The following is a 72,089-nucleotide window of genomic DNA, read 5'->3' on the forward strand; positions in this document are numbered from 1 at the left end:
TCCACATGATCACTTCTAATACAAGAAATAGCACATCCCTTTTCATTTTGAACCTTTTTATAGAAAATTCTAAATGCATCCAAGGCATCATTCTTATTATCAAAGAACAATACCCATGTGTATCTAGAATAATCATTCACAATCATAAATGCATAATATTTGCCACTTAAACTACATATCTAGAAGGTCCAAACAAATCCATGTGAAGTAGTTGAAGTGGTAGTAAAGTTGAGACATGGTTCTTTTTTTTTAAAGAAGTTTTGATTTATTTTCCAAATTGGCAAGCTTCACAAATTCTATCTTTTTGAAAACTAATTTTTGGAAGGCCATTAACCAAATCATTTTGAAATCTTTGAAATCAAATCCATGCTTGCATGACCTAGTCTTCTATACCATAACCAACCACCATCATGTAATGCAGAGAAACATTTATCATTAGTAGATACACAATCTATATTAATAGTATAAACATTAACACATCTATTTTCTACAAACAAAATCTTGCCATCATATGCATTCTCAATAACACATTTCGATTTATCAAAGATAACTCTATAGTCTTTATCACACAATTGACTAATGCTAAGTAAATTGTATTTCAAGTTTTCAACCAAACACATTTTCAATAAGAGTAGAGGATTTTTTTACTAATATTACCGATACTAATAATCTTTCCTTTTGAATTATCTCCAAATGACACATCTCCACTGTTTTCAATCTTGGTAAAACTTGAAAATCAAGAATAATTTCCAGTTATATGCCTGGAGCAACCACTGTCCAGGTACCGTTTATTCTTTTTCTTCTTCAAACCATGCAGAGGAAATTTCAAGTCTTAGGTATCCAAATCTCTTTAGGTCCTTGAGTGTTAGCAATAGTTCCTTTTGGAGCTACACATTTGTCTCCATTGTATGCATTTCTTTTCATTAGACATCTATATTTCATATGGCCATTTTGATTGCAATAATGACAATTAATTTTATGATCACTAGTGGAGGTAGCTTTAACAAAGTAATTCCTATAATACTTTTGCTTCAAGCTAGGCTTATACCCAAGTCCTCCTTTATCAAATACACATTTTTTAGAGTTCAACAATTTTTCTAAATTCTTTTGACCACTTGTGAATTTTAACACAATTTTGTTGAGTTCATTACTCTTTTTCTTAAGCACTTCATTTTCTTTTATCAATTTATCAACATGTGATTTTTCATGCTCATATGAAGTACTTTATTTACATTTAAATGATGTAATCATATCACACAACATTTCATTATCTAATTCCAATCTCTTGATCTTTTTATTCAATGAATCATTGCATTTTGCAAGACATCCTTTTCATTTGAAAGTTCTAGCATTTTCCTTTTAAGGCATGCATCATGCAATTCCTTAAAAGCATTATATAATTAATCATAGGTAGATCACTTACTTCATCAAGTTCGTCAAACGATTTATCCCAATTTCCATGAGAGCTAGATTTTACATCTCTTGTTGCTCTTTATCATCACTTGTTTCCTTATCACTAACATCCCATATGGCTACTATTGCCTTCTTCTTAAGCTTTTTAAGAAGAGGACATTCCGATCGTATGTGTCCAGGATTCTTGCACTCATAACAAGTAATTAACTCATTCTTCTCCTTTTGGTTCTTGTAGTTTCTGAATCTTTTCGACTCACCGGCTTTCTTGAAGAATTTTTTAAACCTCTTGGACAATATAGCCATATCTTCATCATCAAGCTCGCTTTCCTCATCACTCGCATGCTTTGATGCTTTAAGTGCAATGCTTTTTTTTTTCCTTATTGTCGTTTTCTGCTATCAAATCTTCCTCATATGAAATAGGAAAACCAATTAAATCATCAATACGCAAAATGTTTAAATCTTTAGCTTCCTCTATGGTAGTTCTCTTAGGTCTTCATTCCATTGGTAAAGACCTAATAAGTTTCTTAACTTTTTTGCTATTCGAAACATTTTTCCTAGGCCTCCTAATGTGTTCACAATATCTGTAAACCTAGAATAAATAGAATACATGCTCTCATTTTGTTCCATTTAGAACAATTCATATTGTCGAGTATATTTACTAATCTTAGACTCTTTAACTTGATTTGTCCCTTCATAGACAACTTCAAGTTTGTTTCATATTTCTTGAGTACTCTCACAACTAGACACTCTAAAAAAATCTTTCTTATCAAGAGTATAAAACAAAGCATTCACTGTCTTAGAGTTTAAAGATATCTTTTTCTTTTCTAACTCACTTCATTGACTTAAAGGTTTTTTAATATCATCTCCTACTTCATTTTTAGTCATAGGCATGAATGAACCATCATAAACAACTTGCCAAATTTTATAACCTAAAGCTTACAAATAAATTCTCCTCCTAGTTTTTCAATATGGGTAGTCATTAAAGTCAAAGAAAGGTGGCCTAGTTATGGATTGTCCTAAGGTCAACTGGTCTGAGAGTCACTGACCTAAAGCTCGCTACATGGGTTAAAAATGCAATTTTAAAAAAAAACTTGAATAATCTACTGCCTGAAGATAGAATTTCTAATGAGTTTTAGAACAAAAATATTGTTTTCTTTTAATGAAACCCCATAAGTATTGTGTTAATTACTTGAGTAGAAAATAAGGTTTATGATATTCTGGATAATGAGTGGATGACCGAGAGTTAAAAAAAAAAATTGGGAGAGTTTATTTATTTGGTAATTTAGAGGATAGATGAACAACTATTAACTTGCATGTGAATTTTGTAAATCTTAATTTAATATAACGCTTTAATTGCTAGGGGCTAGCAATAAGCTAGTTGGGGGGTGTGATTAGTGTTAAAAATTGCATGTTTATTAAGGGTAAAAATGTTATATTGTTTTGTTAATGTAATTTATATTTGTAATTGTGTAACATATTGTGAATTTCTAATTATTTTTCTAAATATTTGATTTTGTGTATTTTTGTGTTTATTAGATAAAAATAATAATTTCATGCAATTTGAGGCTCCGAACAAATGTATGGATGTCAAATTTAGATTCCGAAAGTTCGAGAAATTATGTCATTGTCGAGGAGGATCCAAGGCTTTTGTTGTAAATTTTTACGATTTTACCATGGTAAATGTGGCAATTGTAAAATTATAAGTTTTTATCATGTTAGGTATGGTAATTGTTAGTGGAATGTATTGGATATGCTTGAGTGGAAAAGTTAGGTTTATGTTTCATTAGTGGGATTATTAGTGGGACAAATGTAAGGTTAAGATGTAATTACATTTTTTATTTGTTTGGTGAGAATTTACCATGTATTAGTATAAATAGAGGGGGGTGAACACACCTCTCCACACCTTCTCTTCTCTTCTTTCCCCCCAAATTCTTCTTCTCATCTCTCTTTGTAATTTATTTTCAATCAATAAAATTAGTTTTATTTCAATTTTCAAATTCCATTTTTAATTATGTGTTTTTCAATTTTACTAATTTCCTTTATTAAAAAAATATTTAGCTAAATATTAATAGTTGGGGGAAGGTGAAACTCTTAGGAAATAAATATGATTTAATCAAATTCTATTTTTAATTTTATAAATTAAGTTATTTTCTATTTAATTTTATACATATTTTATGTTATGAAATTTTGATTTATTGTAGATAAACAAGGGAGTTTGGCACAATAAATTCTTTTTATCTTAATATAAGGTATGGTAAAATGATATTTTGACTTATTGTAGACAAATTAAATTTTGTCACAATGAATACTTAATCCATTATAAAATTAAAGGGAAAATAATAATAATTTATATAATTAATCTTTTGGGAAATAAATCTAAAAAAATGGCAAAAAGAATTTATTAAGTTTTATTTACAACTAAGAGTGAATCCACAACCCTAACTAATTCAATTTCATAGTTTTATTTAAATTAATTTGTTTATATTTAGGTTTTATTTTCAAATTTTAGATAAAATAAAATAAACAAATTAAATATTTTCTCTGTGGATCGACCTCAGATTCACCGAGATATATTATAACTAGGCACTCTTATACTTGAGAGTAAATCAAACACTTTTAAGTCGTTTCATAAATTTTCAGACCTAGGATCTTAAAAAATGTCACAGGCACAAATACAAGCCCAAAACAATTAGAATTTGCGACAAAGCCACCAACAATCGATACAGTTCACTACACTAGCAATGTCCTATGTCCATTTTTAAGCTTGAATAAAACATGGCGGCACAATCAACCTTTGATCTAAGCAACAATTGATTGGCATTAAAAAGTGTACATTTAATAATGATAAAATTATTAGTTTTTCACTTATTATGTCGATTAATGTGCTCATTACTTATAAATTATCTCAATACTCCCCAAATATATTTTTATGTTAAATTAATTCGTAATATGTTAATTTTTATCTTGTAAATATTTTTCAGGAATAAAGATGGAATTGGAATCGAAAGCGGGAACAAAGGACTGTTGGAGCAATTTAGAATGCATCATTAAGGAGATGTAATAATTAATAAAAAAAATAAAAAATAAAAAATAGAACAAAAGAACAAAAGGCAACTATGATTTGGTTGCTTGTGATGGTCAGGAGGCCATCACGCCTCCTGGCCATCACCCCTTTCAATATGTATATATAATATAAAAATAAAATAAAATATTAATATTAATAAAATAAAAGAAAAGAAGATGCAACCCTTACCTATAAAAGGTAAGGGGATGCAAGTAATTTAGGGGGGAGTTGAGCCAAGAGCTGAGAGAGAGAGTGGTAGCTATTGAGTGTTAGAAAATGCATATTTATAAAGGAGAAAACCGTCATTTTACATTTCAAGTCTTACTAACAACCCTTACTTTTATGTATTTAACCTTCTTGTGATTTAATTACATGTGTTTTATTTTAATTAAGTATTTTATGTATTTTAGGGGCATTATAGTCATTTCATAATAAATGAGAGATCAGATGGCAAAACGGACATCACTTTTGAACTCAGGACGGTCGAAAACCTTAGGAGGAGCATAAAAAGAAAAATGACACTATTCATATGTACGGTATTATTCACGTGTACGGTACTATCTACGTTACTGTTCACAACACTGTTCACATAGACGGATCGATGACGTGGCATTGACCGATGATGGTGCATTGACTGATGAGGTGTCACGATCCTGTTGGGCTAAAATTCTTATGTACTGTTGATGGTGACGTGGCAGTATATCAGTGGATGAAAAATCTCGCGTACGGTACATGCATCACACAGGATTATTTTCAACCAAACCGCGTTACTGTTCATCCGAGTCAAACCGTATTACTGTTCATCCACGTGGTCAAACCGTGGACTGTTGACTGATGACGTGGTGCAATCCTGAGCGTCCAAACTGTTTTTAATCCGATGGCCATGATTTACTCCATGTATCTATAAAAAGGGGGCCTCCCCCCCTAATTTGATATCTCTGAATCCATTTTTGGACTCTGTTTTCTGTAATTCCCTCTCCATCTTGTATTTTCTTCATATTTTAATAAATTCCCATTTTACCCCTAGTTCAATTATGAGTGGCTAATTTTCTTTCAAGCTTGGGTTGAAGGTGAAGTCTCAACATGTGTCATGGGCTTAATTTGGTAAATTTATTTTCTCTTCCCCTCTACTTTTTGTGGATGTTTTGACTTCTCGTCGACAAATAATAATAATCTTGTCTAGATACCGCATTGGTTACACCGGCTCTCTAGTATAAGGTTATTATTATTTGGCACGATAAGCCCTTAGCACCATATTGATTAGAGTGTGGTTCATGAGGTGTGGATTCCCCCCTCATGATTTAATTGGCATTAATAAGGATTATTTAGCCCATGATGCATGTTGATACGGATCCAGATACCCAAGTACGTCATCTCAATAGAATTCTCTTCAATTTATTCTTGTCATTTCAATTTCAATTTTAGAATTTATTCTCGCCATTTTAATTTAAGTTTTAGCATATTCCAAATCATTTCCACCATAAATCCAACAACCCATTTACAAAATTAATTCTATACACATAATTAAAATCCACCTCCTCGTGGGATCGACACTCGTCACCATTAGTCTATACTACAATAGATTCGTGCGCTTGCGAGTACATTAAAATTTGCACAACAGTAGCCAAGGGTGCAGCTAAAGAATTTCTTTCTTTCTTACTTTTCTTTTCTTGTTTCCATCTGTATCAATTTTCTTTGTAACATATTTCAAAAGTTTATCAAATAAAAGAATGTTGTGTTTTCTTTCAATATGAGTGGCTAATTTTACTAAGCTAAGTTGAAAGGTAAAGCTCAAAGTTTCAAACTATTAGATTTATTACTTTCTCAAAGTGAGTTTTTAAGTTTATTTTATTCTTTTCTAGTTATTTTTATGTCATGTTAATTTATACATTCTTTTGGATCTTATGGTATTTTGACATCATACCGATACATTAATACAGTTGTGGCACATTAGGTATTTTATTCCATATTTATCCACACACATAGAATTAAATGATATAATAATTAACTGGTAAAAGTGACAAAAACATATAAATGGGAGAGTATTAAAATTATAGTTTGAATATTAAGAGTGGATCTCGTAACCTTAGCATATTTTTAAATTTTTTTCTAGTGATTTCTTTTACCACAATTAATTTTCTTTGTCCAATAAATTGACAACTAGATTTTAAATTCTCTGTGGTTCGACCCCGGATTCACCGGGTTATGTTATAATTAGATAATCTTATACTTGAGAGTAATATACTTTTGAGTCGTGTCAACAATTAATGCTCAAGCCATGCACTAGTTTGACATTTTGACTTGTACAATATTAGAATATTGGATGATGTTTGGCAAGTAAGAAAGTAGCAAGAAATACTGGAAAACGAGAGAGAATATTTTGAAGAAACTTGTAGAAGATTCTAATTAATTAATTGAAATGAAAGCACATTACATATTTATAGTGCTGAATTCTAATTATGTTATAAATGCTTTTTATTTTGTTATGCTCACGTGAGCTTTGCTTAATACAAGTTAAACCAAATAGTTAATTCTGCTACATTGGCTCAGTAATTGATCTACTGTTGTTGGCTACACCATATGCTCTGCATTCAAGTAACATTTGATTCACTTGCAACCTCCCTCAAGTTAAAATGTCTAGAATGAACATTCAACTTGCTACGCAAGTAATGGAGCCGTTTAAAAGTATGTGCTTTGGTTAACAAATTAGCTATTTGGTCTGCACTTAGTATAAAACAAACTTGAATTTGCTTGGCTACAACTTTGTCTCTAATGAAATGTATGTCCAGCTCAATGTGTTTGGTTTTAGCATGATAAATAGGGTTATATGCCAAAGCAGTTGCTTCTTGATTGGCACACCAGATTATAGGCATGGTGCTAGGTTGAATGAGTTAAAGCTATATACTCAGCCTTTGTGCTTGATCGAAAGACCACTGATTGGTTCTTAGATAACTATAAAACCAAGTTGGGACCTAGATATATTGCAAATCCTTATTGTCTCTATCACAAGCCCAATAATATTATACAAAATAGTTTAACTGCATAGCACAACAACTATAGAAATGCAATCCAAAATGTAAAGTACCCTTCAAGTATATCAAGAGTCTTATTCATGCTTCCTAATGATGAGTCCTTGGATGTAAGAAAAATAGGCTTAATTTGTTAATTGAGAAGGCTAGCTCTCGCGTTGTGAGAGTGGCATGTTATAAAGCTCTAATAACACTTTTACACTAAGATGCATTATTAATTTCATCACCTAAGTCTTTAAGATATGACCAGTTCACATAGGTATAAGCACTGGACTACAACTAGGCATGTCCATGTTTTGCTAAAATGTCGACAATATATTTGGCTTGAGATAAATGAAGCTTTGCCAAGTCTTTTAAAGCAAATGTGTAACACATTTCTTGAATAACCTGTTGACCTATAAAAGAGCTGGAGCTAGTGATGATCATGTCATAAACATATGCCAAAACTAGAACCAAAAGACCTCTATCCCATTTGAGGAAACTAGAGTTATCAGACTTGGAGTGCTAAAAATGCCACTGAGAAAGCCTTACATACTTGAATCTAACAAGCTAAGCTCTAAGTGCTTATTTTAAACTATACAAAGCCTTCTTTAATTTGTAAATATGTGGTGTGTAAAATCTTTAATGCTATGGATGTCAATGTGCAAGTGTACACAACAAATAATATATTGATGAGTATTCAGATTGTCTCCATAGGGATTTATGTTATTAGATTTGCTATAGCAATCTTAACAACGCAGTTTTATTTTAATTGGAAATAAATCGACTAATAATACTAATAAACTAATTAAAATAAAAATACAATAAATAAAAAATGTAGTAAAGAAAATTATCATGTCAGACAGAGGGATAAAAGCAATGTGACTTAATGGTGTTTACTGTCTTTCTAATTGAGAAATTGTTGCTACAGCACTGGGTAGAATCCCTTATGCATCCTCAGTTGTCGCTTGTTGGATATCTTATATCTAATACAATCTAACAGTGACCAATTGTTACGCCAACATTAAATATAGCATTAAACGATCTAGATTCTATTTTCCCTACAAGGTGACCCCTATGTCTAGTTCATCAATAATTTTAGATCAGATAGCTCATGGGTAAGTCTAGTTCAATGTGTTACATATAGATTCAATCTTCTCTGTTGAATATATATACATATATATGTATGTATTTATATGTGTGTCTATATATATATATATATATATATATATATATCAAAAACTTAAAACCAAATGATTATTTGACTGTGACTACAGTTTTATAAAAGGATCCCAAAAAAGGATTTCCACTATGAATCTATAATTAAAACATTATTCCTAAATCTTTTAATGTAATTGAAGTTTTTAATTACAATACCCTCGCCAAATCCCCAATCCCAACATATTACAAGATTGACAAGGTTTTATGGCTTGATTGTAGCTGAAAATAATGGGCACATCAGTGACATCACAATTAATTTTGTAAAAGCTTCAAAGTGGCATTGCTAGGGACACAAATTCAGTCTTGTAAAGTTTCGCCAACTAAGAAAAAATTACAATGAGTTTATGATAAGAAACTTTTATTAATCCTGAAAAATAATTATTTTTAACCAACACTAAAGCAAGTTTTTGAAATTCAAAGTTATGGTAGAAAAACATTTTATGTATCGCTTAAAACACCATTATGGTGGAAAAGAATAAAGGGCTATTTTTGAAATTAAGAGGGATGTTTAAAGGATAATCATAAATTTAAAATTTAATTAATGGGTATCGGGAGAAATACAACATAAAAGATTTTTTTATGGGTTTAAAACTTCAAATAGTTTTACTCTTTATTTTTTTATTTCCATTCATCTCAACTTGAATTGCCTAAAATACCCACGAGCATTATTTTAATTTTTATCATTACTATTTCTTTTATCTGTTTTCTCTCTCCTCTCTCTCTCTTTTTATATTAAAAACCATGCTAGAGTGGAGTCATGTACCTATAAACTAAGATTGCATTTGTTTTTTTATCTGAAATCTGAATAAATATGAATGAAAATATCTGAATGACATCTTTGTTTTTCTTTTTCAACATCTAAAGAGAAAAACTTAAAAAATAATAATTTGGCATAAATATCATTTTAAGTGGTGCATATATTTGTTCTTCACAGTTTATAATTTTCACAGGTTGATTAGTTTGGTAACAATAAAAAAAATATTATCATTGTTGATCTTCTTGTAATTTTTTAATGAAAGATGTAATTATAACATCAAATTTTATTATAAAGTCAATACTATTATTTTATTTTTGGTTCATCACAATTAACATAATTTGATTTGTTCAATATTTCAGTTTAGTTAATGTTATCATGTGAATAAAAATTGAAAGCAATTAGAAAAATAACTTCAAGAATAATACAAAAATATAAGGTTTATACATAATATTGGAAATACATGAATTGTTAAGGGTATTTTTGAGATTTGAAATTAAAAATTTCTATTTAGACTTCAGACTTCAAATAAAGTGGACTTTTTCTACTTTTTCTATTCAGATAAAACTATCTGACAATAAGTGATAAGTTAAAAAAAATCTAAAATAAACAAATGTCTAAAAAAAAATTAAATTCAGACTTCAAACTAAAAAATAAACAGCACTTAAGTAAAAGAGAAAAATCATTTTTCATCCCTTGAATTTGTTACAATAGCCTAATTCATCCTTATTATTCAAACAACAGTTCATTTCATCCATACTTTTTTTAAAAAAATAGCTCAAAACACCCTTATGTTAATTTACTGTTGTTTACTGTGTAATTCATTGAGGGTAAAATCAAAATTTTTTTAATTAAGACTACAAGAAAAATGGTCTTTATTGACACTTATCTTGTGACACTTTATTAAAAAGTATTAGTAATTACATGCATTTGGGACATTTTCTACATTTAATAGATAAGTATCAAAGATATGTGACATTAAGGTATCAGTAATTAAAAAAATGAAATTTTAATTTTGTATACGCTAGGAGTCGAACTGCAAACTTCTAAGCTTTAGCTTTTTAATTTTAAACGTTAAACAACTAGACCACAAGTTGTATTTTCGCTTGATGTAGTAATTATTAAAAATTAAATTAAATTATCTAGAAACTATGCCATTTTAATGAGGTGTATATGGAAACCTAAAATCTAAAAATTTTGATGAGCAAAAAATCTATCCCCACGGCCATTTTCTTCTATGAAGTGAAGCTCTCTTCTCTCTCTCTTTCTCTCTCTCTCTCTCTCTCTCTCTGTGTGTCTCTACCTCTCTCTCTATCTAACAATGATCTACCTTACAAGCCGCTTCTATAAACCTTCAAAGCCACCATCCTTGAACTAAAATACCCCTGGAAATAAGCCTCAAATTTTTGTGAAGAACTTGGCTAAAGTTAAGGTTTGAAAGTTTGATTCAAAAAAAGAGAATGAGTTTGTCGCCGTCACCAGCTAATTAGACAAAACCAATATCAATCATGGGATCCACATAGGTTGATATACAAAGAACCCGTGACTTGAAAAATGTTTTGTTTTATCTTTATTTATAATTGCTTTTTTTTTTCTATATGAAACCTTGATTTTGATTCCTTTAGGGTTGAAGTTTTCGATTGAAGTTGGGCTTTATGAATGCAGAGAAGAAGCAGCGAAGAGAGAAGAGGTTCTCGATCAAATTAATCAGGCAAGATTTGTTTTTAATTCTTAGTGATTTTGAAACTAAGATGACTTCTTGTGATATTTTCGTTATCAGTTGGTTCATTCTTCATTTTGTAATTTTGTTATGAATTAAGCTTGTTTGAGTTGTATTGGTTATCTTAAAGATTCTATTTTGTTAGAAAATTTAGTGATAAACTAGAAAATTAGAAGAATTGATTCAAGATGGCAATGATAATTGGTTTTCTTTATTTTATTCTAAGAGTCAGAGCACTAGTTATAGGCCAATATATTATTCCTCTGAGTGATATGATTTCAAATCTAGTTTGTCATTTGGCCTTTATGTGTAGATAGTTCATTATGTTTTGTGATGTTTTAGCCTTCTAGGACATGATAAGTGGATTTGGGAAAACTGATTTTTGTGTTAAATTGATGAAAATATAAATTACTTTCCATTTAATTCGTTCAAATAATTGTGGGTATTGGTCCAAAAATCTCAATTTAAACTAAAGAGTCTAGATTCATGTCCCAACAAACTCTTTTTTCTTTCTAAATATTCTTAATAATATACTTGGATAAGAGTTGTCTTTTCTCACATTAGTAGTTTGTGGGTGGAGTTGTCTTCTCCCTCGTTAAATTGTGGTTGAGCTACTATTTTTAGTAACTTGTAAGAGTTAAATATATTTTTAATATATTTTTGGATGAGAGTTATCTTTTCTCTTATTAGGTTGTGTGTGGAGCTGACTTCTTCCTCATAGTTCCCATTGCCTTCTAATTATAGATATATTAGTTGTGTATATATCTCATAGAAAAAAAAAGTAATTCAAATGGTCTCCATGTGCAAAGAAAGGATTATAAGCCAATATTCATAAAAAATAAACATTCCATAATCAGATTACAAATTATAAAGTTTAAGTTAATAAATTTTACAATAATTTAGATGCAACCATAACTGTAATTGTGGGGAATAAATTAGGATAAACACAATCTTAGTGCTTATAATTAAAAAAAAATTCTAATACATTTTAAAATTTAAATGTTTTACTTGAAAGAATGGCAAAAACACAATTTGAGTGCTTAGAAATTAATGGAAGTCATGGTCACTAACAAATCTTTCAGTAGATGTGTAGGCAGGGTCCAACCTTGAAATGTAGCTTGCGTAGCTTGGACTATTGGAGACTTTTCACTTTGCTGGCTCTTTTCTTCTTAGCCAAATAAAATAAAATAATTTAATTTAATTTAAAACGAACACAGATAGGAAAAGCAGAAACCATTTCTGGTTGTGAAAAGGAAAAGCGAAAAAGCTTCAAGTTTTAGACTCACTCTGTTTCCTTAATCTCAACTTTTTGCTTTCCCTAACGGTACTTCCTTTCTCCCTCACAGTTTTGTTTCATTATTTTTTAATTTTAATTATGTATCTCAGGCTTAATTTAATGGTAATTACAACATTTTTTATTCTCATTAAATCAAGTTTTGTTTTGATGCTTGAGTTTTGTGTTGCAAATGTAAAATTTTCAAATGAAATTGCAAATGCCGTGATTTTTGAGTTTTTTTCTAATGCACACACTATCATTTTGCTTTGCTTTCATTTTCAGTTTGAATTTTTTATTTGCATTGCATTGAGTGAATAGATTTAAAAGTATATATGTATTTAAAATATGTGATGCACTGTACTGCATTAACTATTTTTATTATCTTGGTAATACTCTGTTAAATGATTTCTGTATATTTAGTAAAGATACAAATATCCACGAGCTTACTAGGTTCGGTTTCCTTATTCTAAAAATCTTGGAATCCAACTGCCATTGTTTCCAGTTGAAGATATGTGGGACATGATAGTTTCAAATATACAAATTAGCCAAAAACACAAATATGACAAAAGTTTATTTATGTTAACCATTGTTTCTCTAATCGTTGGAAATTGACAACCAATTTTTTTTTAAAAAATTTTTCCTTTCTCCATGTATTCATATGCAGATTTGATCAATGTGTTTGAAGTGTTTCTTCCTCAACTTCACTTGTATCCTAACCCATCCATTATTGAATGGAGAATGAAGAATTGGTGGTATGATAACTCAATTGCACTACTTATTTTGAAAGAGTGAAGGCAATCATCCTTCTCATTTTTACTTTTAGAAATGTTAAATTTAGTTACATCTAGTAGGCATATGATTGGACAATAGAAATTTTTATGTATTTAATTTAGATTATTCAGTTATAAGGGTGGATTATCTCATATCTTGTTTCTTGAAGTATTTGGTATTTATAATATGTAATAATAATATTTAAATATGAAATGAAAGATTTTATAATATAAATCAAGTTTTTTAATGATATTAGCTAAGGAAGAGCCACAAAAGGGTCTATTTTAGTAGAACATATCAGAGCAATACTTGGTTTTAAATTGGGTTTCCTAGATTGAGTTTTACTTGAATCCCAAAAGGGCCATGCTTAATCTAAGATTAGTGATGAACTAGACACATGGATTCACCTTGTAGGGTAAATAGAACCTAAGCGTATAATGCTATATCTTATATTGGTATAACAACTAATGACTGTTAGGTTGCAAATAGATATAAGATATCCAACATGCGACGGCTGAGGATACATAAGGATTCTGCCTAGTGCTGTAGCAACCGAGTCAAACATTAGAAAAATAGTCAAAACCATTAAGATAGTTTATTCACTCAACTACTCTATATTTCCATTGGTTTTATCTTTGAGCTTGATGTGATAGTTTACTTTGTTGCATTTTATTTATTGTGTTTTTTATTTTAATTAGTATATTAATTTCATTAATTGCTTTATCTTAATTTAGAACAAAATCTACACTGTTAAGATTGTTGTAGTAAGTCTGATAACATCAATCCCAGTGGAGACGATCTCGAATAGTCATCATTATATTACTTGTTATATACCAGTGCCCATTGACACCAATAGCATTTGAATTCATACCACCAGCTGCCATAGGGTCAGTTGTCCCATGAAACACAGGTGGCCCCAACTTTTGAAATTGCTCTAAAGTTGCCACCATTTTGCCTCTAGCAGCAGCACCTTACCCTTCGGCTCTAGCATTCTGAGCAGGACCACCACCTTGACCCATCCCCTCAATCAACCTAGTTTGTCTCTGCATAATATCAGCCAATGCTTGATTTCTTCAAGAATGTGACTTCAATCATAATTGTAACCACGATTTTTAGCATGTCTATAACTTCATCATGACAATGATTTTGACCATGTGTCTATGTGATAAAATTTTTCTTCAAAAACCGACTTTGTGCCTGTAAGGTTAGCGCGTTTTGTGCCTATTAAGTTAGCGAGCTTGATATTGTTGTTGCAAAATCATGTTTAAAGCCTGAAATGTTGAGCATGTCTTCTTTATCAATAATTTTCTTTCCACATATCTTCAACTGTGATGTCATTTTGTAAAGCCCAGAGTTGTGATGATGGGCTAATTTGAAAAATTACTGTCAAAACTTATTTTAATTGAGTGAAGAATTCTGTCTTCAATTAAGACTTCATATCAATTCAAGCAATGACTTCCTTTCAGTTAGATGAGCTTGATTATGTTACTGAGTCTCATAGCTTCCAGATGACTTATTGAGACATATGGCTTCTAATTATTGAGGTAGAATTCAAGATAAATAATTTTTACCAAAAATATTGTAGGCTTCAAATTCATGCTTCATTGGATTTGTCATCTTCAATTTATCTTTTGGGGTTTTAGAATATTCAACTATGTGGCTTCAAATTAGTAGGCTTCAGTCTTGATACTTTAAGGATCCAATTCGGATTTTTTATGCTTCATTCTTGGTTTTGTACACTTTCGTCTTGACTTATGCTTTTGTCTTGTACGATTTGGTCCTTACTTTTAACTTTAGTAATGTAAAATAAATAATAAACATTTTACAACTCAAAATACGCTAGAAGATCTTTAATATTTCTTAGTTTACTATAAGATACTATAAGTAGAGAGATGGAAAAGGACCTAACCCTTCCAATCAATGATGGCCATGCTACGAAGAAGGCCAAGTTTAGAGCCTAGGGCGACGATGGTGACAACCCTGAGCACTTTTCATTTAGAGATAAGTTAATGGAGTTAGAGAAGAGGAATGAAGAGGAAATGATTGGTGTGGAGGATGATCTAGTCTTTGGACCAGAGGATATCATTGTAAGGGATGATGGCAACATACCATCTATCTCTTTCTCAAAAATAATCCATGAGCAACTCGTAAAACCTTGGCAGAATTCAGTGATAGTTAAATTTCTAGGACGTCACATAGGCTATAAGGTCCTATGTAATAGATTGTAAAATCTTTAAAGGCCGTCACTAGGTTTCTCAGTCATTGATTTGGATAACGGTTACTACCTCGTTCGATTTCGTTCAGAGGGTGATGCGGATTTTGCTTTGACTCAAGGACCATGGACAATCATGGGTCACTACCTAGTCATGCAGCCATGGACTCCTCACTTTGATAGTTTTACAAAGTCAATTAATACAATTATTACATGGATCAGGCTTCTTGGTATAGCCCTGCATTACTACCACAAAAGAATCCTTCGGATGCTTGGTTAGATTATTGGAATAGTCATTCGAATAGACTATAATACTGAATCAGCCATGGGGGGTAAGTTTGCACATATTGCAGTTGTTATAGCACTTAACAAGTCTCTTGTATCTCAATTCTTACTAGATGGCAAAGTTCAAAAAGTGGAGTATAATTGCCTTCCCCATATATGTTTCACATGTGGTAAATATGGGCATACCAGTGAGCTATGTCCTGACCGTGCAACGGAAGATTTGGATCGTGATATTAGCAGTGACAGGGTGGGTGTGATGGCCGAAAAGGGTGATGCTTTAGCTCCCGGTGGTTATCCTATATTTAGCCCTTTGATGGTGGTCACCAGAAAGGGTAAGGATCGCTTGGAGAAAGGAAATGAATTTCAACAGGATTTGGGGTAAGGTCGGCAAGGTCAACGGAGCAATTATGGAAAGGATTCTCATTTTGCAGTGTTAGCGAACTTTGAGGAAGGAGATTCCAATAATGCCACAAACATAGAACCTACTAATCCGAGCTCAAACAAACAAGGGCCAGCCAAGTATAACTTTAGAGTTGAAACAAAACAAAAGAAGCAAGCTTCGAAAACGATAAAACCTAATACTAGTTCCAGCCCAGAGTTATTGTCACGTGAGGGACCGTATTTAAGTGACATACATGTTCTAGTCCACCAAAACAAAAGCCATGCAAAGTGTACGTAATTCAAGCAAAACTCATGCACATGTTGCAATGAACCCATATCCTATTTTTGTATCAACTAGCTTAAACCCCCTGTTCCATACCGCCATTTTTTTTTTAAATCAAAAGGGCACACATGTTTCTCCCACAAATTCCACAAACCCCACCCTGGCTGAGCCTTAACACGGATTCCTTGTGGGTGGTAATAACGGTCAGCTTGCCAAAGCCCAAGACCAACCTCCTGATTATGGCAGGAACGATGACTTTAGATGATGATGAGGATGATAGTGACTATACAGGAGACAATGGTAAGGGTATTGATTCTTCAGAGGATGATATTTCTCTAGAAGATGAGAAGGATATGGAGTTGGGTTATGAGACCTTGGTTGAGTAAGGCTCGCTATCTCTCCCTTTTATCTTTATCTATTTTTTTTATGCTTATTTCTATAATGTTTTGGAAAGCCCAATGGGCTAGCTCACGAAAATTTCACAGTGCTTTTGTGTCTCTGACAAAGACTTATAATCCACCATGGTTATTCTATTGGAACCAATAATTAGTGGGATAAGAGCGGATGGTTTCATCAAGAAAAGTGGTTTTGTCAAGTCCCACATGGTGGAAGAAATTTATTTCTCTAGGGAATCTGGCTTTTGTGGAGAGACTTGTTGGAGGTCGAAGTGTCTTTAAATCACAAGCAATTCATTCATTTTCGAATGTTTAACAATGGTGGCTTTTGTCATGGGTGACTGCTGTTTATGCAAGCCATGTTCAAACTAATAGACACAACCTTTGGTCATCTTGGAAGACTAGCCAACAGCACTCGCGGACCTTGGCTCATCGTTGGTGATTTCAACGCTATCCTTTATACTTCGGAAAAGAAAGGTGGCTCCTTACATAGAAGTGGGATTTGTAAGAGTTTTTTAAACTGGTTCCAATCAAGCAATTTATATGACCTTTAGTTCACGTGTCCTAGATTCACTTGGTCTCGTGGGGCTCTCTTCAAACGGCTAGATAGGGCAATGTGCAATGAGGATTGACTGAATAAATTTGTAGATAGCTCTATGCTTCATTTACCGAAAATTCAGTCAGTCCATAGACCGGTATCAGTTCGTTTTGATAAAGAAGAGCGACGGGGTCAGGGACAGAGACCATTTTGATTCTTGGCGGCTCTGCTCACACCAAAGATTTTGATAATTTTGTTGCTTCGAATTGGAATCCTATTGAACCCTACCTCCAATCGACCTTTTCTTTCACTCGCAATGTCTCACACTGGAACATAAATTCTTTTGGTAATATCTTCTAAAGGTAAAGAAGACATATGGCTCGCATTGGTGGTATTAAAAAAGCTCTCGAAGACTATACTACAAAGGGTCTCAGTGGGGGGTGGTTGGGCGTTTCTTTTGTTGTTTTATTAAGAGCATCTTTAGTCCCGCAAAGTTCCCCCAGAGATTAATAAGATACTATTAGTTCTGATTCCTAAGAATGATCATCCTCAGACTTTAAAAATGTATCGCCCCATTAGCTTATGTACATTAGTTTATAAGACAATCACCAAGATGATTGACAACAAGTTAAAAACGATCCTACCTCATTTTGTTGGTCCTCAACAAATAAGTTTTGTCCCAGAACGTCATATAACCGAGAATATTGTTATTACTCAAGAGTTGATTCACTCCATGCGGCGGAAAACTGGTAGGAGAGGGCAAATGACAATTAAAGTGGACGTAGAAAAGGCCTATGACAAGGTCACTTGGAGTTTCATCCATGACACGCTCCTAGAGGCCATAATTCCTTTTGACTTAGTTCAGCTAATCATAGATTGTATTACTCAAGTTCAGATGAATGTTTTATGGGAGGGGGAGATAACCGAGAATTTTGTGCCATCTAGGGGAATTAGGTAGGGGAATCCTATTTCCCCATATATTTGTTTTGTGCATTGAGAGACTCAACCATGGCATTGCTCACGCTGTAAATATGGGAGATCGGAGACCAATGCGCCTAGTTCGAAATGGGACCCCTATCACCCATCTTTTTTTTTCTGATGATCTTCTCCCACTTGCTAAGGCAACTTGTGGTCAAGCTAGATTTATTTGGTCTTTCCTTGATGCTTTCTGTGCAAGCTCGGGTGCCAAGGTCAGCAAGGATAAAACTTAAATTTTTTTCTCCAAGAATGTTAAAGCAAATGAGGCTAAACAGATAGGTGAATTGCTTGGGTTTTCAATAATAAAAGATTTGGGAACTTATCTTGGAATGCCTCTCCTACATTTTAGAGTCTCAAAGCGGACTTATCAGAGCATTATTGACAAGGTTGAGCAACGCCTCTCTGGGTGGAATGCCAATCATTTATCTTTAGTAGAAAGAGCAACTCTTGTCCAGTCAGTGCTGAAGACTATTCCGATCTATGCAACGCAAACTACGAATTTGCCAGCTAGTGTTAAAAGTAAAATTGACCAAGCTTGTAGGAAATTTATGTGGAGCAATGCTAATAATCAAAGGAAGATGAGCCTTGTTAGTTGGGGGATGATTTGTCGTCCAAAAAGTTGTGGCAGCTTGGGTTTTAAGAACATGGACGTAATGAATCAAGCTTTGTTGATGAAAGTGGCCTGAAACCTTACTGTCAATCCAAAAAGTCTGTGGTCTCAAGTGCTGCTTACGAAATATGGAGTGAACCCGAAAAATTTGCCATATGAGTTGCCAACCAGATATGATTCTTACCTTTGGAAGTCTATTGGAAAAATTTGGCATGCTGTTAAGAGGGGGATTCGGTGGAATGTTGGGAATGGTAAAACGGTTCGTTTCTGGTGGAATTGTTGGGTGACTAAAAATCAACCCCTGATTAATTATGAGATTGCTCCAGTTCCAGACCATTTAGTACATAGGAAAGTAGTGGACTTTGTTGACAATGCTGGAAATTGGTTGTGGGAGAGTTTTAGTTTCTTATTACCACATAATATTCTTTTGAGGATTACTTCCTATAAGCCTCCTTTGGCAGATGATGGTGCAGACCAAGTTTTCTGGGCTGAATCAGCAAAGGGGTGTTTTATCGTGAAGTCAGCTTACCATGCTCTATCAAAGACCATTTTAAGCGACGAGGAGAAGCTATGGAGTCTTGCATGGAGTTGGAAAGGCCCCCAGAGCATTCGTTTTTTTCATCTAGTTGGTCTTGCATGATAAACTAAAAATAAGGTTTGAATTGTCAAGGCGTCATTTGCTGGTGGACGGCTGGTGTGATCGATGTGGCTCAACTCTTGAGAATACCATACATGTGATTTGAGACTGTTTGGTCGAGAAAACGGTCTGAAATCGCTTAATTCCTGGGAGCTTTTGTCCTGGGTTTTTCACGATTGATCTAAAAGAATGGCTGTGTCAGAATGTACTAAGCAAAGGGCAAATGGACTCGAGTATTGAATGGAATATTTTCTTTGGAGTTACTATTTGGCGTTTGTGGTTCTGGGGGAATCAGTTCCTATTCCACCAACAGAATATGGACAGTATTAGTATAATCCAAGATATTAAAGCTAGAGTTGAGGTGATTCAGAACATCAACAACTCATCTTTGGTTGCTGAGACCAAGAGAAATTGAGAGATTGATCACCTGGAAGTTACCTAACTGGCCCTGGTGCAAGCTAAACACAGACGGAGCAAGAAAAGAGTTCAGGGCATCAAGTGCTGGAGGTCTCATACACAACCACCAAGGCATGTGGCTCACTGGCTTTGGCTTCAACATAGGCGTCTGTTCAGTTATTGCAGCAGAACTTTGGGGCCTTTACCAAGGGTTAATTTTAACATGGCAACATGGTGTTCGGTTTTTACACGTGGAAGTGGATAGCCACTGTGTTGTTCAGATGGTTAACAACCACATGGAGAGCGTCAACGAGTATACCCACCTCATCCGCTCCATTAGAGATCTCATCAAGTGAAATTGAGTTATAACCATCAGCCACATATATCGTGAAGCAAATTTCGCAACGGACTTCCTAGCAAATTATGCCTTGGAGCTGCCCTTGGGATTGCATCTTTTTTCTATTCCTCCTCCGGGGGTTGTTAGTTTTATTGCAAATGATTTGTATGGGATTACTTACTCCCGATATGTTTTACCTTAGCTCGTTGTAGAGCCCCTTTATTATAAAAAAAATAAAATAAACAAGAAGAAATACAATAGCTAGTCATATTTTTTGATGTGGAAGATCCAAATTAATGACAACTTCAGAGTATATTTATAAAGATAGCTTTATTAATTAAATAGATAAAATAAAAGAGCAGGGGATAAGATACTTCCTGTACCAAAATGATTGTCATGCTAACTAATAACGTGTTATAATCGTTGACAACATATATGTAGAAAGTATAAATTAATAAATACATGATACAAAGGAAGGTGATATTTTTGTAATTGATGAGGTTTCAATTTAGGATACAAATCACGAAGAGCAGTGCTCTCTATTTATAGGATCCATTAGCCAATCAAAACAAAGCCAAGCCTTAGGGCACGTCATGATCAGAACACCCACGCTTGATTGACATCATTAGCTCTTTACCCATCCAATCTCTTCAGATGCTTTGTTGAATGGCCAATCAAAGCAAACTGTGTATATTTGATGGTCCTGTTTCAATTTTTCTTAGGTGATTTTCCGAGCTTTACTACTAACTGACTTTGCTCACCCAAATAACTTAGCTAATTAAGTATAGCTAGTTAAATTGATCTAAGCTGATAGTGGATAGCCACCAACTTCCATAACAAATTAATTAAAAATCTATGCGTAATCCAATAAGAAGACTTATCTTTGTTGAATGTTTGCTCTATCTTGTTGAAATTTTGCCATTGAATATGATGATTATAGAAAGACAAAAGCGTAAGAAGGACGAGCATGCCAATGTTGAAATCAAGCAAATGCGGCATCTTCCGAAAAAAAAAAAAGTAAGGTTTTTCGGAGCATGGTAATAGTAGTGAAACAATGAATGACACGTGTACAAAAAAATATAAAAGCACACAATATTAAAAGACAAACAAAATTAATTACAGGATAAAAAATACACCACAGGATAATAATTTTTTATTTTTATATAATTTTTATTAAATTTTGTATTATTTTCTATGCATATATCATTATTCATAATCATACCGAGTGCACGTCGTAAAAACTGCACATGAAGATGCGTTATTGCTTCATTTCATCATCCAAGACGCATCCTCTTATCCAATTACTTTTTAAATTCTTTACACCAGTGGACCACAAAATAAGACAACCCGAACCTACATGCATTTACACAAACTGAATCGCAAACAAACTCTGCTTTGATCTCTTTCATTGAACCTGAACGAGAACTGTCAATGATAGACAGCCAACTTTGATTGAACTTGGACCAGAACAAGTAATAATAGAGAGCCAACTTTGATTGAACTTGGACTAGATCGAGTAATAATAGAGAGCCAATTCTAAATGGTAGCGAATTCAGAGGATTAAATTACATAATAACAAAATGTAATCAATACTAAAATTTTATAAATTAATGAGTTTGTGGAGGTTACTTTAGTAAATTTAATAGGGCTAAATTAAATAATAATAAATTTAACTACTGTGAACATTTATTTTTTTAATTAAAGCATGAGCTTTTATATGTTTCAAAGTCAAAATTCAAATTTTATAGGTTTATGAATTTATGGACCTATTTTTATAAATTTAACACGATTATTTTAATAAATTTAATGGTTCTAGTTAATAATTCAAACAATTATCTCATTAATTTTTTAAAAATTATTTTCTCCATTGAAAGCTTGAACTCTTAATGGTCATGAGGTGGATCTGCCTTTAAACTCTGCCATCTTAACCCCATAAGAGAGCAAAATAGTAGTTCAATACTTCTATAGATACCTTTAACAGCTTAAATTAATGACAAAATTATCCCAAAAAAATTCTCGAAGTGGAGTTGATGTGGGCTCATTGATGAAGTCCATACCATCATCTTTGCGAAGAAAAGGGAATCTTTGAAAATTAAAGGAAGAATGAAAAGTTCGGTCAAAATTTAACGCTTTATGAGCTTGTCCTCGTTCTGGGCTTCCCCAGATAAACCATACCAAATTAATTTCTAACTAAAATTTGTCTGTTCGTCTACTACATCAAATTCTAAAACCTATATAAAGAAGAAACGAAACAAGTGATTAGTAGATTTATCTCAATTCTATATTGTCAACACTTATTTAGAAAAAAACAGAAAAGATGGCAGATATGTTCGTTAAGCAGGCAAAGCAATACGCGGAAGCACGACCAAATTATCCAGAAGAATTGTTCAAATTCATTGCCTCTAAAACACCCAAACACGAGCTTGCATGGGACGTCGGCACCGGAAGCGGCCAGGCCGCTGCATCCGTAAGTTTACTTTTCACATCTTTAGATTTTATTTTTGAATAATACAAAAGTTCCATATTAATATTTCAGAATTCTGATCCCAAGCTATAAGAAAGTTGAATTATATGACTGTTAAATTCAGGGATAGCAGAAATTCTTATGGGATGAGTCTTGAAGGATTTTTCCCATTTGTGTAGGGTGTGGGAACAATTTTATATCTTAATTAAAATTCGGGGAACGAACAGATATAACTTAACACTCAATATCTTATACAGGGAGAAGATGGGGATTCAGTGAATTCCTCATCTCTCTCGTTTCCTCATTTTTTATTTTAATTTTTAATTTATTTTATTTCTGTTAAAATTTTTAGTAATTATATTTGAAATTTAAATTGTGATGGTATGGATATAAAAAAAAAATATCATAATAGATATGAACACTTGACGAAGATAATTTTCTTAATGATTTATACCATGTGACTTTTATGTATGTGTTCAACCCTAAAGTTCTATTTTTACTTAATTTCATAGATTATCTTGTAATTTTGATGACATTAACTTAATTAGTTTGATTTTAATGATTTTAGTTTGTTTTGATGTGTTTGTGTTGTTAAATGATTTATATTTTTACTTTAATATGATTAAATTAAGTTCAAAAATTAGTTGTTCGGGATCGGGTGTCTTTGGGGATCCCCATCCCTATCCTCAAGCAATTTTAAAAAGGACAGAGAGAGTACAAGGATATAAGTAGAGTATCAGAAATAGATACAGGAATGTCGATCTCCTCCCATTGCCAATCCCTAGTTAAATCCCTATTATTTTCATTGATTAATTATGTATGTATTATCTACAAATCAATATCCACATTATCTGGAAATTTAGTCGTGAGACTAGTACAGAAAAATCTTATCTAACTACCGAGGGGGGGAACTAGAGTATCCCGGCAACCTTGAGGATGAAAAAAAAAAAAAACACAGAAAACTGAGTATGGGTTGAAATTTCACCATGTCTATGTAATTTTTATATATGGCCTTCTCAATTTTGTGTACTTTTGTTATAGCCTCCTATATTTTATATTTTTTCTCAATTATATGTCTTCAGCTTGCACCAATCTACAAGAATGTCATTGCTACAGACACAAGCCCAAAACAGCTAGAATTCGCAATAAAGCTCCCCAACATTCGGTATCAACTTACTCCTCCAACCATGTCCATAACTGAGCTTGAACAAAATGTGGCAACACAATCAAGTGTAGATCTAGTGACAATTGCTACAGCACTACATTGGTTTGACTTGCCTCAATTTTACAAACAAGTAAAATGGGTACTCAAAAAACCTAATGGAGTAATAGCGGCATGGACCTACTACTGGCCCGAAATCAACGAGTCCGTAGATGCAGTTTTCAAGTCATTTCACTCCGTTGATTATGAGCCATTTCGGGAACCACAACATAAATTGGTGGAGAACAAGTACATGAGCATCGATTTTCCATTTGAGCCTGTAGATGGGGTGGATAATACGGGGTCGTTTGATCAGTTTGTTTTAGAGAAGTTGATGGATTTAGATGATTACTTAACGTTCATACGGTCAAGTTCAGGTTATCAGACGGCTAAGAACAGGGGTGTTGAGCTTTTGACAGACAATATGATGGAGAAGTTTAAAGTTGCTTGGAATTCAGATGGCCAGAGTAAAAAGGTTGCTCGATTTCCACTTTATCTGAGAATTGGAAAAGTAGAAAATTAATAATAGTTTATTCAAGCTTTAATACATATTGTTGATGATGAATCTAGTCGAGTTGATTTGTCGGCTTGCAACCAGACCTCCATGTCAGTATTTATATTTATATGTAGGAGAGCGGTTTGTCAATCTCTTGAATTTTCAGCAGGAATCCACGAACTCGAACAAAATTCTCCACGAACACTTACTATAACAGAAATCAATAATTGGCAATAGAAGTTTTTCTGGAGTTGAAATTAATTTTTTGGATTTATTAAAAAAATAGAAATAGTCCCTGGTTTTTAGTATAACAGAAAAAGAAAGAAAACACCTCCATAAAGAGAGTGAAAAGTAAAAGATAGTCTAAAGAGAGAAAAGTTGAATTTGCAATGAATCACTTCATTTTTATGAAAATTTAGATACTAAGCTTGGAGTATAAGTTGTGAAAACTGAACGTCTTGTTGCTTCATTTCATCATCCATGGTGCATTCTCTTCATTCTCTGTATCGGTTCTAATTTTAGCGGATGTTCCAAAGAGACCACGACGGATGCTCTGTTTCCATTAATATTAAAATTCTTTACAACAATGAACCACAAGGTAAGACAACCCGGACCAACATTTACAATAATTGAAGGACAAAGGAAAAAAGCCAAGTCCATGCCTATTTAATCTTCGTAAGTTTTAAAAAGTTAAAAATGAAAAATCGGGGTCAAAGTTGAACACTTATAAGGTTTCCCAAGTTCAATTTGGCTTCGCCTGATAACTCCTACGATATTAGCATCTTAATTTTACTGATATAATGCGACAGCCAGCTTTAGTTTTTATTTTCTTTAATGGCCCCCCGTAGAACCAAAACCCTGGATTGCTATCTACCCTAACTTTATATTTGTATGTAAATTTTCAATTAGCTGGGATGTTAAAAAATGTTATATCAGTAAAATTAGAATTTGCAACAAAGCTACCGACGATTTGATATTGCTGCACTGCACCACCAATGTCCTGAACTTGAACAAACTGTCGCAGCACAATCAACCATAGATCTAGTGACAATTGCTCAAGCCTTGCACTGGTTCGACCGACTCATTTTTAGTTTTATAATCAAGTCAAACGGGTACTCAAAAAATCCAATGGTGTAATAGCTACGGTGGAGCGGCACAGTCCCAGAAGTGAACATATCCATCGATGCAGTTTTCAAACCGTTTTACACCGTTGATTACGAACCATATTGGGACAACGTTAATCGGTGGAAAACAAGCACATGACAGATTTTCGTTTGAGCCTTCGGATGGAGTGTTGTGTAAATTAGTAAGTGTACGTACTAGTTGACTCAAGTAAAATAATGAAGATTGTATATCTTATTAGATACTGAAATTATTCTAACTCTAATTTATTTGAATAACCAAATAAGTGAATTTAAATTAAAAACTAAATAAAATAAAATAAAATAACTAAAAATAAAATAAAGATGCAAGTAGTAATAGAAATCACTAAGAGATTTAGACACTATGACATCCAGTTTCACCATAACCAATTCAATTTAATCATCCATTTATGTTATTAAAGATTATTACTCATGTTGATAGTGAATTTCCTTAATTTATTCAATATCATCTCCCGAATAATATCAAAAATAGCCCCACATATTAACTAACTATATCGCCATGTAAATTTAAATATGTAAAAATTCATTAAGCTCTATAGAAATTCTTAGATAAAACTGCACGAATCACGCTAGCACATCTTTGTCTTTCATTCAATTCACGACATTAATTACACAGAGTAAAAATACATAAATCTCCTCTTGGTCTCATTACGTATCCTCAAATCATTGAAATATTGACCAGATATTTAAAAGCATTAAGCACAATAATGAGCACTCAATCATGAAATAATAAATTAAAAGTAACATAGATTTATGAAATTAAATTTTCATAGTTATGCTACATCGTAGCTCCAGGAAAATAAATTATTTCATAGGAATATAAAAGAATTCATAAACATTTTAGGAAACATTCAAGTAAAACAATAGAAAAAAAGAAAAGAAAAACTCAAGAATTAATCCGGCTTCTCTTTGGATGTCTTATAGCTGCTTCTCCTTGATTCTGTTTGTACGCCTGCTTTGGCTTTTGTTGTTTTCTTCTTTTGATAATAGTCAATCGATGGCCTTTAAATCATTAACCCAAAAGGATTAAAAAACAAACTCATCAAAGTAAGCCAAGCCGCTTTTAAATTCTTAGGTTATCATATTGCAAATTCAAATGCCCAAGTTCACGTGCATGCCATATTTGTCAACTAAATCTTCAATGCCCCCCCTCTCCCCCCCCCCCCCCTCCCCGCGATTGCATGTATGATGGTAAATCTTGCTTGATTTGTTTAAATTGAATTTTTTTATTTCTTTCTCTTTCTAATTCCTTAATGTTCTAATTCAATTCCTCTTTAATCCCATATTATACCTAAAATAACAAAATATAAAAATTAAGATAAAAATTAATATAATAGAATATAATTTGACATGAAATTAAGTTAGGGAAACATTCAATTAATATATAAATTATTAGCACATCAAATACCCCCAAACTTAACATTTTGCAAGTTTTCGAGTAAAAACTAAAATAGAAACTACAAGAAGAAAATCCTAATTGAACCGCTTTTGCTGGTGATCACGATTGCATTTAGCATATGCAACAAACCTTTAAGTCCCTAGACTGCTCTAGTGGACGAGTTAAAGTCTCATGAAGGTTTCCAGCAATGGTACCCACAAATATCATAAAAAAATGCCTTAGAGATTGCATAAAGTATATAGCTCAAAGAAAATTATAAATATCGGCAAAGCTCTAACTTTAATTCAATAGTCAGCCTCATCTCACATTGGATTCTTCTGTTGTGTGTAAATCGATTCAATCAAAATTCAGTCTCAAAATTTTCAATATCAACAGCTCTTGTATCAAATAATAAACAAAGTAGGTCAAACTAACCTCATCATCTTAATTTAAAAATAAAAATAAAAATACACATGCCTAATTTTGTATTTTCTTGGGATTTCTCGTAAAGCACATGCTTTTGCTTTTCTTATATATATAGTAAAAAGCTTTTACCTCTACCCCTTAAGGTAGTCTTCTTTTCATGGTAGATTATCCTTTACACGTTGATGGTACATAGACCCAAATTATTAAAGGATAGCTTCACTCTTAAGGGTTATAAGTAACTATTTCTGACTGTGGTGCCAGGGTAAACACAAGTAATGTAGAATCGAGGTAAACAATCTGAAAGAATCGATATAAGTGTTCAAGATATTTAAATAATCACAATTAAGAGAACTTAATACAAGAATCAATTATAAACTAAGACAATATTCATCCGTTTCTGAGAACCATATTCATTTTCAACCATATACTCATCATTGGCATAAAAACAACATACAAACAGCACACAATTTTATTTATTTATTTATTTTAAATGAAAGCAAATATTCCCACCCTCAAACTTAAAATCAACATTGTCTTTAATGTAAATAGATAGAAAAGGAATAGAGAAACTCCCCAGTTTTTAACTTGAAGATGTGAACTTATAGTTGAGTCGTTGAAAGGCATGTGCAAAGTTGATGATCGTCGACCCTCAAACTTATGCAGAAACCTAGATAAAATAAAATATGTAAAAGAAAAGAATAACAAATGAAATAAGGAAAAATGAAAATACAAAATAAAAATAATAATAAGTGAAGTTTTCAAAGCTTGGGTTACCTCCCAAGAAGTGGTTAATTTATAGTCATTAGATTGATTGTCTTTGGTCGTGATTCAGAATTAGACAGCCCAATAGCTATCTTGTGTTTATCAAATGAATCATCTAAAAGGGTTTCAATCAATGACCATTGACCTATTTGTATCACGAGAAATTTCTCCCACGCCAGACAGAAAGACTTGTGTTATTGTAAAAGGGCCCGACCAACATGATCGCAACTTGCCTAGGAAGAGTCAATGTCAAGAATTATATAATAAAACCTTTTGAACAACCTAAAATTCACGTCTGAGGATATGTTTGTCATGCAACTTTTTAGTGCAGGCTTCATAGATTCGAGCATTCTCATAAGTTGCATTGAGAAATTCATCTATTTCATTAAGTTGCAACAATCTCTTCTCTCTTGCAGCTTGCATGTCAAAGTTCAAAATCTTCATAGCCCAATATGCCCTATGCTTAAGTTCAACATGTAGATGGCATGCTTTTCTAAATACTGGATGATAAGGAGGCATAACAATAGGTGTTTTTAAAACAGTTTGATTAACCTAGAGTGTATCGTCTAGTTTTTTTGACCAATTGTTCTGTGACACGTTTACAGTTTTCTCCAAAATTCTCTTTAATTCCCAATTAAAGGCTTCAACTTGGCCACTGGTTTGTGGATGGTAAGGAGTGACAACTCTATGTGTAACTCCGTATTTGTTCAAGAGGGCTTTGCCAATTGCAAAAATATTTCCCACCATCACTTATAGTGGCTTTTGGAGTGCCAAATTGTGAGAAAATATTTTTCTTTAAAAAATTCACAACGACCCTTACATCATTTGAAGGCAAAGCAACAGCTTCGACCCACTTAGAAATATAATCAACAGCCACTAGAATATATTTATTCTTGAAGAAAGATGGAAATGGACACATGAAGTCGATTCCTTAAACATCAAACAATTCTACTACAAGAATATTATTTAACGACATTTTATTCTTCCTTGAAATGTTACCAGTTTTTCGACATTAGTCACAAGTAGCAACAAAAATGTAAGCATCTTTAAATAAGACGAGCCAATAAAAACTTGATTGAAGCACTTTTGCTGCAGTTCTAGATACACCAAAGTGTCCACCAACCTCATAGGAGTGACAGTGCTATAGAATGCATCTAATCTCTTCTAGGACTCATCATTGAATGATTTGGTTTAAACAATACTTATATAAGAATGGATCTTCCCAAAAATAAGATTTGGCATATGAGAGGAATTTTTGCTTCTGTTGATATGATAAATTAAAAGAAACAATAATGCTCACCAAATAATTTACAAAATTATACCATGGTGCATTAAAAGTTTAAAGAACCAGTAACTTTTCATTAGAAAATTCTTCGATAATTGAAACCACGACATTCAAAAGTTTAAAGAACCAGAAACTTTTCATTAGAAAATTCTACATTCAAAAGTTTAAAGAACTAGTAACTTTTTATTAGAAAATTCTACATTCAAAAGTTTAAAGAAATAGTAACTTTTCATTAGAAAATTCTTCGATAATTGAAACCACTACATTATCTTTTTGTTCTCTTTGCTCTCATCGAAATAAGTAATCTGTTGAATGTTAGAAAATGTATATTTATAAAGGAGAAAATCATCATTTTACACTTTAAGTTTTACTAACACACTTATTTTTATATATTTAAGCTTCTTGTGACTTAATTATGTGTGTTTTATTTTAATTAAGTATTTTATGTATTTTAGGGGGCATCATGGTCATTTCACAATGAACGAGAAATTAAACGGTAAAACGGACATCACTTTTGAACTCAGGACAGTCGAAAACCTTAGGAGGAGCATAAAAGGAAAAATGTCACTGTTCACATGTACGGTATTGTCTACGTTACTGTTCACGACATTGTTCACATAGACGAATCGATGACGTGGCATTGACTGATGATGTGGCATTGACTGATGAGGATTCACGATTCCATTGGAGAAAATTCTTATGCACTGTTGATTAGCGACGTGGCAGCATATCAGGGAACCAAAAATCGCGCGTACTGTACATGCATATACACAGGATTATTTTCAACCAATCCGCGTCACTGTTCAAACCGGTTGACTGTTCAAATCGCGTACTGTTGATTGATGATGTGGCGCAATCATGAGCGTTCAAACTGTTTTTAATCTGATGGCTATGATTTACTCAATGTATCTATAAAAAGGGGGCCTCCCCCCCTAATGTGGCATCTCTGAATCCATTTTTGGACTCTATTTTCTGTAATTTCTTCTCCATCTTATATTTTTTTATGTATTTTAATAAATTTCCATTTTTCCCCTAGTTTAATTATGAGTAGCTAATTTTCTTTCAAGCTTGGGTTGAAGGTGAAGTCTCAACATGTGTCATAAGCTTTATTTGATAAATTTATTCTCTCTTCCCCTCTAGTTTTTGTGGATGTTTTGACTTCTCGTCGACAAATAATAATAATCTTGTCTAGATACCGTCCTGGTTTCACTGGCTCCCTAGTACAAAGTTATTATTATTTGGCACGATAAGCCCTTAGCACCATATTAATTAGAGTGTGGTTTATGAGTTGTGGATTCCCCCCTCATGATTTAATTGGCACTAATAAAGAATATTTAGCCCATGGTGCATGTTGATACGGATCCAGATACCCAAGCGCTTCAATCATAATAGTTTTCTCTTCAATTTATTCTCGCCATTTTAATTCAAATTTTAGGATAATTTAAATCACTTCCACCACAAATCCAACCACCCTCATACAAAATTAATTATACATATAATTAAAATCCACCTCTTCGTGGAATCGACACTCGTCACCATTAATCCATTCTACAATAGATTCGTGCACTTGCGAGTTCAATAAAATTTGCACAACAAGTTTTTGGCGCTGTTGCCGGCGAGCTAAGTTATTTTAATTCGTACAATTAATTTTTATGAATACTATCTTTTATTTGTTTTCTTGTATTTTTTCTTATTAAAAAAAAAGTGAATATACATTTAGAGGTAAGAATTTCTTTTCTTTTTTCTTCTTTAAAATTCTGTAATTTAATTTTTAATTTATTTTTCTTTGTAATTTTTTTGTTTATCTTATTAATTTATTTTTAGTTAATTTATTTAACGTATTTTTTTAAGTGTGTTTTTTTTATAGAAAGGTTGTAATAGCGTGATAAGGTTAATATCATACTTTCTCCTTCTTGTTTATTTTTATTAATTTTGTTCTTATTTTTTTGTATTCATTGCATGCATGGTCGAAGGTCACTATTACCTAATCTTGAGCTTATAGATATTGAACTTGAAAAAACATTGCGCACACAAACACATTAAAGATAAAAATAAAATGGATTTGCAACAACAACAAGCACCACATGAGAGGCCATTTAAGGACTACTTTAGTCCCTTAGCTAATTTGAGCACATCATGCATAAGATACCCAAATGTAGCTGCTAGGTGTTTTGAACTAAAACCTAGTGTGCTAAATTGTCTCCCAACATTCTATGGCCTAGAAAATGAGGACCCATATAATCATCTGAATAATTTTCACACTGTTTGTCAAACATTTAAATATGAGAATTTTTCAGACGATGATGTTAAACTCAAATTATTCCCATTTTCTTTAAAGGATAGAGCTCGTTCATGGCTAAATACTTTGCCTGCCAGTAGCATCACATCATGGGAACAAATGGTAACAAAATTTTTGAATAAATATTTCCCAGTGCATAAAACCAATGCTATTCGCAAGGAAATCTTAGAGTTTACCCAGAGAGAGGACGAGCAGTTTTTCGAAACATAGGAGCGATTCAATGGGCTACTCTTGAAGTGTCCACATCATGGGTACAAGAAATGACATCAATGCCAATACTTTTTGGAGGGATTATTGCCGAATGTGCAAGAATGACTAATGGCAACAAGTGGAGGAGAGCTAATGTCAAAAAGTGCATAAGAGATTTGGGAATTTTTCCAACGACAAGCAGATAATTCCCAACAACGAAGTTGATCACTCAGGAATACTAGAAGAATTAAGGGAGTGAATGAGGCTCAGATTGGCGAGTCAAGTTCAGAAATTAAAGAAGTCAAAGCGATAATTGAAGGTCTCTCTAGACAAATAGTATCGTTATCGACTGCTAAATCAACATAACCACATGACCATGACTCATACTCAAATCAAGCAAATGTCATAGGTGTAATGAGAAAACCATCAAATTACAACCTATAATCTAACACATATAACCCTGGATGGAGAGATCACCCCAATTTTTCATGGTCTGAAGGATTCCAACAGAATGGACCAACAGCTCCTGCTCTACCAATGCAACAAATGCCTCAAATTCCTCAAGCCTTTTAGCTACCATTTAGACCATACAATCAGAACTAGAACTACTTTCAACCCAAACCATGGGAGGGTGCATTCCAAAATTTCAAGAATGTTACTCACTCTATGATTGAACAACAGAACCGCACCATTGATGGACTACGAAATAAGATGAGAGCAGGCTTCAACTCACAAGCCCAATCAGTTTCAAGCCTCGAGAAGATGATGGGACAGCTTGCTTCTTTAGTTCAGACCTTGGCAATGACTGTTGAGAAAGGTAAGTTTTCAAGTCAACCAGTGCCTAATCCTAAAGGAGTACATGAAATAAGTACCAGTTCACCACATTAGCATGGAGAGGTTAAAGCAGTCATGACCTTGTAAAAAGGAAAAGAAGTCGACAACAAAGTGGAGATGCCAATGACAAAAGAAAATCAAATTGTACTTGTGAATGTTGATGACTCACCATCGGAAGAGAAAGAAGAAACCAACCCACGAGAATATGTTCCCAAAGCTCCATTTCCTCAAAGGTTAGCTAAAGGAAAGAAGGGAAAATCCACAGGTGAGATTCTTGAAATCTTCAAATAGGTAAGTGTTAACATCCCTTTACTTGATGCTATAAAACAAATGCCATCTTATGCCAAATTTCTTAAAGACCTTTGTACTAAAAGAGAAATATTCATGTTCAAAAGAAGGCATTTTTAACTGAAAACATTAGTTCTATACTCCAACATAAAATTCCTTTAAAATGCAAAGACCCAGGCTCCCCCACTATCTCATGTAGTATAGGGAACCACACAATTGAGAATGCTTTGTTGGAGTTAGTGTAAATCTGTTGCCTTATTCAGTATTTGTGGAACTTGGACTTGGAGAATTACACCCAACTCCAGTGGTGTTACAACTTGGAGATCGGTCTACGAAAATACCTCGTGGTATTGTGGAGGACATGCTTATTCAGGTAGATAAGTTTTATTTTCCTGTTGATTTCATTGTAATTGACACTCAACTAATACATGATTCAAGGAAGCACATCCCCATTATTCTAGGCCGACCTTTCTTGGCAATTGCGGATGCTCACATTCAATGCAGGACTGGAAATATGCAGTTGTCCTTCGGCAACATGACTATGGAGTTAAACATTTTCAATATTGCCAAACAACCTCATAATGCAGATGATGGAATTGTTGATGTGGATTTAATTGAAGCATTAGTTGATGACACTTTTCTTTTAAACCTTAGTGATGACCCTTTACAAACATGTTTAACTCATTTTGGTTTTGATTTTGATATTGACAGATCAGTTGATGAGGTCAACGCCCTGCTTGACTCAGCACCATCCATGGACATTAATAAATGGAAGTCAAGAGTTGAACAACTAGCACCATCAGAGAAGAAACTCATCCCATCATCAGAATCACTACCGAAACTCGAGCTCAAACCATTACCCAACACATTGGAATATGCATTTTTGGGAGAAGAAAGTATTATGTCGGTAATCATCTTATCATCCCTCAATGACGAACAAAAAGGTAAGTTGTTGGATGTTTTAAAAAAGCACAAATGAGCATTAGGATGGACCATAGCAGACCTAAAAAGTATAAACCCAGTAAACTGCATGCATTACATTCACCTTGATGAAAATGCTAAACCTACTAGGGAAATGCAACGTCGGTTAAATCCTAATATGAAAGAAGTTATTAGAACTGAAGTCCTTAAGCTATTAGATGCAGGTATCATTTACCCAGTTTCTGATAGTTCATGGGTCAGTCCTGTACAAGTTGTCCCCAAAAAGTCAGGAGTCACAGTAGTTACGAATGCTGATAATGAATTGATACCCACTAGAGTAACTACAGGATGGCGTGTATGCATTGATTATAGAAAGTTGAATTCTGTCACACGTAAAGACCATTTTCCTTTACCATTTATCGATTAAATGCTTGATAGATTAGCATGCCATGAATTTTATTGCTTTCTAGATGGCTACTCAGGATATAATCAGATTCCCATAGCACCAAAAGATCAAGAGAAAACTACTTTCACTTGCCCTTTTGGCACATTTGCATATAGGAGGATGCCATTTGGATTATGTAATACACCTGCTACATTTTAACGATGCATGTTAAGCATTTTTTCTGATATGGTTGAACGATTCCTTGAAGTCTTTATGGATGACTTTTATGTTTTTTAGTGACTCATTTGATCAATGTTTACATCATTTAACACTGGTTCTGTAGAGATGTATTGAGAAGAATTTAGTCTTAAATTAGGAAGAGTGCCATTTTATGGTAAAACAAGGTATTGTTCTCGGTCACATCATTTCTAGCAGAGGTATTGAGGTTGACAAAGTCAAGGTGGATCTCATTTCTAATCTTCCTCCACCTAAAACAGTTAGAGAATTAAGATCTTTCCTTGGGCATGCTGGTTTTTATAGACGTTTCATTAAAGCTTTTAGCAAAGTTTCTAGACCTTTATGCAATCTACTTACTAAGGATGTACCTTTTGTTTTTTATGATCATGTCTTGTGGCATTTGAAAAATTAAAGGAGTTGTTGACATCATCAACCATCATTCAGCCCCCAAATTGGAGCTTACCATTCGAGCTCATGTGTGATGCATCTGATTATGCAGTAGGAGCAGTTTTAGGACAAAGAGTTGATCGAATTCCCCATGTTATTTACTATGCTAGTATGACATTGAATGATGCACAATTGAACTATTCAACTACTGAAAAAGAAATGCTAGCAGTAGTGTTTACATTGGAAAAATTTCGATCTTATCTCATTGGTTGTAAAATAATTGTATTCACAGATCATGCTGCTCTTAAATATCTTCTCACAAAGAAAGATGCAAAAGCTAGACTAATTCATTGGGTGTTACTTTTACAGGAATTTGAATTGAAATTTAAAGATAAGAAAGACATAGAAAATGTTGTGGCGGACCATCTCTGTCGTCTCCATTTTGACACAATTATAGAGCCATTAATATTGAATGAGTCATTCCCAGATCAACAATTAATGAGTGTGGAAGTATTACCTTGGTACGCTGATATAGTTAATTATCTTGTTACAGGTCAACTTCCAGAGCATTGGACCAAGCAAGACAAGGCCAAATTTCTTGCAGAAATAAAGAATTTCTTTTGGGATGACCCATATTTGTTCAAGTATTGTGCAGATCAAATTGTTAGACGATGTGTCCTAGAAAATGAAATTCAGAATATTTTTTCATTCTGCCATGAACAAGCTTGTGGAGGCCATTTCAGTGCTAAAAAAACAGCAACTAAAGTTTTACAATGTGGTTTCTATTGGCCAACTATATTTCGAGATGCTTACACTTTTTGTTCTTCATGTGATAGGTGTCAACGAATGAGGAGCATTACACGAAGGAACATGATGCCATTAAATCCAATTTTAGTGGTTGAGATTTTTTATGTGTGGGGTATCGACTTCATGGGTCCCTTTTCTCCTTCTTTTGGTCATCAATACATATTGATTGCTGTTGACTACGTATCGAAATGGGTAGAAGCAATTCCATGTAAAACCAATGATCACAAGGTGGTGATAGGATTTTTGAAAAGCAACATTATTTCACGCTTTGGATTCCCTCGAACGATAATCAGTGATGGTGGTGCCAACTTTTGTAACAAAACATTCAAAACTCTTTTGACAAAGTATTCAATAACTCACAAAGTGCCAACCCCATATCATCCGCAAATCAATGGCCAAGTTGAGATCTCTAATCAAGAAATAAAGCACATATTAGAAAAGACGGTGAGGCCAGACAGAAAAGATTGATCATTAAGACTTGATGATGCATTATGGGCATATAGAACGACTTTCAAGACCCCGATTAGGATGTCACCTTACAGGCTAGTGTATGGAAAAGCTTGCCACCTACTTGTGGAACTCGAGCATTGTGCATATTGGGCCATCAAGAAATTCAACTTTGACATGCATCAAGCTAGCTCAGAAAGAATATTACAGCTGACAGAACTTGAAGAAATTCGCAATGATGCATACGAAAATGCCAAAATTTACAAGCAGCGAATGAAAGTCTTCCATGACAAGCAAATTATAAGAAAATCTTTCACTCCAGGTCAGAAAGTGCTTTTATTTAATTCTCGCTTGCACCTATTTCCAGGTAAGTTACGCTCTCGATTGTCTGGCCCCTTTATTGTTCATACTATTTTTTCACATGGGGCAATTGAAATTAATGACCCAAAGGACGGTGTCACGTTTAAAGTTGATGATCAAAGATTAAAGCCATATCTAGAGTACCAACCACATGGAGGGGACACCGAAATAAATTTGAGTGACCCACAAGATTTAAATTGAGTTTTTTTTCTTTCTTTTCGGTGATTTGATTTCTTTCTTTTTCTTTCTTTCTTTTTTATTATTCTTTTGCTAATTGAAATTATTTTGCATAAGTGTGTTTGTTTAACCATTAAGTGTTCTCTTATCATTGTTAATCATGAGTGCCATAGCTAAACCGTTCCTCCTGAACATTCTTAAACCACTTCAACGTGTAAAATCTCATCTCAAAAGACAGATTTGATTTTGTAAAACACATCGTATTTGGGCTCTGCACCACCAGAGTTAGTATCCTTTGTTGAGGATTTAGAAAGCCAACTCAGATACATTGAGAGAAGTGTCTACAACATCCAGTTGGAGCTTGAGGTAAATTCAATAAGAGGACGATTGTAATTTTCTTGATGTGTTTTAGTTTGTTTTTCTTTGTTTATGTGCTTTAGTTTGTTACCCCGGTGAAATGGTGGATAACGGTACTCTGTGACAATCAATTCAGTTACTTCAGTTTCCCATAATAACTTATATTCTGAGGCGAAAGTATGGACAGAAACGAGATTCTAGCAAAGCTTCATAATCGATTCCCTTCACTTCTTCAGAATTCCCTCCTTACAATCTATAAAGCTCGGTCCGAACGCATGCGATTGCTCATGAGGAATAACATACCTGCTCACATTCGTTGGTTAATCAAGGCTAAAGTACGATTGGCAGGTGAGTTACCTCTAAAATTTATTACATACATGCCTAGTTGTGGTAAAGGAAATTATGCAAGAAAATGAAGAGCTCGAAGAATTTATGTTGCTTGTCATAAGTGTGCCAGAATAAGATGCAATAAAAACCCATGTTCTTTACGAATAGTGTCTGATAACAAGGAAGATAAGATTCAATTCATTAGGGATGGCTTGAATAAGGAGTCATTGGATGATATCCTTTTGTCTCTTAAAACGTATCCCAGTGGATATGTGCAAGGAGCGATTCTCCAGTTATGACCATTATTCCAGAAAGAGCATGCACGATATAGTCTCGGGAATTTGACTATAAACGACCATGTTTGCCAGTTTATAAGAAAACTGGATGGGAAGCCTATCCTCGACCCATAAAGGGCATTCAAGCTGTTTCTAGACGTAAAACCAGAAGAAGATGTGAGCCACAGTCGCAATTACCTGTAAATATCATTTTACTTCACTATTATTTTATTTCACTGTTGTTTTATCATTTGCATTATTGTCTTTAATAATTTTATTTTATCATTGTTTCTTTTTCTTTTTACTGTTTCCTTTTTGACTCACTAGCCATGTGCTTTACACGTTAATTGACACTGACATGCTACCTCATACACAGCTGTGACCCACTATCACTAAGATTTTTAAATATGATTTTTTGTCAAGCACTCACAAATTGTTTTTGAGAAGTATCCAATGGCAGCTACTCCCAATAGACAATTCAAGAACATTTGTGTGATTTCTTGATTTAAGTATGACTAACATAAAGAGTTCGTTGAGGCAGCCATAGATCTTGGTCGAAGTATAGCAGAGAGAAAATTACACTTGGTGTATGGAGAAGGTAACTGAGGGTTATCAAAATTGGTCTCAGAAGCTACTTTTGTCAGAGGAAGCCAAGTGTTAGACATCATCCCAAGAGTCCTAAAATCTTTGGGCAGTTTGTCTGACTCACCGACTGGAGAAGAGTTAGTTGTCTCAGGTATGGAAGAAAGAATAACTGAAATGCTTAATCATGCTGATGCTTTTATTTTCCTTCTAGGAGATATTGCAACACTAGAGGCACTTATCACACTAGCATCTTGGGCCCATCTGCACATTCACCAGAAACTCATCGGTTTGTTAAATATCAATAACTTTTATGATGGCTTTATCGCATTTCTTAACCATGCAATAAAAAACTATTTCATTCCTTCCATAGTAGAAAAGCTTTTTATTTGTGCTCACACTGCTAATGAGCTACTTGATCTGTTACAAGCTTATAGACCAGAGCCAGACCCCTGGACCTTTGTGTTGGAGTATCCAAATAATGATGGTAATAGTAGCCGCAGTAAGAAGTAAAAATTAGATTTAACTCTCCACTTGTAAATATTTTCTTCTGTGTTGCACCACCCAGGTGATGTCTTCTAAACTCTACTTCTTTCCTTTCAAACATTGAGGACAAGTTTCGTTCTGGTTGGGGGGAGGGAATAGTCGATAATTGTGGAATCTTGGTTAAGTTTGTACTTATTTTTTGTTGTATAAACTAACTGTTGCTAACTTTTTGTGTTGAAGATGGCTGAATATGGAGTGTAGTGACTCTAGAAACGCATCTTCTTTGTTTAAAAAAAAAATTCACTTTTCTTCTTCTTTTTAATTTCTCCTTTATAAATATACACTTTCAAATTTTTGAGTCGAAGATGGCTGAATATGGAGTGTAGTGACTCTAGAAACACATATTCTTAGTAAAAAAAAAGAAAAAAAATTTCTTTTTCTATCATTTTAAGTGTAACTTTTCTAATTAGTTTTTCTGATACATATAAAAAAAAGAAAAAAAGAAAAAAAAATTAATTGGGTTGACTACCATTTTATTTGATTTAAAATCGTATTGTTTCTAAGTTGAGGGCATATTTCTTTCATCATGGTGAGAGCATGTGATATTATTTCCTTATTATTTTCTCTCAATTACCATTCATTGGAGTGACTATTTTTTGGGTTTAATTTTCTTGTGAGAGTGTCACTACTTCCAGTAAGATTTTGGGGTTTGACATGTCATTCTTGAAAGTAGCTGTGACAAAGTCTACTGGGCTGATTCATGTGGATGGTTGATGTGGGTGTGATGTTTCTTTAGACTAGAGATAATACTTATACTTTTATTTGATTATTATCATTAGTCTGATTGAATAAACATGATTGTTAAAAAAAAAATCATTTTGGATTTGAATTTTGATTTCGCTTTATTTGCTAGGGACTAGCAATAAGTTGGTTAGGGGGTGTGTTGAGCGTTAGAAAATGTATATTTATAAAATAGAAAATCGTCATTTTACACTTCAAGTTTTACTAACACCCTTACTTTTATGTATTTAAGCTTCTTGTGACTTAATTATGTGTGTTTTATTTTAATTAAGTATTTTATGTATTTTAGGGGCATCATGGTCATTTCACAATGAACGAGAAATCAAACGGCAAAACGAACATCACTTTTGAACTCAGGATAATTGAAAACCTTAGGAGGAGCATAAAAGGAAAAATGTCACTGTTCACATGTAAGGTACTATTCACATGCACGGTATTGTCTACATTACTATTCACGATACTGTTCACATAGACGGATCGATGACGTGGCATTGACCGATGATGTGGCATTGACTGATGAGGTGTCACGATTCCATTGGAGAAAATTCTTATGCACGGTTGATTGGTGACGTGGAAGCATATCAGTGGACTAAAAATCACGCGTATGGTACATGCATATACACAGGATTATTTTCAACCAAACTGGTCACTGTTCAGATCGGTTGACTGTTCAAACCGCGTGGTCAAACCGTGTCACTGTTCAAACTGCGTGGTCAAACTGCGTACTGTTGATTGATGACGTGGCGCAATCCTGAGCGTCTAAATTGTTTTTAATCCGATGGCCATGATTTACTCAATGTATCTATAAAAAGGGGGCCTCCCCCCTAATTTGGCGTCTTTGAATCTATTTTTGAACTCCATTTTCTGTAATTCCTTCTCCATATTGTATTTTCTATGTATTTTAATAAATTCCCATTTTGCCCCTAGTTCAATTATGAGTAGCTAATTTTCTTTCAAGCTTAGGTTGAAGGTGAAGTCTCAACATGTATCATGGGCTTTATTTGGTAAATTTATTTTCTCTTCCCCTCTAGTTTTTGTGGATGTTTTGACTTCTCATCGACAAATAATAATAATCTTGTCTAGATACTGCCCTGGTTTCACCGGCTCCCTAGTACAAGGTTATTATTATTTGGCACGATAATCCCTTAGCACCATATTGATTAGAGTGTGGTTCATGAGGTGTGGATTCCCCCCTCATGATTTAATTGGCACTAATAAAGAATATTTAGCCCATGGTGCATGTTGATACGGATCTAGATACCCAAACGCTTCAATCATAATAGTTTTCTCTTCAATTTATTCTCGCCATTTTAATTCAAATTTTAGGATAATTTAAATTACTTCCACCACAAATCCAACCACCCTCATACAAAATTAATTCTACATATAATTAAAATCCACCTCCTCGTGGGATCGATACTCGTCACCATTAATCTATTCTACAATAGATTTGTGCACTTACGAGTTCAATAAAATTTGCACAACATAATCCACCACCAAAGTTTCAAATCCATTCTTGTCTTAAATCTCTAAATCAAATTTTTGTAGTAAAAGCACCCAATGGATCAGTCTTGGTTTTACATTTACCTTTGTGAATAGATACTTAGAGCGGAATTAATAGTGCAACAAATTGTACTAACATCTGAATCATCTGGATTATCCCAAAATTATTGGCTTGAACGACACAACGTGCAATGCTTGAGCGAGTACCACTAATTGTAGGCACAACATAATCTCGTAAAAGTCTTGCATCTCTATTTTCTTGTATTATTTTTTCAGCCATAATTAGTTGTTATTCCTGCAAAGCTTCTCTTCTTTCCCTGTTGAGCCTTTTATAGGTACGTTCAATCTCTGCATCAAAGGGCAATAAATCAAAACTTCTTGAATGTCTTATAAAATTAAACAAGAAAATGAAAATAAAATAAAATTGAAATTAAACTATGGTTAGTGGGTATCGATACTAATCCAAACAATCCCCAACAACGGAGCCAAAAACTTGTTGCATATTAGCAAGTGTAGTAATCAACTCGAGTAATATAATGGAGAGTAGAGTATCGTCCCATCGAGATTGTATATTCTATTAGTTACTTCAATTATTCTAACCTATTCTATTTGAATAACTGAATAAGTGAATTTCGATTAAAAAGTAGATAAAATAAAATAACTAAAATTTAAATAAAGATGCAAGGAGTAATAAAAATCACCAAGAGATTTAGACATTAGGACATATGATTTCCCTATAACCAATCCAATTTAATCCTCCATCGATATTATTAAAGATTATCATGCATATTGATAGTGAATTTTCCTAATCTATTCAATATCTTATCTTGAATAATATAATAAATACCCTCATATATTAACTAACTATATCTCTAAGTGAACTTAAATATGTAAAAATTCATTAAGTTCTATGGAAATTCTTAGATAAAACTGCACGAATTGCGTTGGCACATCTCTGTCTTTCGTTCAATTCATGGCATCCATTACATATAGGAAAAATACATAAATCTCCTCTTGCTCTCATTATGTATCATCAAATCATTCAAATATTGGCCATATATTTAAAAGCATTAAGCACAATAATGAACACTTAATAATGGAATAATAAACTAAAAATAACATAGATTTGTGGAATTAAATTTTATAGTTAAGCTACATTGTAGCCCTAGCAAAATAAATTATTTCATTTGAATATAAAAAGAATTCATAAACATTATAGGGAACATTCAAGCACACCAATAGAGGAGAGGGAAAGAAAAACTCAAGAAGTAATCTGGCTTCTCTCTGGATGTCTTGCGGGTGCTTCTACCTGATTCTATTCGTGAGGCTACTTCGGCTTTTGCCCTGTTTTTTTTTTCTTTTTGTAATGCTCAATCGGTGACCTTTAAATCCTTAATCCAAAAGGATTAAAAAGACAAACTCACAAAAGTAAGCCAAGCAACCTTTAAGTTCTTAGGCCATTATATTGCAAATTCAAAAGCCCAAGTTCACGTACATGCCATATTTGTCAACTAAATCTTAAATGCCTCCCCCCTCCCCCACGTGATTGCATGCATGATGGTAAATCTTCCTTGATTTGTTTCAATTAAATTTCTTTATTTTTTCCCTTTCTGATTCTTTCAATTAGATTTCTTTCTGAATGTTATGATTTAACTCCTCTCTAATCCTAAATTATACCTAAAACAACAAAATATTAAAATTAAGATAAAAATTTACATAAAAGAATATAATTTGACATAAAATTAAGTTAATGAAACATTAAATTAATATATAATTTCATCACTTTGTCATAGAGAAAGTGATGGATTTGGAGAGTTATTTGCCATGGATTTGGATCTAATGTTGACCTGAGCTGCCTCACATGCATGTATAACAATACATAATTAAGATTTAAGATTTAATTAGTTTTATATTCTTATTTAATAACTACTAATTGTATCTTTTTAAAGAATTAGTAAAAAACTCAGTTCAACACTAAATCTAAATTCATTTTGCTAAGGATAAGTGTGTTGAAACTTTTGGCTAAAACTATGATAGAGAGGTTTAAATGTGCTTTGAATGAAGATGGACAGGGCCAAAAGATCATTCAGTATGAATTTATCCGAGGATTGGTAAAGAAGATGGTGGTAGTAGTACTAACAACAACAACAACAACAACAATAATAATAATGTCAGATGATTGAGTGTTGTAAAATGGAAATAAGAATGAAGCGTTAACATTAGATGATAAGAATTTCTAACTTCATTAATATTTTTATCTCTTCTTTTTTTAATGTTTAATTTTATTTTTTCTCCTATTCCAATTTTCTCTTTCGTCTCTCCTGTAAATCTATAAATGGAATAGTTAAATCAATGAAAACTATATTACTTGCATAATTATAAGCTGTCATTAATTTGGAAAACTCTTGTTTAAAAAATTTAGTTTTCCTCTCAATTTTAGGGTTATTCTATAATGCCATGATTAAAATCACGATATCAATACTGTATGTAAACATGAATTATGTAAATGAAACATATGACATGTAAATTTAATATAAAACTTGTAAATCAACATTAAATGTAAATAAGCAAATTAACATAGGAGTGATAAATTAGTGTATATTTGTAAATAAAAAAAAACTTATAAATGTAGCATAAAACTTATAAATCAACATTAAGTATAAAAAAGAACATAAAATTGTGAAAATGGAGCATAAGACTTGTAAAACAAAGATTAAATAAGTAAATTAATATAGGAGTGGTAAATTGGAGTATTATTACTAAACAAAATAAAAACTTACAAATGTAACATAAAACTTGTAAATCAACTTCAAATGTAAAATAAAATATAAATTATGTAAATGAAACATAAGAATTGTAAATAGAAAGTAAAATAAGTAAATTAACATAAAAATAGTAAATTGGTGTATCATTAGAAAAAAAAACACCCTAATATAACACAAAACTTGTAATCAACATTAAATATAGAATAAAACATCAATTTGCTAACTAAAACATAAAACTTGTAAATTCAATGTAAAACAAGTAAATTAACATAAGAATTATTAAAAAATTTACAAGTATAAAATAAAAACTCATTATAATAATGATCACCTTATATATTTGCTGATTTTGTTTCTAAATTGAATAACGAAGCTTTGGGTTTATTGAACACATGTGATGATAAATTTGAATATTATTAAGGATAAAATCTATTCTCAAAATTGGAATTTGAATAACTATTCTTTTCATATTTTTCAAAGCTGTTTATAAGATAAGGTAATTTTACATCCTTCAAAACTTCCTCGGCAATAACCCCAAATAATCTTTAAATAAAAGTGAGAAGCATAGTTAAAAGCTGAATGAAGTATGTATAAAACAAAAAATTAGATCTAATTTTATTGATATATCATATATATCTAGTAATATAAGGATATCTTTTTATTTTATTTTGCCTTGATCCACATCAAGAAAAATAATTTTGCTTAATGGACTTGTGCAGTAAATAATACTATGATAGAAAATGAAAAAAAAAAGTATGAATATCTTAGAATAAATATAGAATTTATGGTTAATCAAAATCAATAAAACTTATTCCAATTGTTTTTATTTCACTTTTTTTTTGTTTTCAATTGATGAATGAATTTTTTCTTTGTTTAATTTAATTAAATAATTAAATAAATTATTTTTTGTTTAATGAAATTTTAATATTGATTTAATGTTTTATATTATTTTTATAAGTTTTTATTTTATTTGTGATGTTAAAACACAAATTTACCACTCTTATACTAATATATTTATTTTACCTTCCATTAACTAGTTTTATGTGAAATTTATTGAATTTATATTTATCATGTCATTGATACTACAGTTTTAATCACTGCATTATAAAATTTTTCTCTTATAATTCTTGATTAATATCATTGAAAGACATTTTGTTGAATACAATTGTAGATTAAAAAAAATCAACGTATTATCGGCTTCTCATTTATAGAGTGTAAACTGAAAAGTATACACAAGCATACATGCGGATATCCGAAAATTTTGAATTGCGCGGATATGAGATGCTATCCGTGACATGAATTGTATGAATAGAATTTGTTGTCACCCACGGCTAAAGAATAAAATGACTTAAGTCAAGCACTTTACATCGTGGAACCCACATATAAATGAAAAAGAAAATGTGGAAGAATTCAATCACTCTTCCTCCCTCCCCCCCCCAAAACAATGCTTGTGATTTTCTTTTTAGTCGTAGGAATTAGGATTGCACATTTTGAATTAATTTTTTTGAAGGTTGAGTGAAGGTATATATCATCTCATATATTCTTCTTTAAAAAAAAGTTTTCTAAAAATGTATATACGATTCAAAGACTACCGATGAGTTCAAATTAAAACAAGGTGGAAGGATGACATCCAAAAAGTACAATTGGATGGTAATGAATGATTCTGCCAAATTTATGACATTAGATCAAAGTAGACGCTTACACACACTATTAGAAAAAAAAGGATTTTATGACGGTTTTTACCCATCATGTGCTATAGAGCATGACGGTTGAACAACCGTCCTTAATTCTAATGTCAAGAAAATTAGATAACAATTTTTATATATCATCTAATACATGACTTATTGTCTGTCACAATTGTGCCATAATTATTTTAATAAAAAAATTTCACACATGACTAGTTTATATCATAAACATTTTTAATGCATGACTATTATATATCATACAAAGATGTCATTTAATTAATTAGTCTAGAAATAATAAAATTATTTAATTTTTTTAAACTTTATTAAATCTAGAGGGAATTTTGACAATTTTTAAAAATATATTTGGCAGGAAATTAAATTTATTTTAAATATTATTTGGCAAGATTTATTAAGATTAATTTTAAAATTAAAATATATTATTGGTGCCAAATTTGAATTATCAATATTAATTTTTTTTTAGAATTGAATATATTATTATTGTAATTATTGTTATTATTGTTATTATTAGCAGCTAAAAAATAACTAATATTCTACAATACACTCACAATCTCATAATTCATAAACCATAATTCATAATTCAAATTCATATATCATAATTAGCAAATCCATCTACAACACTATCAGCTATCAGTTATCAAATAAAATAAGTACAACAATTCATAGTTGAATCAACACTTCATCAGTATATGCTTTCCACAATGATAGCGTAGCAATTAATGAACAACACTTCATCAATATACATGCAACAACGAAAATGAGCATGCTGACTTCTACTTTCTAACTTGGGCATGTTTAAAATGCTCCTATAATAATCAATTGTCAATTCCCTATGCTTGTATAATCCATCTCAAATACAGTAGGTCTGGATCATGATATAACCGTAAGGAAAAAAATCCTACCTTCTTCGATGAACCAATTTATTTAACTTACTTAAATTCTTTTAATTTAACAAAAAATCTTCGCCACAACATTGTTCTTCCTTTTTTAGCTACCAGATTTAAAAAACCACCATTGATGTTCGAAGCTACACAACTACATGAATAGGATTGAAATGCAGCTACAAAATCAAAATTAGATGAAGTCTCTTGCAACTAAAATTTTATTTCTAAAAAACCGTACAATGAATAGCACCAATCAACAAAAATCAGATGCTTCAAACACAATGTCACAATATTAATTCTCACATAGGTCATTAAATATTATGTCGCATACCAAAATTTATTAGCGGATAATCAACAAAGATTATTTTAATTTCCTCAAACCATGTACCAAAGAGCACAAAAATAGCAGAATGGAACATACATACCTTGTTATTATAAGAACACCAACATATCCAGTTGCCTGAGAGGTATTCACGTAAACGATAGTCTAATAAAAACCCACAACAAATTTCATATTTTTTCACAATTTAAACAACTTGAAAAAGGTATTCATGGTTTGTATGCTTAAGAATTCTATACATTTGAGTCGCTGGATCCATTGTCAACATGTTGCCATTAACCTAGTACCTAATAAATTTGTCCCCACTACAAAATTAGGTAATGGATAACGAAAGAAAATATCGTAAAACAACAAGAAGAAAAGTGGCGAAAAACAACACCAAACATTAGATAAAACAGCAGCTATCGACACTAATAGCAGCAAACAACAGGTAAAATCATAGGAAACGTCAAGAAAACAACATGAAACAACAACTAAAATAGTAGAAAATAGCAGGAAAACAATAGGAAACTGCAGTTAACAACTGCAGAAAAAGTAAAAAAACAGCAACAAAGAATTAAAGCATTATCAATAGCAATCAATGAGACATGCAACTACCATTGAATGATTCAATAATCGAGGAAACAACTAATAAATATTGAGCTTCATAAAATATCTGAAACCTATCTGGAGCACATGCACATCAGTTAAGAACTCAATTTTTAATTTGTTTTATTTTGCAGGGCCAGCAAATCTTACAAAAGATAGCCAACTTGATTATATTTACATGATCGTGTACCTAAGATTTAGGCTGACAGGCAAGGTTTTGATACATTTTACCAACTAGTTCATCATATGTTTGTATGCGACTGCACTTTCATGTGGACTTGGAGGTTGGTCTCAAGTTCATTAGACCAAGATCCTAAATATCTTAGCTATTAAGTAGAGATTTTGTTTAGAAATCTGATGGTATGTCATTTGTTTGGACTTCAGCTCAATTGTCAAGAGAAATGTGAGGAAAATACAATCTAGAAAAACTACAGCACTAGGCACTTCCTGTTGATGGACAAAAATATAGTTTTTAAATTTTTATAAAACCTTTTAAGATCGTTTTCATATAATATATAAGAATTTATAATCTAGAAATTGTATTTTGAAAATCCGATTTGGTTTTTTCTGTCGAAGTAATTTAGGCTCCCAGATCACGATCCGTCACCACCACTCCTGTTAAATCACGATCCGTCACCACCACTCCTGTTAAATCACGATCCGTCACCACCACGCTTGTTAGATCACGAACTGTCACCAATGATCTTCCACATTATAACTCAGGGTCGATCTGCACTTGACGTGTGGGCGCCTTTATCACTACCAAAGCAACTAGCACGAGAAAATTTCTCTCTCAATAACTAAGAGAAAAATCTTTTTCTCTGATCTGTATAAAGGGGCTGCTCTTTTTTCTTTAGAGAAAATAAGCCTTTTTATATCTCCCTTTAATGAAAACTCTAGGCTCCAAATAATGAAAATCAAAACTCACGTTACTTGCTTTTTCTAGGACCCACCTTGTAAAATAACATAAGGCCCCTTACACACAAGCTAATTAAATAGAGCCTCCCACTAAATGATATATTTAGGTTTTTGACCCAAATAGCTAGTTATCTTGCTTATTAAACCAGTAGTGGTGAAGTCAATTAAATGAGCTAACTCGGAGATCATTTGGGAACATGCAATAGTGGCTATAACAATTAGGCCTGTAATTAAAATAGCCTAATTATTTAATTCCAAATCTACTCCACTAAAAGATTGGAATTGACCTCCATAATTGTATGATCGAATAATAATTCGTCCTAAGCCACATTGATTTCTTTACTGCACAATCCTTTGTATCACATCATTAATTAAATCGATATCTCAACTGTCCAATCAATTTAATTACATCTTGTTCCTTGATATTTACTGGTTTTCTCTAATGATCATTTTCAACATACTAAATATGTTGACATACTCTGGCCAGAGAATTCTATGATCAAGTGCTGAAAACCCATCAAGAGATGTGTTGTACAAATTCTATATTATTAATCCATAACTCTAATACTCATAATTGCTCCCACCAAGATACCGGGTAATCTTGACCATAAATATGTGTCGTGCCCATTGGTAACTCAAATGGAATAACAATTACAATCATAAAATCATAATTAACTCAAAATTAAGATTACAGTAAAATCAATGCCTATGAGATTTAATAAGTCTGACAGTTATTACAAAGTTAATTAAATCTCATATGTGATCATGTTCAATATAGTCGTACTACATCAATAAATTCATACATGATTAAGACAAATCATTCAATGAATTTATTACAGTCTATACCTAAATAAAGTGTCCAACTTTATTTATCAACTGCGAACTAAATTTATTTAATCATAAGATAACTTGTATTTATGTCTTCTGTGAATCCACATGGTGATCACATAAATACATATAATATGATTAAATGGATTTTAATAAAAATATTAATGCAATTAAGATATTTGAATAAAATACCTCATTTATTTTATTAATCAGAAAAATTATTTATTACAATTAAATAAACGCATATGCTTTTAAAGAGCATATTTTCCCAACAATCTCCCACTAGCTCTCAAAGCATATTTGGCATCTCACGCATGCCCATGGATTCTAAGTGCAAGTTAAAAGGTTTCCCAGGTATGGCCTTAGTAAAAGGATCTACCAAGTTTTGCTGTGACGCAATCTGAGTAACCTCCACATCTCCTCTCTGCACTATATCCCTTATAAGATTATACTTCCTCTCAATATGTTTTTGTTTCTTATGGTTCCTTAGTTCCTTAGATTGAGCTACCGCAACACTATTATCGCAAAATAGTTTAAGAGGTGTAGTTACAGTAGGTACCACCTCAAGATCTTGTAGGAACTTACGAAGCCATACAGCTTCTTTTGCAGCTTCGGATGCAGCCACCTATTCAGCTTCAGTTGTAGAGTCTGCGATACAATATTGTTTCACACTCCTCCAACTAATAGCTCCACTTCCCAATGTAAACACATAGCCGGAAGTTGATTTTCTAGAATCCTTATCTGACATAAAGTCATAATCAGTATAACCCACTGGAATGAGTTCATCACCAAAATACACAAGCATATAATTTTTAGTTTTTTTCAGATACTTCATTATATGCTTGACCGCAGTCCAGTGTTCAGGTCTAGGATTAGATTGATATCTATTAACCATCCCTACCGCAAAACAAATGTCTGGCCTAGTGCAAAGCATGGCATACATGAGACTTCCCACAGCTTCTGCATAGGGAACTCGTCTCATTCTCTCTATCTCTTCTGATGTTTTAGGTGATTGATCCTTAGAGAATGTAATTCCATGTCTGAATGGTAATAAACCAGTCTTAGATTTTTTCATGCTAAATATAGCCAATATCTTATCGATATAGACCACTTGAGACAAGACTAAAGTTTTATTCTTCCGGTCTCATAGTAACTTGATACCAAGAATATAACTTGCCTCTCCCAAGTCTTTCATATCAAATTGTTTTGCTAACCAACTCTTTATTGTAGTTAATACTCCTATATCATTTCCAATTAGGAGAATATAAATGCCCGTTAAGAAAGGCAGTCTTGACATCCATTTGTCAAATTTCATAATCTAACACTACAACAATGGAGAGCAGAATCCTGATGGATTTATCCACACGCATAGAATTAAATGATATAATAAATAACTGGTAAAAGTGAGAAAAAAATATAAATGAGAGAGTATTAAAATTATAGTTTGAATATTAAGAGTGGATCCCGTAACCTTAGCATATTTTTATTTTTTTTTCTAGTGATTTCTTTTACCGCAATTAATTTTCTTTGTCCAATAAATTGACAACTAGATTTTAAATTCCCTGTAGTTCAACCCCAAATTTATCGGGTTATATTATAACTAGACAATCTTATACTTGGGAGTAATATACTCTTGAGTCGTGTCAACAATTAATGCTCAAGTCATGCACTGGTTTGACATTTTGACTTGTACAATATTAGAATATTGGATGATGTTTGGCAAGTAAGAAAGTAGCAAGAAATACTGGAAAATGAGAGAGAATATTTTGAAGACACTTGTAGAAGATTCTAATTAATTAATTGAAATGAAAGCACATTGCATATTTATAGTGCTGAATTCTACATGCTTCTAATTCTGTTATAAATGCTTTTTATTCTGTTAGTGAGCTTTGCTTAATACAAGTTAAACCAAATAGCTAATTCTGCTACATTAGCTTAGTAGTTGATCTGCTGCTATTGGCTACACCATATGCTCTGCATTCAACTAACATCTAATTCACTTGTAGCCTCCCTCAAGTTAAAATGTCTAGAATGAACATTCAACTTGCTATGCAAGTAATGGAGCCATTTAAAAGTATGTGCTTTGGTTAACAAATTAGATGTTTGGTCTGCACTTAGTATAAAACAAACTTGAATTTTCTTGGCTACAACTTTGTCTCTAATGAAATGTATGTGTAGCTCAATGTGTTAGCCTAAAGGGCTACACATAATGTAATTTTGATGATAACAAACATGTGTCTTAAGTAAAAATAATAAATATTGTATTTCACATTTTCACTAGTTTTTTAAGGATAATACTTATGCAAGTGAATCAAGTGAAATTAAGATTGAAGACACTCAACGGACAACGGCGAAATCAAGAATAAAGTTTAGAGCTCAATGGACAAATTATTGCGACAAATTCTTGTAAAGTCGGTATGATTTAATTAAAATGAAAAAGTTTTGTAATATTTGAATTTGATAAATATTATTTTGAAATTCAAAGTTGGACTTATTTGCAAAGGTTTGAAACGTTTTGGGCCATACTATAATTTATGAAAGTTTGAGGACCCGATGTAATCTAAACACTTGAAATCCAAAATTGGACAGGGAGGAAGCAGCTAACCGCCTGAGGCTAGCATCTAGCCGCTTAAGGAAAATCTCATATTTTCAATATTTTAGACTAAAGTGAAAAGATTTGAGAATTTTGAAAAATATGGGTATTATGTTGAAAATGATCTTTTTGCGACATAATAATATCTTTGGGGTCATATCATAATTTTAGAAAGTTTGGGAAAGACAACTATTCTTAGGAAATTCTAAAATTAGACCTATTTGTAAAGTTTTATGACATTTTGGGACGTAGTATAATTATAAAAAGTTTTAGGCCAAAGTATAATTTTAGTGAACAGTGTTACTATAGCAAATTCAAAAATAATGGTAATATCACTGTTCATAAGCGGCTAGCCGGATAAATCAAGCAGCTAACCGCTTGGGCGCGGGAATTTACCTATAACGGCTAGTTTTCGGGCTTTAACTATAAAAACTCAACTCAAACTTCATTATAAGAACTAATGCAAGCAAATATAAGATCATACAACATATATTGAGCTTCCAAAACGGAAATCATCATAGATTAACTCATTGTTGAGCTATTATTTGCATATCCACTCTTAAAGAGAGTTTCATTGTTGTAATTTTCATTTCTCATCAAATTGTGAGTGTACAAGTGTGAGAAACACTTAGGGTGAAGAGACTGGGGATATAATCTCTTGTTGTAAAGCTCCATTGACACCTTGGAAGTCAATTGTAAACATTTGAAGCCTTGGGAGGCTTGGGTAGTGAAATCCTCAAGCCGGGTGAGCTTGGAGGCGTGAACGTAGGCGGGGCTAGCCGAACCACGTAAAAATCCTTATGTTTGTTACCTCTTCCCTTACTCTTTTAATATTGTGAGGGTTGGCAATGCGATGGGATGGGATGGGATTTGTCAATCCCAGTCTTGTCCTGTATATTGAATTGGAACTAAAAAAAGTCCCATTCCCGTCCCTTTATTTTTTTTGGGACAAATATTTATCCCAATCCTGTCCCATTAAATATCTCGTCCTATCCCATTATCCCGAATAGTCCCGAATGTAAATAAATAAATTTTAATTTTTTCTTTTAAGGATCGTCATAAATCAATATATAGCAAATAAAGAAACAAAAAATTCAAAGTTCTGAAGCTAATCCAAATCAATCAAGTTCCAAAGTTCAAGCAAAAGTTAAAAATTAACATAATCTTCCAAAAGTTTACTTCAATTCTAGTTCCCACTTCATTAGACAAGAAAACTTCATACTCTAACCACACTTTCAAGACCGCACTTTCAAATTTTTGTATAAACCTACATGAATTTAATAAAGAGAGGTTAGAGTAAGACTAATATTTTGATAATTACATAATAATTAATCATTAATGTTCAAAATTATTAATAAAATCGGTTACCTCTTCAATCTCTGTATCAACTTTTTCTTCATCTGCAAATGTAGGATTTTCACTAGAAGTTGTATGCCCATTGTCTTAGAAAACAAAAAAAAATTAAAAACTAGAAAAGAAAATAAAAAAGTTTGAAGATTTAAAATATGCATAAATTACAATAAAATAAATTACCTCTTGTGTAAGCATTCAACCAACTTTGAGTGCACATAAATGCCTCCACTGTTTGTGAGTGTAGTCTATTACGATGTGGGCTAACTACTCTACCACCTGTGCTAAAAGCCTACTCAGAAGCAACTGTTGACACTGAGATTGCTAGTATATCCTTAGCAATAGTAGATAACAAAGGATATTGTATTGCATTTATTTTCCACCACCCCAAAATATCAAAATTTTTGTCCTTGGTAATCAAGACATATTCACCTAAATATGACTCAAGCTCAGTCTTACGATTCTCAACCATATTGGCTTTCAAAAAATCATCATACCTACTTGAAAGTTGTTCCTCAACATGGGACATAACGACTGAGGACTCTCCTATACTAGAACTAAAAGCACCCGCGCTAGGACCGCTTACAGATAATTTGGCCTTAAATTCATACTCCTTTATTAATTCCTTAAAAAGCATCTGAACTCTCTCAATATGAATATTTGATTCATCACCATATAACAATGGAAAGTAGAACTCAATCAATTTCATTTTATATCTAGGATCCAACACTGTTGCCATGGTTAATACCCCATTAACATCTTTCCAATATTTTTCAAATTTGTCAATCATGTTAATTGCCATTTGTCTAACTTCATCATGCTCACATGTAAGCCAACTACCTAATGATAATCTAATCTCACAAATATGAATGAAAACAAATTGGATGTGGGGTACTTAGTTCCAGAAAATACCTCAGTCACATTATAAAACGATTTCAAATTATTTGACAATATACGAGCTAACTCCCATTCACTTTCACTTGGCAAACACTTATATTGTGCCTCGAATTGATGCAATCTATAAAAGACATTTTTATACTCTAGGGCAACAGAAATCATGAGATAAGTAGAGTTCCATCTAGTGATGCAATCAAGAACTAACTCCTTACTACGTGGAATATTCAACCTACGAGAAATCTCCTTAAATTTTTCCCTTCTTTGAGGGGTAACTGTCCAAAATGCAACACTAGCATGAATTTTAGCAACACCCTCACTAATAACACTTAACCCCTCTTTGACAATCAAGTTTAAAATGTGAGCAGTACATCGCATATGAAACAACTTGCCACCCATAAGTAAATCATTTTTATCAAGTTTATCTAATAGAAGTTGAATCATTCAATCATTAGTAGTGCAATTATCAACAGTTAATGCAGATAACTTACGCTCAAGATTAAGATCCATTAAACATCTCAATAGTACATCACAAAGTACTTGAGAAGTATGTCGAGCTTGCACATGAATAAACCTACATAGAAAAAATACAATTAATTACAAATATATTCAATAAATAAATATAATGCACTAAATATTTCAATGTTAATTAGAATTAAACATAGTACCTCAAAATTTGACTCCGTAAGGTCCAAGAATCATCAATAAAGTGTGCTATAATAGCCATGTACCCTTTTGTTTGGGAGCTACAAGTCCACATGTCGGTTGTGATTGCAACTTTACTACTGTTACTCTTTATTAAACTCACAACCTTAGCCTTTTCCATCTTATATAGCTCCATAATATCACTTTTTATAGTATTGCGAGATATGTTTTTCCACATTGGGTTTAAAGAAGACAACACTTTTCTAAACCATTCATGCTCAACGCAACTTAATGGGTACTCATGCATAATGATCATACGTGCAATAAATACCCTAGTGACATCAGGATCAAAAGAATAAGTCTCTACCTTCACATTTCCCTGATCATCCTCAACTATTTTTAACTTATTTGAATAATGTGTTATCTCAATTTGATTACGCCGAGGGCATATTTTCATGTGATCGTTCAAGTGTCTTGTTCCATCTCTAGGAACTCCAACATAGTCTTTACTGCAGTGCTTACAAAAGGCACTTATTTTTTCATTTTTTATATTTCTTTCAAAATGTTTCCAGACCATTGATCTCAATCTTGATGTTAAATCATTGTCTTTGGTGTTTTCTTCAACAACATGCACATTATCATTATCTAAACTCTCATTGTCTACTACTGGAGGAGAAGCCATCCTTTAAAGCAAAAATAAAACAACAATCCAAAACTCAAATAAATAAATTAAATATAAATTAACCTTTTACAAACATCAAACCATATAAAACAAAAGTAATAATAATATGGGACTACAAGAACCTTTATTTTAAAACTGAATACTACTTAAACAAATATAATAATCATTATAATATAACAACTTCAACAGTTCGACTAGATTGCCGTATATAATATAATAATATTTAACAAATATCAATTATATGGAAAGAGCACAAAACTGTGAACAATAAAAACAAAAAAAGCCAAATTATGAATGTTAACTTACGGTGTAGAGGCTGAAAAGCGAGAATTTTGTGGATGAATTGCTAACAGAGGCGCAACGGGCAAGTCGTGGGTGGCTGCTTGGGAACTTTTGTGGCGAAGTAAAATTTTTGTGGTGAGGGCAAGGGGCGTTAGACGGTCAACACTTAGGGTGCAGTGTTAATTTAGGAAATTGGTTGAGTTTTGAAGGGTAATTATTGCTATAAATTATTAATTTTATTTGTGACTTTTTCACTTTTTATTTTAAATTATAATATTAACGAGATATACAGGACATGACGGGATTTTAAAAATTATGATTCTTTTCATTATGTTGATACATAAACGAGCATTAACTCTTTTGTACTTTGTCTTCTACATTAATTTGGAAGATCTTTTTAATCTTTTGATTGAAAACCTTTTTTTCCACAATAAATGCTTTTGATTTAATGTCCTTTTATAAAATATTTGTTTGGAAATCTAAAAGCTCACTTACTAAACTGAGTTATTGTCACTATGTATCTCTTACTTGAACTCTGATCTGGTGGGAAAAAACATATTGACAGCTAGCAGATAGATCTATATTAATAGGACTAATTGTACTTTAGATGTTATTTCATGAGTAGGGTGGGCGGATAATGTTTTGGATGCTAAATCCATCACATAACCTATTCTTATTTTCTAAACTAATCTTAGTGGGAAAATCTAGTCAAAGACAAAGAGTACGATGCACATGTACCAATTTAGCAATTAAAGTTCTTTTCTCATTAGAATTACACTCCTTAACCAGCGTTCCATTTGATGATCAACTTGATAGTTTGTTTAAATGGCACATTTTAATGCCATGTACTATATCATCAACTATTGATGTGGATAGAGCTTTAGTAAATGTATTTGTAAAATTATCTATGCAATGTATCTACTTGATATCGATCTTTTTATTTTGTTAGGTGTTGTGCAAATTTTATTGAACTCGCAAGTGCAAGAATCTATTGTAGAATAGATCAATGGTGACGAGTGTCGATCCCACGAGGAGGTGGATTTTAATTGTGTGTAGAATTAATTTTCTAAATGGGTGGTTGGATTTGTGGTGAAAGTGATTTATACTATCTTAGAATTTAAATTGGAATGGCGGAATTAAATTAAAGTGGAAAATACTATAATTGAAGCGCTTGGGTATCTAGATCCACATCAACATGCACCATGGGCTAAATATTCCTTATTAGTGCCAATTAAATCATGAGGGGGGAATCGACACCTCATGAACCACACTCTAATCAATATGGTGCTAAGGACTTATCGTGCCAAATAATAATAATCTTGTACTAGGGAGCCGGTGAAACTAGAGCGGTATTTAGACAAGATTATTATTATTTATCGACGAGAAGTCAAAACATCCACAATAACTAGAGGGGAAGAGAAAATAAATTTATCAAATAAAGCTCATGACACATGTTGAGATTTCACCTTTAACCCAAGCTTGAAAGAAAATTAGCTACTCATAATTGAACTAGGGGCAAAATGGAAATTTATTAAAATACGTAGAAAATACAAGATGGAGAAGGAATTATAGAAAATGGAGCCCAAAAATGGATTCAGAGATGCCAAATTAGAGAGGAAGGCCCCCTTTTTATAGATACATTGAGTAAATCATGGCCATCGGATTAAAAACAGTTTGGACGCTCAGGATTGCCCCACGTCATCAGTCAACAGTACGCGTTTTGACCACGCAGTTTGAACAGTGACACTATTTGACTCGGCTTGAACAGTAACGCAGTTTGGTTGAAAATAATCCTGTGTAATGCATGTACCGTACGCGAGATTTTTGGTCCACTGATATGCTGCCACGTCATCAATCAACAGTACATAAGAATTTTAGTCCAACAGGATCGTAACACCTCATCAGTCAATGCCACATCATCGATCCGTCTATGTAAACGGTGTCGTGAACAGTAACGTAGACAGTACCATACATGTGAATAGTACCGTACATGTGAACAGTGTCATTTTTTCTTTTATGTTCCTCCTAAGCTTTTCCACCGTCCTGAGTTCAAAAGTGATGTCCGTTTTGCCGTCTGATCTCTCATTCATTGTGAAATGACTATGATGCCCCTAAAATACATAAAATACTTAATTATAATACAACACACATAATTAAATGACAAGAAACTTAAATACATAAAAGTAAGGGTGTTAGTAAAACTTAAAGTGTAAAATGACGATTTTCTTCTTTATAAATATACATTTTCTAACACTCAACATTAGGGCACATAAATGTAGAAGAACTTCAGTGAGATATGCTTTGTTCTATTTCTTTTAATATATTTCCCCTTTAGTTGTTTTTCATATATCATCATTGGGATGTCCGCGCTTCAAGATTATTTGTTGGCACGTTGGATTTATTGGATGATGGACTAAGTATACGCATTCTCTACTTGTTTCATGTAGCACAAAGATCTCAAAGTGATTGGAGCATGTAGATACAAGACTTTACTTCACAGATTTTCAAGAAATCATTGTTCTACTTTAGCAAAAACATATTTTGTCTATGAACAAGGTTTATAAGAATAAATAGCACGCATATGTATAACCAACAAGACCTAGATTTATGGTTAGTGTCAGAACTATGCCAATGATGGGCTAGTTAGCCCAACAAAAGAAAAAACTTAGAAGTTTTTTTTAATAGAGTTTCATATGACTATTGTAAGTCTAATCGAACTCCAAGAGTTATGAAGTATTTTAGTTAAGTTACTTAGTTTACTTCAATCACTCTTATTAGCTTTTATATAAGCACACTTATTGTATCTAAAGTAAATGTGTGTTATAATATATTAGAGAATCCAAAGATTGAAAACAAGAGAAAAGGCGGTGGGCTCTTACAAAGTGATCTAAGGGGATTTTCTTTAATTATGATTATCCTCTGACCATAGGCATAAAGTGGCAAGAGGATTTTCCATGAGATTATCCTCTGTCTCTATAGTGACATAATTGTTAACATAAATATTTCTTTATTGATTTTGATGATAACAAACTTGATTAAGATTTATTAATCTTTTATAAAGCTCAAAATAGTTTTCATATATTTTTAAATCATCATTCTCATTTTATAAAGGCGTTATATTCTATGAAAATGTTTTTGGTTATTCTCTTGATAACGGCTCGCCGACATCGAGTAGAATTGAAGATTAATCTTTGGATACTAACGGCAATCCGACATCTTGATAACGGCCCGCCGACATTAAGCAGAATTGAAGATTAATCTCTGGACACTAACGGCAATCCGACATCGTGATAACGGCTCGCCGACATCGAGCATCATTGAAGATTAGTCTCTGGACACTAACGGCGATTCGACATCTAGATAACGGCGATCCGACAATTTGAAAATTCAGCCCAACGGTCATATTGACCAATCAAACGGTGATCTGACATCTAGCTAACGACGATTCGACAGTGTGCAGAAAGTCAATAACGGCTAGTTTTTCTACTCCATCTATAAATAATTTCATTCAAATTCAAACAAGATTTGATCGCAACACGACCATTGAGCTTATATTTGAGAATACAATCTTCATAGAGCTTTAAAACACATTCTTGTTTCATCTATTCACACTTTGGGCATTGATTTGTAATCTTAAATATTGTGTGAGAGAAAAATAATTTTTAATCTTCTACTTTGAGTGATTGTAAGTGTTGGGATACACTTGAGTTAAGAGATTGAGGATAATCTCTTGTTGTAAAGGTTCATTGACACCTTGGAAGTCAAGTGTAAGCATTTGAAGCCTTGGAGGCTTGTTTAGTGAAATCCTCAAGCCCGGAAAGCTTGGAGGCGTGGACGCAGGCGAGGTTGGCCGAACCACGTAAAAATCTTCGTTTTTGAATCTCTCTTCCCTTATGTTTTTATATTGTAATTGATTTAATTGTTATTCCATTAAATTCATTTTAGATTTGCATGATAATCTGTTTTAAAATCTAATAATTTTTAGAATCCCAATTTACCCCGCCTCTTGGGTTGCATACTTGTATTTCAATTGGTATCAGAGCCTTGTTCTCTTATTAGGACTTAATCATCTAGAGTAAAAGACCCATGGCAATCCTAAATGATAGGAAAAACACTAGTGGAACTTGCTATATTCTAGGTCACTCACTTGTTTCATGGTTTGGCAAGAAACAAAATTTCGTTGCACTTTCAACTACCGAGGTTGAATATATAACTACTGGGAGTTATTGTGCACAAGCACTTTGGATGAAACAAACACTTAGAGATTATGTCATTAATCTTGAACAAATTCCTATTAAGTGTGATAATACTAGTGCTATAAATCTTTCAAAGAATCCCATTCAACACTCTAGAACCAAACATATAGAAATTAGACATCATTTCTTGAGAGATCATGTTCAAAAGGGAGATATTGCATTAGAATTTATTTCTATGGAAAACAACTTGTTGATATTTTTACAAAACCTCTTTGCAAAGCACAATTTTTAAAAATTCGACATGAACTTGGGATGATGAAATTTTCGCATTAACATCTTTATTCATATTATTGAGTCTATTAAAATTGATTGATTTATGATTTGATGTTTTAATATCTATGGAATGCTCATTCATGATATACATGTGGAGTGTGTGTGTATTTGGAAAATATATGAATTAATTGTTGCAATACATATATATTCATAAATTATGCATTGAACTGGCACTTAAACCATTTTGGATAAATGAAATGATCTTGAAATGTATTAATTGTTGGCCAAAATATTACAATAAATATGCGAAATCATAAGTTGTAGAAAACGGTTTGCCGTTATCTCCATAAATGGCTAACCGTTTAGGGCAGAAACAATGGGAAGTATTCTGGACGCTATCAGTTCGCCGATAACACATTAACGACTCGCCGTCATGATGAAAATTTTTGGGGAGCTCTCTGAACTCTGTCGGCTCGCCATTATCATGCGATAAGTGAACAGTCCTTCGTCTTCTTCTTCATTTCGTTCTTGCTCTCACTCTCTCTCTCTCTAATCTGCGACTGCACATGTTCTCCCCTCACAAATCCATCACTTTTCTTGTCATTTTTCACCAAATTGAAGTATTGCAAACCATCCTTATCATCTTTAGCACCTTTTTAACCGATTAAAACCAGTTTTTTTTCTTCAAAATTTGAAAAATCCCAACTTAAAACCCTAGAACCAGCCGCACTTCCTTTGCCCAAATTGACCCGAATTTCTTTCATTTTCACTCACATTTCAACTTGTAATCACTCTCTCATCGCTCAAACTTCATTTCCATCGATCTAAATTTCTCTAAAATCATCAATGGTTTCACGACCACGGCGTACCCAAACCAAGCAAGGAGCTCCAAGCAATCCTAACTCCTCCAAGCCTCTTTCTCAAGACTTTAACCGCCTGCATTTTCCAAATGGTCAACTGGCTCAACGGTTTCACTAGAAATTCATGGGAAAATGATAACTCCCTCATTCTATATTGATATCGATGATTTCTTTGATATTACTATATGTGGTAGAACTTTGCCTCAAATACTAAGACAATGGGATGAAGCTTTAGGCATTGAAGAACGAGTCTATGAAAATTTAGTTAAGGTGTTTTGCTATAATATAGAGATTTCGGTTAATCGAAATGATAAGAGTCGTAACACATGTTGGACGTGTTAGGATTGAGTTCGACATATTTGAGCTTGATCATATTCTTGGCATATCCTGTGAAGGGCTAAACCTATATACTGCTAGAAAAGAGCTTCACTTTAATCAGTTTAGACACATTGAGGGCGTTAGGAATATTTATAGACGTTGCGATCTCTCTGACGAGGTCTGCTCATTGTCCTTTCGGTCTCAGTTGTTACCTTTCCAAGTCTGTATTCTTCACAGTATTCTCCAGCACATGATTACACCTAGGCATGGACATGTTGATGAGGTGACTAGATTGTATGTTGGTTTACTTGACTCTCTCATCCGAGGAAGGCAAGTGCATCTTTCATTCACAATTATGCGTCACATGCTCTCTACAACTACTGTGTCTAAACGATCTCTTCCTTATGGAAGCATTATTAGTAAGATTCTGCGATACTTTCATGTTCCTTTGACCGAACCTGTATATGTTGAGACCAAAAAGCTGGGTAGGGAAATAATCTCGAGGATTGGTTTCTATTTGAAGCTAGGCAAGTGGGTCAAGGTTACCTCCTTTAAGAATGAGGATACTTTAGTAGCTCCAGATGGTAACCGCATGCTCAATGATGTTTATTCCGAGGATGAGTTACCCAACTTTCGTCTTGGCACTAGACCACGTGCTCCCCGCCGAGCAACAGCCGATCAGCAGCAGCAGCATCCTCTCAGGATGATGAGCCAGCCGACCCTGCTATGCCTCCTCCAGCATCGAATGTCCCTGAGGATCGCTTTCAGCAGCTTTTCGACAGAGTGGATGTTCTGTCCCAGCAGCAGCAGCAGCCTCAATATGATTTTGCAACCTTTCGGCAGCAAATTTCATATCAACAGATGGAGTTACTTGCTGGCCAGCGCCGTATTCTTGGTTGCTTCGGCTATGACCCTGGCAGTTCTTCTTAACAGCCTCCGTCTTAGTTTTCTGCCCCTTTGTTTTTCGCACAAACATTACTCATTTCATGTTGTTTGTTATGACACTTAGTTTTGATTGTGTTTGTGATGCTTCTATAATGCTTTTATGATGCTTGTTGTTAGATATATGGACTTTATTTATGAATGAGTTGATTTTGATGATATGGATGATTGTTGTTCTTGCTTATATTGCTGATATGTTTGATTGTTGGAAAGGAAGTTGGTTGATAAGTTGGAGTATATATATATATATATATATGGAAGTGTTCTTAACTATTTGCATTATTGAGGATGTTCATTTTCAAGGGGAGATTCTGCCAAAATTTTTCCAAAATGGGTAATATCTGAACTTCTCATTTTAATCTTTCGCCCTCATTTCTTTTTTATGATGAAGGGGGAGATAATTTATCAATTCAATCTATTTAGTTTAAATTATTTTTATGAGGTTAAAAATTGATGGGCACATATTTAGGGGAAGTTAAATTCCTTAAATATTTTACTTAAGGGGAGCACATATTTAGGGAGAGCAAAATTGCACAAATATTTTCTTGAACAGTTTGTCATCATAAAAAAAGGGGAGATTATTAACATAAATATTTCTTTATTGATTTTAATGATAACAAACTTGGTTAAGATTTATTAATCTTTTAAAAAGCTCAAAATAGTTTTCATATATTTTTAAATCATCATTCTCATTTTATAAAGGCGTTATGTTCTATGAAAATGTTTTTGGTTTTTCTCATGTTAATGGTTTCAAATTAAAAAAAGCTTTGAGATTTTTTATGATAACAAGTATTGCTTAAAATCCTGAAAATGGACCTAATTGACAAGTTTTATAAAGTTTTGAGGTTAAAAGATAATTTCATAAAAAAAGTACATTGTAGCAGTTACTGTAGAAAACGACCAGCCGTCATCTTGATAACGGCTCGCCGACATCGAGCAGAATTGAAGATTAATCTCTGGATACTAACGGCGATCCGACATCTTGATAACGGCCCACCGACATCAAGCAGAATTGAAGATTAATCTCTAGACACTAACGGTGATCCGACATTGTGATAACGGCTCGCCGACATCGAGCATCATTGAAGATTAGTCTCTGGACACTAACAGCGATTCGACATCTAGATAACGGCGATCCGACAATTTGAAAATTCAGCCCAACGGTCATATTGACCAATCAAACGGTGGTCTGACATCTAGCTAACGGCGATCCGACAGTGTGCAGAAAGTCAATAACGGCTAGTTTTTCTACTCCATCTATAAATAAGTTCATTCAAATTCAAACAAGATTTGATCGCAACACGACCATTGAGCTTATATTTGAGAATACAATCTTCTTAGAGCTTTAAAACACATTCTTGTTTCATCTATTCACACTTTGGGCATTGATTTGTAATCTTAAATATTGTGTGAGAGAAAAACAATTTTTAATCTTCTACTTTGAGTGATTGTAAGTGTTGGGATACACTTGGGTTAAGAGATTGGGGATAATCTCTTGTTGTAAAGGTTCATTGACACCTTGGAAGTCAAGTGTAAGCATTTGAAGCCTTGGAGGCTTGCTTAGTGAAATCATCAAGCCCGGAAAGCTTGGAGGCGTGGACCCAGGCGAGGTTGGCCGAACCACGTAAAAATTTTCGTGTTTGAATCTCTTTTCCCTTATCTTTTTATATTGTAATTGATTTAATTGTTATTCCATTAAATTCATTTTAGATTTTCATGATAATCTGTTTTAAAATCTAATAATTTTTAGAATCCCAATTCACCCCCCCCTCTTGGGTTGCATACTTGTATTTCAATAACCTCGTTGTATTTTACTTTACATTCAAAGGTCAAAAGATATGCTTTTGGATCTCCCATTAATTGTATGTTGAATATGAATGAAAATCACTTTTAGTATCAGAGCCATATTAGGTTATATTCTATTTTGAATGTATTTGCATCAGACATACCATGTTGTTTGATGAAATATGTTTTTGGCGTGTAGAACATAGTTTAATGGTATGTAATGAATCACTCATCATTAGGCCTTGATTTTTGGTTTGCAATCACATGAATAAATGTAGATTAAATCTGGATTTTTGTATGAATTGATATGGCCTAGCATATGAGAAAACAAAAACCCTAATTTATGAACCTGTAGGATTCGTTTACTTACAACTTTTGATACAATCGTTAATTCTCTATAACTTGATATCATTAGAAAGAATTGATATGGCCTAGCTTATGAGAAAATAGAAACCCTAATTCATGAACCTGTAGGATTCGTTTACTTACAACTTTTGATACAATCATTAATTCTCTATAACTTGATATCATTAGAAAGAATTTATATGGCCTAGCTTATGAGAAAACAAAAACCCTAATTCATGAACTTGTAGGATTCGTTTACTTACAACTTTTGATACAATTATTAATTCTCTATAACTTGATATCATTCGAAAGATTATTAAGAGATCTTTCCAATGATATATTGTGTGCATAATTTTGAGTTATATGGAGAGAGAACAAGCCAATTGAATTTCTAGTTTGAAATTTAAAAATTTGGATAATGGATAAGACGATGAACAGTGCTGGATCCGCCATATCACCCACTATGATGGCGCGTGAATCAAAGTACTGTACTATATCAGAAACAAATTAAGATATAAAATTAGTGCAAAATTCTAAGTTGAAAGGTCATCAGTTGTCACTAAACAATTACTAACAATAGGTCCGTGTATTATAGCCTTAGTCTCTGCAAGTAGAACAAGTAAAACATTGTAGAGCCAGCTGGTTAAACCAAGTGAGCCGATGTGCCAGTGTGAGCGATTTAAACTAGCTTGCCGGCTTGGTCAACGCATCATTGCTTGGTAGCATTTGACCCACTTTTGTCTGCGGAGTGTGAGATACATGCGCTATCTTCTTAACTTCTATTTTGGTGCTATTTATGGTAACTATCTAGTAATTTTATCCTCTTTTATTTTGTGATCTAGAAAACATTTATTGCTTATATTAATTTTTTTTGAATTAAATTCTTTTGAAGATGTTTAAATAAAACAATAATTTAAAAGTGAGATAAAATTTGAGAAAAATAAATTTTTAAATATTTTGAGATGCGATTGATAGTGTTATGCTTCTATGAGATCTGTTTCAACACGTTAATATATGTGCTCTCCTAATAATGCATATTGGTAAATTATCTAATACTTGTTGAGATAATTTATATTGTTTGTTTTAAGACAAGCATGATTGTTTTATTAATCCAAAAATATGTTACTCAGCAACAAGATGAGAGAATGCTCCTATCTTCTAAAGAGAAGTGGTATGCACCAGTTCAAAATTAGTATTTATTTAAAGTCTCATGATTTAATTCCAAATCATAAAATAAATTCAGTCAATGTTATATAGTATTCATTTGATACACATTTAATATATTTTGGCACAACCATATTCCAAATTAATGAAAATTTCATATAAGGATTGGAATCAAAAAGTCATCGAGGCTTTCAATCATCATCTTTTCCAAACATTAAATCAACATAATTATATTTTATTGCTCAAGACATTTAGTTCAATTATTATTTATTCATAGAATCTTAATATTAGAACTCTCACTATGAATTTATAAATATAATGGGAATAAAGTAGCCTCCATATATTTATTCATGTGAATAATACACCATAAATTTTCGTAGGAAATCGGTGGGGTCTAATAGTCCCACTTAAATACCCAAATCTCTTATGCTGAGTTTACTTTTTGGATTGGAGTGGGAATCCTGAGGAGTAGGAATCCTGGGATTAGGAGTGTGGAGTGGGAGTGGGAGTAGGGTGTTTACTTAGACTAAATGAATGTATGGATTGTCAATCAGAATCCCAATTATTTGTTTACTTTGTCTTGGATTGGGAGTAAATTATTTTAAATTATAATTTTATCCTTATGTAAAAAATTATAATTTGTAATTAAAAAATTAATAAAAAATATATTTGGAAAATAAAATAAATATTTTATTTTATTTATAAATTAATAATAATTAATAATATTCTTAATTATGTAAATCCTAATTTTTTATTAATTTTAATTTATATTATGTGAATAAAAATTATTTTATTAATAGCTACACAAATGAAACATTATTATTGATAATATAGTACAAAATTAATATTTTTTAGAATAAAATATTTATTATTATTAATTAAATAAATAAATAATATTTATTAAAATTAATGTTTAATATTATTAATTTAAATATAATATTTATTTATTTTTATTTTATTAAATTTAATAAAATAAATATGTTATAATTATTATTTTTAATAAATATAATATTATTTATTTTATTAAATATTATTTATTTATTTTAATTATGAGGGTAAAAAGGGAAGAGGGGGGAGTGGATTCCCACTCCCACCTCCCCCCATGGGAGTGGGAATCCCACTCCCCACTCCAAAATTAGGTGGGACCCACGGAGTGGGAATCCCACTCCCCCCTTAAAAATGGTAAGTAAACACTGGAGTAGGAAGAATCCACACTCCACACTTCACACTCCCACTCCAGAAAGTAAACACTACCTTAGATTATTATTGTCTTTTTGACCGAATGTTTCTAGATATATCATACATTAACAATACTACCCTATAAATCCCAATACATTTTAATCTTCTTGTGTTCTCATTAGATGTATTAGGTTGCTCAGAAAATAGAGCTCAAATATGCTAGACACATTGTAAATGTCAATATTAGGTCCAGGCAATAAAACGTCCAACCCTAATAGTTGGGACAATATGAGAATTTACATAATGCATAACCTTAAGGATTTAAAGAATGGTGCCAATAGACTACTAGAACTTCTAATCAAATATATGTAGAAAATGGGCACCTAGAGACATGCTAATACTTTTAGCAAACATCATGTGATTGATACTAGTTTGAGAAAATAAGTGCATAGAACCAGTAATGCTTTCTAAATCAACTTAACAAGAAAGAGTTTAGCTTGTGGAAAGCTTCAAGCTTTGAGCATAAGAGAAAGGGTAATCTTTCCTAGTGGGAGTTTAGGACTCAATCCTAATCTCAGCAATCTAATGCTAGAAATTGCCAAATGAGGCAAGCATGCTTAGAAAATAGAAGGACAATACATAGATGCTTACTCACCATGTATTTCAATTACTCGCTCGTGATTGCATTGAACAGAAATAGACAAAGCAGCCATGACTTGGGACCAGAGATAACAAAAAGGTTTTGAATTTTTGTTCTTTTGTAATTGTCAAAGGAAAGGAAAGGACATATGGGAATATACTCGCTGTAGAACTTAAGAGTATAAGCACCTGCAAGTTGGTATTGCGCGGTCCTTATTTTTCCAATGAAAAATATACAACAAAAACTTAGTCTTTATCATTAACCATCTAAGATTTTTACTTTTGAGTGTTTTCTAACCACTTTTGAAAAGAGGTTTTATGAAAAGTTGATCATTATGCATCATTTTGTGGTGATAATGTACATATTAAAATTTGGCATATTGGACTGAGACAAATGGCTAAGTTCGCTAGAAAGAGAACATTGGGCTCACTCGCTACAATGATAAAGCATATATGGAATAGTTGTTTAATATAGAAGAATAACTTGGGAAATAGTAAATGTCCATTTTGATACTTATAGTAAAAAGAATGTAAAGGCTAAGAATGAAGCCTTTAGTGATTACATTTATGCATATATCAAGTTTAATCTAATCTTTATGATCTCCTATAAATCAGTTATACTACGTTACTTCAGGTTTTTCTTGAATATCGTACGGAATAAACATGAACCGAAATATGCATATCTTTCCAAGTAATTCAGAGCACTATATATAAAAAAAATATAGATAGACACTATTAGAAAAATGGGCTACCATGACAGAGAATATCTATCATTCGACCCCCCTTATGACAGAGTTTCCATCTGTCATTGAAGCCCGTCTCACAAATCTATGACAACATTTTATCTATCACATGTTCCTATGACAGCGTGTATCCATCACACATATGTCATGAACCAAGTGATGTTCGATTTGCAAAGCTTTCGAGAATTAATTGAAAAATTTAGCGGGTAATTTAAATTATTTTGAATTTGGCGGGTTTCTTCAAAATCTGTCATATACTAATGATTCACATTCTCTGTCAAGAGTTTAAGGTTTAAAAAAATAAAATTATTATTTTCAATTTTGAAATTATATTAATACTAATTAACATTATTTAAATTCCAGAATTTTGAAATAGAAATAGCAAAAGCCACATTTTAAAACTTGAATGAACAAAAATAAAATTACATTCAAATTCATAAAACTATCTAATACCAAATAGCACTATACACTAAAAATTTCAATCACTTGAAACTTCCAACAAATAGCACCATCAAAATACATCGTGTATCATTTCTCATAAATCCTTTACAATATCCAATCATTAGCCTATCACTAGAAAAATAATTAATCCATAAAAAACACTGATATTAAACTCCCGAAAGCGACCAACATCACCTGAAAAATAGATTAACAAAAAAAAACAGATTAACATGTTGACCACATACAATTAATCAAATTCATAATAAAGTTCACTAGTGTGTAATTGATTTAATCAGCTTTGATACCAAAGGGAAAATGAGGATAAATAGCCACAGAGGAAAAAAAATCTCATTTGACAATTGACATAATGAAGCAGTAAACCTCATGAGTTGTAAAAGAGAAATAGGAAAGGGAAAATAAGGGACATCTTCAATGCATGTAGATTATATTAACTTTTTCGTTCGTAAAGATGTATTAAGAGGAAAAAGGATATTCATTCAATGCCTACATCTCCGATTTGTTAATCTAATTATTCTCCTATTCCTATTGGTTAATAAGGGAGTCAATAAGATTTTAATTTAACAATATAGCAGTGACAATTAACTAGGTCTTCATTAAGAGTTGTTGAATTAGAAAAGATTTAAGTATAAACAAACTATTGTGCAACAGAATACATACTGAAGAGAAATATCGAACCAAGTGCAATGCCAAATACAAGAAAAGAGAATTTTTAGTCTAGCCTTCTATAGATTTCAATTCTGAATTTCTTTATGCACCAAACTGAGTATATTCCAAAGACTACAAATTAATTAATGCAAAACATCTAAAAACATAACAACTTTCCATACATAATTAAACAAAATCCACCAAAATCAAGCTAATAAAAAGAAAGGTAAAAGTTCTAAAAATCCAAAAGAGGAAATATCAGAAAATTCTGGAATCACCAGAATCTCCCCATTCTATCAACCTTAATGCCATGCTTGTAGGCTTGTGAACATTGACCCTATCCAACTCAAAGAAAGAAGACGCAGGCTAGTATTCTCATCTGGATTACATCACATTAGCATTTGAGATATTTTTACTTTAATGTTTCAAAGAGAAGAATTTTTGTTAAAGCAAGATTTTCAACAAATATGTTAAAAGGAATGCTCATTGTCCAAGGATTTAAATGGATACCGAGTATAAGTTTGTTTACAATATATATTTTTATTTATTTTTCTTGTTAAACTACGATAAACTGAAAAATACAAGTATATCTTGATTTTAAAAATCAACCAAGACAAGAAAATAGAATGAACAACTATTCTTATAGGAAATGAATGGAAAACCTCTAAATGTAGTCATAGGTTTAGTAAGGACAGTTGGAACCATAAACAGTGGATAAGTTTCTAATGAAAATAATAAAATCCATCATCTATATAAGTTGAGAAAAAATAAATTTCATGTCAAAGATCTAAAAAATTTGAAGGAAACCTGATAGTAAACAAATATTCAATTCATAATAGTATGAATAATAAAAACATTATTGTCAATTTGAAACGTAAAGTTGCTTTGTGTTTTTGTCAGCCAGTCCTATTGTTTTTAGCAAAACAACAATCCTTAGCATTTTAATTGGTAACAAATCAGAACCAACATAAAAATAAAATTAGAAAAGATATAGAGATGTATTCTACCATTGTGCAATGTTGGTATCGTCACCGTCTATTCAATAAAGATCAATGACCCCCTTAGACAGGACATAACTCAAGTGATAGGAAAAAGAAAATTAAATAGTTGTCATGAGCTATCTTAAACTTATGCAATCAAATATTTTAAAGGCGATGCTAAAAGAAACCAATGTAAAAACATTATTACCTTGAACCATTATCACCAAAGTAGTGAAGTTAAACAACAGTGGCTTGTTGTCTACCTTTGCCTGACTACATAGGTCCTTCTGAACTAATCTAGTGTTTTTCTAACAGTTTTAACCCCTGAAAGGAAGTCATCACAAAATTCAATAATCAAGATTAATGATGAAGAATTTGACATACATAACAAAAACCCATAATTACTAACAAAAGAATTTCATAATGAAAGTTTTTTTAATAAACCTCAACAAAGCTGTCAAGAGAAAACATAAATTAAAAAAACGATAGAGTATAAAATAAATAGGGGAGAATAGAATAGCTAAGCCCCTTTACAGCAAGTATCGAAATGAACTAAATAACATGGCACATGTTAGCTAAAACGATAATAGAGGTTCTTTAAATTTTTTTTTTTTTAAGAAAGCCACGAGTCTCTGAAGGGTCAGTAGTTCTTAGAGAAGAGCCCAAGTTTTCCAAAGTTACTGTAATAAATACACAACATGCTGAATCCAATTTTATTGGAAGAATTATTGTACAAAACCATTGCAATTAACCCCAAATTACAACCAACCAAGCCCTACTAATTTAATTGAGAGTTAATATATAAAAAATGCAAAATTCAACACTATCACCTCGACCGATACCTAACCTGCAGGGAAGGAAACAGAAGACCATTTGTACCACAAAGCTTGCTTCGCTTTGAACCGTGACAGTGAGGTTGGGGAATCAAATTCAAGGTCACGTGCCTATAGCCCTCCTGACTCGCTGCGAAATGTGCAATTTAGGTTTCAACTTTGGTCCCCGGCTCGTTGCAATGTCCGCTAACTCAACCTTTCCTCTGAAATGTTTTTTTTAGGGTATTATTACTCAATATATGAAAAATCCAATTGAGGAACAAAAGAATAGAGAAAAATGAAATTTATTTACCTTCATCAACCGGAGCGATAGTGAGGGTTTCTTCAAAAACGATCGGTGAGTTTGAAGGATTACTCAATAGCAAAGGATTTAGGGTTTCGAGGAGAACAACAACTTCTACATGGCAAATAACAACGATTTCGAACGATTAAGGGTGTATTTTTGTCTTCTTTATTAGTGAGGGAAGAGCCTCAAATTTTGACTTAGGGTTTTTATTTTGGATTTCTCACTTGCAGCGAGGAATCTGATCTATTAAAGTTGTGCAACACTTGGAAGAAATTATTTTAGTTAAGTGTCTAGATCATAAACGACGTAGTTTCCTCTTTGTAAATTCTATTTTGATTTTAGTTTAATTAAAAGCTTTCAATTGTTGCAATAAATTAATGAATTGACGTCATTTTTTTGTTGAAACGACGTCACTTTTGTGAACAACTTAATAATAAATTAAAAATAAATCGAAAATGAATAAAATATATTATTTTTTTATTATAGCTTGTGACAGAAATTTAGTTTGTCACATAAGTATCATGTAGTTGTGATACATAAAAACTTTGTCAAATGTCTATCATACATTCTTGATAAATAACTAATTTTCTATTATCTATCATAAAAAATCTGTTATAGTAAGTCATTTTTCTAGTAGTGAGATAATTGATGATTCTTATAATAACGCACTACTTGGAGTAGTGGAAATTAAGGGATAAGGCATTATGAGAATTGATAAAATAATAGTAGCACATAAGTTTTTCTAATATGTTATTTGGAGATACTCTATTTAATTGCATCTTAAATAATTAACTAATTTCTCATATAATGAGTCACTTAAGTATTCAAGCTATAGGTAAAGTTACTTCAAAATT

At 32.5% G+C, this 72,089-nt stretch overlaps 1 protein-coding gene across 1 annotated transcript; it reads left to right on the plus strand.

Annotated features, from left to right (window-relative positions):
• The first annotated feature begins 22,542 nt into the window (after positions 1–22,542).
• Positions 22,543–24,590, plus strand: LOC127899653 (uncharacterized). Its single transcript, XM_052433151.1, has 2 exons — positions 22,543–22,746; positions 23,826–24,590. Exons 1-2 carry the CDS (start codon positions 22,597–22,599, stop codon positions 24,465–24,467), a joined length of 792 nt encoding a protein of 263 aa, XP_052289111.1. The 5' UTR covers positions 22,543–22,596; the 3' UTR covers positions 24,468–24,590.
• The last annotated feature ends 47,499 nt before the right edge of the window (positions 24,591–72,089 follow it).

The sequence above is a fragment of the Citrus sinensis genome, chromosome 9, assembly GCF_022201045.2.
Source record: "Citrus sinensis cultivar Valencia sweet orange chromosome 9, DVS_A1.0, whole genome shotgun sequence".
NCBI classification, from domain to species: Eukaryota; Viridiplantae; Streptophyta; class Magnoliopsida; order Sapindales; family Rutaceae; genus Citrus; species Citrus sinensis.

Excerpts from the sequence above, each read along its gene's own strand:
- LOC127899653 (XM_052433151.1), top strand. The coding sequence starts at position 22,597 with ATGGCAGATATGTTCGTTAAGCAGGCAAAGCAATACGCGGAAGCACGA. Across the intron at positions 22,747-23,825 it reads GCGGCCAGGCCGCTGCATCC|CTTGCACCAATCTACAAGAA; the intron begins GTAAGTTTACTT and ends ATATGTCTTCAG.